General features: G+C 43.1%; 1 protein-coding gene across 2 annotated transcripts; it reads right to left on the reverse strand.

The window, feature by feature from the left end:
* Positions 1-1282: 1282 nt before the first annotated feature.
* LOC113268171 (interleukin-36 gamma) lies at positions 1283-39051 on the reverse strand. Of its 2 annotated transcripts, XM_026516522.4 has the most exons (7): positions 38543-39051; positions 36631-36757; positions 34909-34971; positions 8151-8218; positions 7571-7675; positions 6744-6883; positions 3535-4176 (listed from the first exon to the last, which is right to left on the reverse strand). In XM_026516522.4, exons 4-7 carry the CDS (start codon positions 8197-8199, stop codon positions 3967-3969), a joined length of 504 nt encoding a protein of 167 aa, XP_026372307.1. In that variant the 5' UTR covers positions 8200-8218; positions 34909-34971; positions 36631-36757; positions 38543-39051; the 3' UTR covers positions 3535-3966. The 2 variants fall into 2 exon arrangements, with proteins under 2 accessions (XP_057165071.1, XP_026372307.1); XM_057309088.1 differs by lacking the exon at positions 8151-8218 and having other exon boundaries at positions 1283-4176.
* Positions 39052-72089: the final 33038 nt, after the last annotated feature.

The following is a 72089-nucleotide window of genomic DNA, read 5'->3' on the forward strand; positions in this document are numbered from 1 at the left end:
TACTTTGAAAAATAGCAAAGAGAGGAAATAATCCGACGGGAGTAGCTGGGAGTAATACAACTGGTCCTTCTCTTCGTATGTCCCAAAGGAACAATACACACAGATTCTTGGGCAGTAGTCAATGTGTGGCTCGCTGATCAGAAGACTGAAAGATAAGGAGATACGGAGTAAAGGCATGTGGATGGACATATGGGAGTGGACACAAAATGTGAAGTTGTTTGTATTATATGTTAATGCCCACCAGAAAGCATCAACCACAGAAGAGTCAATGGATACCCAAGCAAATAAAACCACTTCTAGTTAACATTAGCCAACTACCGTAGAACAGACATGAAGGGCATATGAACAGTGGGAGTGCATTCTATTCCCTAAAGTCCTTAGTAAAATATTAATCCTGAGACCCTGCTCTAAGCTTACTAAGTTGGAATTTTGAGGAGAATGGGTTTTGACTCACTAGGTCCGGAGTGAGCCCAAACATCTGAGCTTTGAGTTCAGACCCCAGATGATTCTGATATTGCTTCAAGTTTGAGAAATACAGATACACAATATCTTTCAGCACTGACGCCATTACATAACAGTGTTTAGGTGGCCAGGAGTGTTCCACCCTGGGTGGGTCATCTGCTGACACCCTGCTAGGTAAGGATAACCCCAATGATGGGAATGAGGTGGCTCATACTTTGATCTGTTGTCTTGCCCTGGGTAATTGTTGCTGATTTCTCACACATAGATTCATAACATCCCAACACAAGGAAACAGAAATTGAAAACCCCAAAATCAAGATTATCATACTTCCAGTCCTTCTACTAAATGTCAGTGCAATCCTCAGCAAGTCAGATCCATGTCCAAGTATCCCCCCCTTCCTTACCCATAAAAAGAAACTGAAGAAAAATGAGGTCATTCAGAAAAGTTACCCAAATCTTGAAAACGGCAAAAGGATTATTGTGTGCCTTTTCAACATCCTATTAGAGCATTGTCTAATGACTCTCTATAAATACAATTTTGTTTGACTTACTACTTCTATTAACTTGTAGCAAACAGATAAAGAGCATACGACTTTTGTACAGTAGAGACGCAAATGATATCTGTCTGGTAGAAAAGATAATGTCTAAAGTTGGTAAATCAAGAAACAGAAGTAAAACATATCCCTAGACACATGGAGGAAAACTGAAAAAAGAGCTGAAAAAGAGTTAACAGTTGCCTCCCGGAAATAGGATGAGGGCAGAAGAATATCACTTTTAATCATAGACATGTATTGTTCTGGAAGAATTTTCTTTTAAACAACTTTTTAAAGTCTGAGAAAGAAAAAGTAATGTTTTATTGACGTGAAGAATTGTTTATTACTGCCACTGTTGTCAGGGTTCTGGCGGCAGCGTCTTCAGTCCCTCGTGCCCGATCATTCATGATTTCAGGGATGGTATCGCCAGGTCCAGCTTCAGGAAGCAGTCTTTGCCCTTCAGCAGTCCTGGTGCCAGAAGATATGATTCCCAAAGCAGAAATACGTCCCACTCGACTGTTTTCACTGCAGTTGTGATTTTGGTGACATAGTTCTTAATTCCTTCCTGGAATCCAAAAGTCCCCCTCTTTCAGTGTAATCTGCCAGATTACACCTCCTCAGGAGCTTCCTGGGTATTATCTGAAACTGGTCTTCATATGTGGAGGTCAGGATTGAGACCAAAGGAAAGAGACAATTCACCCCAGATCGGTAGGTGGCAAATTTAATAAACAAGGAAACTCACATACGACGCTTGTCTTTGGGTGGCTGCAAGACAAGTAGACCTCCATACTCACACACTAGAATATTAAAAATTTATATAGAGGCTTTAACTGGGTTCAGCCACATATACCATCCAGATGTCTCAACATCACATCACTATCTCAAGGCTATGTCCTTGGGGCAACTTCTGGGAGCAGGGAAGGCAAGCAGAGCACACACGCTGCAAGGACAGGGGAGGGGGTCAGGAGCATCCAACTGCCAGAGTCCAGCTCATGGGTCAAGTGGTGATCATATCCTCCCAATGACCTCCCCCAACACAGTGCATCAAGCCCTTTATACCACCCCATTGCTAAAGACCCAAAACTATCAAATCCTTCAAGGGATGTTGGCCTGGAGCTCCTAGAACTCAAATGCAAGAGCATTTGATATTCAACTGTGTGAAAACCAGGTGTTCACCAGGCCATAAACTTGAAAATGAGCCTGTCGCTACTCACAGGGCCCTTGCATGATTTCATATGCTGTGGTCTTTCTCAAACGTGATGGAGAAGCCAGGGGTCCCTGGAAGTCTGTTCTCCAGTTCCATAAACTATGAGATTACTATGTTTTCATTTTGATCACCCTCTGAATATGTTATCAGAACCTCTTCTGGATCATCAGGATAGCGAGTTACATGACACCAAGACTCATACTTGAGCTTTTGTTTGGGCTCAAATCTGTGCCAAGTGACAATCCAAAGTGTCACAGTGTCTACATGAACAGTTTTCGTGGTAGAGAAAAGAGATGGGACAATGGAATCACCACACAGCCTGGTAGTAGTCTGCAGATGCTGTAACACTCAGGCCATAATCATGTCACAAGCAAATGTGTCATTGGATCCCAACTGTCAGATGTAACAACCGACAATGTAATAGTGTAAACTGGCAGATGTAAGACACTGCCACCACTCTTTAGCAGTGACAATAGTCGTAAATATTCAATAACCAATTCTTCTATTTAATATCCCAGAACTAATTAGTTCAGTGCCCATTTTAATGTTGTTTTTATAAAACTACAATGCTAAAACTATAAGTAATTGAAGAAGAAAACTTTAAAGAATCAAGAGACCTTGCTTACTGGCCTGCCTAGTAGAGTATGTGGTTTGATTGTCCAAAAGCAGAAAAAAAATTAATTTACTGGTGCTATTTTGGAAATTGTATATGCGCAAACAATCTTCTGCATTTGTAATATCAGAGTCAAAATAAGAAATCTATTAATACAGAACCAGATCTGAGCTACATCTTTCTACAGTTATATCCACAACAGTGATTTAATTTCATCAGAATACATCATCTGAATCATGCCTGGTGGAAAAGTTAGGCTCTCTGTTCCAAAGAAAGGGACCTTTCCTGCAGTTTTTAAAGGGATTATGTGGATGGTGAGTATACCTAAAAGGAAAAGTCTAGAAGAGGCAAAGAAATCAAGGCTGTGAGACTGCACAGAAAGTAGTGAAATAATAGTTCTCTTTTACATGCATCATCTCCTCCCCGGCCTATCACCAGTCCACAGGGGTCCTCCTCCCCCCAGCTAAGCCCCAGTCCCAGATTCACCCACTGAGCTATCCTCATTCAATTACTCTTCTTAATTTCAGTTTACCACCTTTGCTATTTCATTTTATATCTTAGTTTTAGCTTTCTTATTGTGTAAACACATGAAGTTTATATTTGGCCTTATGTTTACATATTAGAATTAGGAAAAAATAATTTAACTGTTATTAAGAATTATTTATCTTTAAAATCTTTAACCCTTAAAAGGATACATTATACAACTTGAGATATACTGGCAACATACAAACTATACGGAAAATGTAATCCAAATAGGAAAGGAAACAAAGCAAAACAAAAACAATCAGTTTGGCGCTAGTCATCTGATATTTGTAAGATTCATGAGCTCTGAGGCTTCTCCATATCCACCCCCAGGGAATTCCTAAAGTGTTTGGGTCCCGACATTCTCATACTCATACTGCCCGATGGCTGTGGGATGGACTGCTTCAGCTTGAGAGGAGAACCTTACATCACCCCTCCCTCCTGCGTCTGAGCCCACATTCTATGCTTTAGTTGCCATGAAGTCATTCATAAAGGGCAGTGATTACAGGGTCCTGCCCACCTCTCAGCACTGATGTGAAATGACACTGAGATAATATAAAGGAAAGCATGCTGGGAACTAGAAAATTTAACACAAAGACCTCTAACCAAGCTATCCCCTCCAGGCTGAGTTCAAGCATTGATATTTAAAATGAAGTTAACATTGTACGTTCCCCCCAGGTGTGAAGTGAGGAAGATGGGGTGGCCTCTGTCAGAGGCAGCGATGAACCAGCCAGGGAAGGCCACGGACTCGAAGGTGGAGGTCCTGCCATTCTTTGAGTGATAGAAGAGGAAGGGCTCCACAGGCTCAACTTCGTTGTACAGATCCAGTATCTCCTCGTCCTGAAATGTGACAGAGAACGCCCAGCAGGAGAAGCAGAGACTGTTTGAGTTGTTCAAAGTTACTTGCACACAATCAGTAAATTTTCCAAAGTTTGAGAAAGCCTTATCCCTCTATTAAAACAGGCCTAGGCGCAGCAGAGTGAGCACACAATCTCACCTTCCCAGCCCCCAGCCTCAAATCCAGAGATGGAGTAGGAATGACACAAGGAACAGGCTAAGAACAAGTAGGGACACTCGAACGATGAGTTGGAACTCTCCTCACACAGGAGCTGAGTGGAGGAAAAGGAAGGAGATGCAGATTTGCAGCAATAAACCAAGGACCTCTCCTACCAAAGCTGCAGGAGTGAGGGCCGCCTCCCTGCAAACACCACTGTTCTAACCAAAGTTCGGTGTTAGTCTTTGACCAACTGCCAACATGTGAGAAAGGTCAGTGCCATGAAAAAGACACAAGAGGGTCTAACAAACCAAAAGATTTCCATTCAAAAAACAAACAAACAAACACAAAGTAAATGGAGCAATTAGAAAATGCTTTCTACATCATATATAGAAGCATATTTTGTATATTTATATACCATGTATTTAAGTAAAATAAGTATTTCTAACTAAATCACACATGCACAAATATCTCTACAGAGCCCTATACAGGAATGGCTCATAATTCAGCCACATTCAAACCTCCTCCCTATCTCGTTACCAGATTATTTTCTTCATTAGTTCCGATTACCATCGGATCCATCACTGCCAGACTTGTTCATCACTGCATTCCTCAACACAGAGAAATTTAATAGAGATGTGTTTAATAAATAAAAAGACACTTTCTCGTTTCAAACTGCAATACGTCCTCCTCCTCCCTTTCAACTTCTGGCCTGGGAAGGACTGGGCTATAGTTTCCATCCACCCTCCCTAGCTTATGGCTGCTCTCTAGCAATTCATCATTTTGGCTTTCTCTCCATCATTCCCATTACCATTTTTGCTGTCATTCTATCATCTTAAAAAATAACTGTTTTGATTGCCCACCACCATTCCCAGCTCCCCTTTGCAGAAACCTCCCTGTAATAGTTGTCCGTATATGCTGTCTTGGATTTCTCCCCTCCTCTCCCTCTCTTAATCCCCCCCCCCCCACCGCCGCCATTCAGCCTTTCACCTCCAGCACTGCAGCAACACTGCTGTCACCAAGGTCCCTAAGGACCCACACATGGCAGAATGCAGTGGTCGATTCTCAATCCACCTGAGGACAAAACCACAATAGAAGTGTGGCTTATTAGACAGGATGTAGCTGAAAATGTAATTCTCAGTCCTCCTTCACCACACCCTACATTCACTCTGTCAGCAAATCCTGTTGCCTCAATTTAAATAAAATATTTTCAGAATCAGACTGGCTTCTGCCTACCTCCACTGCTATTCCCTCATCCTTCAGATCTCACCTAGATCACCTTGAAGTCCCCCACAGGACTTTCATCACTGCCCCCCACCACAGTCTGCTTTCAACTAGCAGCCAAAAGAATTATTTTTAAACCTATGTCCATTCATATCACTGTCCTTTAAAAACATTCTAATAATTTTCCTTTTCCCTCAGATTAAAAGGCAAAGTCCTTATAAATGCTGGCAAGGCACTTTGTAACCTGCCTTTATCTCTCTGAACTTCTCCCTAGTGCATTCCTGTTACATTGTTTTCTCCACTAATCCTTGCTCTCTCCACACCCTGCTGGCTAACTCTCTTGCTGCCTTCTACTGTCTGCTAAAATCTCAGCATGCCTGCTGCACTGTTTCCTACAGCAGCCCAACCCACCCCGGTCTAGCACTGCCGGCCTCTCTACCCTGCTGTCTCAGAGGGCATAATACACTTAAAGACATCACCAACTTACCCTTCATGATACTTATTGTCTACCATTTCTCTCCTCCTGCTAGAATCCACGCCCCATAAGGGCAGGGTTCTCTGCGGTTCTGTGCCCTGATGTATGTCAGACGGCCACAACAGTGCTGGAGGCCAGGAAGAACTCACACATTTGCTGAACTGAATGTTAAGTTAAATTGAGTTGAATTAAACTGAAGTTTATGGAACTGAAGTTTCAGGAACAAGAGTAAAGATTGAAATTTCAGAAAATGGCAAGGCGAGAATGATTTAGCAGACAGGACAAGCTTAAAATGGAATCATGACTTAAAAGACGGAACCAAGAAATTCTCCCAGGATGCAACAAGCAAAAAAAAAAAAAAAAAAAGGATAGAATGTATGGAAAATTAGACGAGATATTAAAGAGGGATCTAGAAGTTCCAATGACTAAGACATAGCATTCCAAAAGGAAAGATAAGGCAGAAAGAAGGAAAGAACATAGTTGAAGAAACAATGGTTAGGAATATGTCAAAATTCAAGAACGAAAAACATCCTCAACTAGTGAGGGGCAGGATAACTCAACTGCGTGCACGCGACTTGAAAATATCTAGGGATATTAACAATGTTTAAGAATTGGAGAATATTTCTTTTTTAATTCTAAAATTAGATTATCTACCAAATTAACATCTTATAAAAGAAATTGGCCTTGTTTTTAAACATCATTTTTCATACTCACCTTCAGTTGCAATGTAGGCTGCCCTTCAATGTCCTCACAAGACAGACACATTTCTGGATTCTCTATTCCCAAATAAATGGGAACCCCTCTGCCTTGCTCAAGCAACTCTGGATACTTGCATGGGACAACAGTGACAGTGACTAATAAAGATAAGAGGGGAGATGGTGTCAGTTTCCTCCTGAAGTTAGGACAAGGCTAGCATCTTTCAGGTGGGGCAGGAAGAAACATTAAGAGTGTCATCCCTGCTACCCCAGGCCCACCAAATCGCCAACTACCTCATTCATTCATTCATTCATTCATTCATTCATACCACGTACCAGTCACGGCCCTAGGAAATAGAGCAAACACACAGAGTTAAACAGATGGCAGACCCTGCCCTAGAGATTGTCACACCCCTGCTTAAACACCTGGAGGTGGGAAGCTCCAACCCCAAGCAGCCCCTCTGATCCTTGAAGAGTTCTGTCCATTGGCAAGTTTTGCCTAATGTGATGTTGAAATCTGCCTTCCTCTACCCACTCATTTAGTCCTTTTAGGACACCTTGAAGTCAGGCAGGATAAGATACTCCTCTTCCATGGGACAGGCCATCAGTCACTGAAAGCAGCTCTCCTGACCCCCAGGAGGCTGCTCTACCCTCTCTGCTTTCTATATCCTAGTGCAGACAAACTTCTCCCTGACATGGCTTCCCAGGCAAGTGTGAAATTCTCCTCCTTCCAGGTGGGCCCTGTTGTCAAGCCACCCTTCACAAAAGGCCAGTGCCAGCATCTCAGGTGCACTAATGTGACCCCTCCCTTGCCTCCAAGGCAGCAGCCACGGGATCACCACTCACCTGGGGTTACATTGTTACTCCGTGGAACTGTCACAATGGTCTGACCCTGAAGGACCCACACCTGCTGATTCAAGTCGGAGACCTCCCCAGTATGAGGTTTATTCACTGCAGTTTAAATAGAAAAGAATAATGAAGAACCATTATAATTAGGCAGCTTTGCTAGATGCTAGGCCCTTCAGGAAGGAAGGCCCAGGGTTTAGATACCAAAACTGACAGCAGTCACATGACCCTCAGCTCAGCCTTCCTTTCTGGTAAAGCTATGGGTTATGGTGAGGAGGGCCAGGGCTGCAACTGGTGTAAGAGGGTCAACTGTTCCATAGCACATGTGTGTCAAGGCCCAGCTACTCCCTCTGATGCCTACTCTGTGCTTGGCTTGGTGCTAGGTCTGGAGCTAGAGCAGAGAATAAGCACTGCTCCCCACCCTGCGGAAGCTCACTGTCCAGGGGAAGCTGGAGAGCACTGGATGGTAAGGGCCATACACAAAGAGGGGCAGAAAATGCTGGGGCATATCCAGAAGATCCAGAAGAGACAGGTATGAGTGCAGGTGTCCCAGGCCTCCAGAGCCCCATCTCAACATCACCTGCTGTAAAGGGTTCTCCAGAGAAAGGGACTCCTCGAATGCATGTCATAGTGGGGTTGTCTCAACACCTGTGGGGACAGTGATAGGAGACATGAGCATCTGGAGACATTTCCAAGACCTTTCCAGGACACTGGTTACTGAGATCCTCATTCTGGACAAGGAGCCGGGAAGCCTGGCCTGACATAACGCCCTAGTCAGAAAATCTGAGCCACCTCCCGAGACAAAACTTCAAGGTAGGGACAGGGAGGAGACATCGGGCAGAACTTCCTCCACCCAAAGATGCAGCCAGTGATAGTATCTTCCTAGAAGTTCTAAGCCAGGCATGACTTTTGACCTTAAATACCCACAGCCACCTAATGCCTGCGTCTCCTCCTCCTTCCCCCATTGACTTCTGCTTCTGCCTGGGGGCAGGGCAGCTCTGCCAGGATCCTAGCAACTCGCTGGGAAGTGGGAAAGTGAGAAGCAGTTAGACAAGCACTGGACAAGACACAGAGCCTGGCAGAGCCGCATCTCTTCCCTGAGCCCTAAAGCACAGAAAAGAGGGAAGCCTGAAAAGTTGGACCTTTATCAAAAGTGCAGGGGACTGAATCAGAGCTCCAACAGCTCCCAAGAGCAGTCACGGGCTCTGACAGACACTGCCATTTATTTGGTAGAATGGGGAGGTGCCACCTGCCTTGGTGGGGCGTGGCAACTGTATGCCACAAGATCCTGTGAGACTCAGATGGAGAAATGACAGCATCAGCATGAGCTGCCAGAGAAGGAGGCACCGAGCCACGCCCACGGGGAAACAGAGCTGATGACAGACCCCAGGCTTCTCAGCAAGGGGAGACTGAGGGACTTCCCCAGAACTCGGTTCTCCTGCCTTGTCACTCAGGCAACAACTGGAAATACCAGGCCCTTCACAAAAGGAGTCCATCTGCTGGGGCAGGCAAGCTTGCCCTCTACAGTTCCATGAAGGGAGTCCTGCGATTGCAAAATCAGCTGGGCTCCAGGCAGGGTCCACATGGCATTCCTGGCCATCCAACCACGCCTGAACCACCTTAGGCCACCCCTGAAAAGAGGGCTAGGCTGAAAGCTCCCCCACTGCACTCTCTCAGCACCTCTACCCCCTTGGGAAGCCACAGGCACTAAGCAGCATACCCTTAACCGAGGCAAGCCTGGTCCCTGGTGCCCCCAAAATGCGCTGGATTCCAGAACTGCCTAACGGCTAAAATGGTCAGCAATGATCTCCCTAAAAACTGAGCCTCAGATCCCAACTTACCCCCACCCTCTGTTCTAGTAATGTAGGGCATTTGCAGGTTCTCAGTGAATGGTAACAGCTATTATTACTTTTTTTTTTTTTTTTGGTACAATGTTTGTTACACGCCCACCCTCCATCCACTGAGGTCAAGCACAAAAACTTTCTACTGCACAAGCTAACTTGGCTGAGGTGAATTTCAAGACAGACTGGAAACAACTTCATATTTACCTACCTAGCTGGGGGGTGGAGGAGAGAAGGCCTAAGATAGAACCTTCTAGGCAAGCACCTCCATGAGCTCCTCTTCCCAGCCCTGAAAAGTTCTTTGCTCAACCTTTCATACTTTTTTCACCCCATCTCCTTGTTGTCCTTGGAGGAACATGATCCTTTCCTGTTGAGGCCTCAATCCCATCACTTTTGGCTTTCAGTTTATCTGTTAACCCAGGAGTGATAATGAATTCAGACATAATTGTGTTCAAAGCCAGGCTCAGCCAGTGTCACCTCTCTTGGGTCCTCTCTGTCCAATTGAAGAGCCTCTCCATTATGTATCAGTCAACATACCTCCTTTCTTGGGATGTTCACAAAAAAATGACATCTAAAGGGTCCTATCATCTGGCCCCCAAATTCCTTAGTTCTCTGTTTCAATCAGGATCTAGTGTGGAAAGCAGAACCCACACAAGGAATTTCAAAGGGAACTAGTTGGTTACAAAATATGTTAGAAGGCTAAAGAGTAACAAGAAGGTGCTGAAGTATCCCTGATATTAACAACTGCAGGAAAGAAACAAGAGGGAACAAAAAAACTGTCTTATGATGACATATGTCCCCTTCAGCCTCAGCCTCTTATTCCACTCACCTTTCCCTCATTTCCCAACATTCAGAGACTCCAGTACTTTCCAGAATTGCCAGTAATCAGTATCCATTCTTAAGTCCCCAGTTTAAACTTTGGTGTGAATGAGTATCAGAGAAATTAGAATAAGAGTGATGGTGATAAGAGGGAAGAACTAAACCACTGGGGTGGATAATTGAGGAGCAGAGAGCCCATCTACTGAAGAAATGAACCAGAACTTTTGTCTTAGAGTAGAAGGGATGGATAATATGATTACATGATACCCTACCTGTATTTGAGAGGACCATCAATATTTATGCTGGTTATAAAAAGTAAGGAATATGATTCTGCTATGTAAACATAACCAGTTTGTCAGATTCTTTCTATTAATGTTCTATTGTCATATACAACAATGAAAATTACACACACCATTAAGTGTGGCTTGAATTGAATTCAAGTAAGTACTTGTAAAGCCAAAGGTCCTAGACATGGAAATAATTTTAAGAGATCATAAAGTCCAGATTTCAATTTTTGAGCTCTAAGATATTATCATCCATGCTTGTTTGGTATCAAGTCCTGTTATTTTGCTAACTTAACATGCCCATGATTTTGATAGTGGAGGGAACATCAATAGAAACCAGGTAGAGGGAGAGAGCTTGGTTATTCACCACCACTAGAATCTCTAAAACCTGTCCGTAGATGCACAATCTCCATAACAATGTATTCATGTAGCCAAGCTGACATTCACAATGAATAAAGCAGAATGAACCATGAAGTAGTAGAGGTTATATGGCCCCCACAGTTGACAAATACAGAATCAAATTCATAGTAGACCTGGGCTTAGAATCTGTAACTCCCACTTCCCCAATCCAGGGCTCTCTGCTCCAGTGCTCACCAGCTCCCTTGGGGCTCCTAAAAGGACGAAAGCCACTGTGGTTTACATCCTATCAAGGGCTACATACAAGCAGGGCTGGCAGTCTGGCCTGGGCATTGCTACTGGGAGAGAACTGGAACTCCCCTTGGTTGAATAATGCAACATGATGTGCACCATGGACCACAGAGAACAGCCTGGGCCATTTGTACTTGAGTAGATTTGGGAAAATGGGAAAATGCCAAGGAAATTCCCAGGGTGACCTTTGCAGGGCCGCCTTTACCCAGTGTGGGTGTGATGATGTAATTGAACTTGCCCAAACCTCTGCTCCTCCAAGCAGCCCAAGCCCATTGTCTAAGATGCCTCCCTGTGGGCTGACCCATCCTCACATCTTTCCTGAAGCTGGGTCTTCCATGAAAACTCAGACTTTCGGTTGTGGGCCAACATTGTTATTTAGTAGCTTCCTCTCCTTCATGTGAAAATGAAAGACAAATTTTTACTATTATTATTATTATTATTATTAACATATAATGTATTGTTTGTTTCAGGGGTATAGGTCTGTGATTCATAGTCTTACACCATACACAGCGCTCACCACAACCCATACCCTCCCCAATGTCCATCACCCAGCCACCCTATCCCTCCCACCCCCCCACCACTCCAGCAACCCTCAGTTTGCTTCCTGAGATTACGAGTCTCTTATGGTAAAATGAAAGATAAATTAACAAAAATAACCCCCAAACTCCTCATCAAAATGTCAGAAATTAATAGAAGCATTAAACGCATCAAGACAAAAGAATCCAACTACACAGGACCAACATCAAGGTACAGTTCTCTAAATTTAAAACATCTATTGACCAAATTGTACACTTATGTGCAACCAAAAAAAAAAAAAAAAAACAAATAGCTAAAGCCTTCAACACACAGCTTGTGGTAAAACACTTAAGGAAAAGTTTAGGTTAAGTGCCTGAAGTTTGAAATTCCTGGACAAAGAGCCAATGACAGAGAAATTTTAGCACAATGATCCACATCACAGAAAATGCAAAAGCCATGAAAGAAAAGATGATAAATTGAACATCATCAAAATTTTAGAATTTTGGACAAACTTGGACAAAACACACCGTGGGTGAAAGTTGCAAGATAAGGTGCCTACAAGAAAATATTTGCACTACATCTAACAAACTAATACCTAATATTCAAAGTTTTTAAGTAGTTCCTACTCATTTTAAAAATGCAAGTAATTTTATAGAAAAATAAACAATAGATGTAAAAAGCATTTCGCTGAGAAGAAAATATAAATATCCAACAAATCGAAGTAATTATAGCTAACCATACTAGTAATTAGCAAAATGCAAATCAAAGCCACAATGAGATTCCATTTCCATCCATCAGGAAGACACAAATTAAAAAGGTGATAGGCAATGGTGGTGAGGACACAGATTCACTCACTGTGTGGATGGATGTGTGAATCAGCACAGCCTTTTGGAAAGCAGGTTTGCAGGAGCTATTAAAAATCTAAACGTATGTACCCCTTGACTCATCAATTCTACTTACAAGAATCTATAGCGTAAGTTTACTTTCAGCTTCAAAAGCTGAAAAACTCCAATTCAAAGTGATCAAAATAGGGGCTCCTGGGTGGCACAGCGGTTAAGCGTCTGCCTTCGGCTCAGGGCGTGTTCCCAGCGTTATGGGATCGAGCCCCGCATCAGGCTCCTCCGCTATGAGCCTGATTCTTCCTCTCCCACTCCCCCTGCTTGTGTTCCCTCTCTCGCTGGCTGTCTCTATCTGTGTTAAATAAATAAAATCTTTAAAAAAAAAAAAAAGTGATCAAAATATCGGAAGTCCAGAAGTAGCACAGGCTCAGAACTGCTGACCTGATAATTCCATAATGTCAGCAAGGACCAACATTGAGTTCATTCTCTTCTGAACAGACAGTCAGTACGTAAGGCCAGGTTCCCTCATGTCTGTAAGATAATTTTCTGTGAGAATCGGAACTACATGCTCAGACATTTACATCTTTGCAAGAAAGAGAATGTCTCTCCCACGTCAAAGTCTTTCAAGTCTGCTTGGGTGAACTTGAGAGCCATTCTGTGCCAGTCAGGTCCTAACAAGAAACATATGACACATTCAAAATTTGGCAATTTGAGGTTAATGTAATAAAGGGGTTAGTTATAAAGACGTAGGCAGAGTGTAGGGAAATCCCAAGGCATAGATAACGCTGAACCCCAGGGCTAGTAACAGTAGGATACACCTCTTATCCCCCATAGGCCTGAATGGACAAGAGGAGGAAACAGCTAGTTACCATAACCCACAGAGAGAGAGAGAGAGAGAGAGCTTTGTGGAGAGGGCAACGTAAAAGAAGCCATGACGCTTAACTGACTGAGCCACCCAGGCACCGTGAATCACTGAATTCTACCTCTGAATCTAATAATACAGTATATGCTAATTAAATGGAATTTAAATTAAAATTTTTAAAAGAAAAAAAAAAAAAAAGCCATGACCTGCCTCAAGAAAAACAGCCTGAGGTGACCCCAGAGGGAAGGAACCAGGAATAAATATCCTGACCTCACTCTCTTCCCACCCTCCAATTTCCTTCCAGTGAATCGTGAAGGGTCCTTGGAAGTCATCCAGCATAGGCTAAGCCTTTTGCCCCTCAGGTCCATGTTCTTCCTCCAAGAGTCGGAAATCTGTCTTCCCTATCCCAAGTGAAATATAAAAAGACAGCAGCTTCTGAATCATCGCAAGTTAGGTCAACGTGGTCATACACCCAGCTGAAAGTTTTTAAAAGCCATTCCCAGTGTTATTTGTATAAGGTGGTTAGAGGAAAACACAGGAGTGGGGAGGGAACAGTTAAGCAGTCAATTGATAGACTACTTGATTTTGTAGCTATTCACAAAGTCTAATTTGGTAATCACAATGGCCTTCTCCCACCATCTATCCAAAATTCCCCTTGCCTTCTATGAGTACCTCAGCAGGATCCTCTTCTTCACCTTGAGGGTAAATCAAACCTTTGTTTCTATGGACTCGGAGTCCTTGGTGCTACAGTTTTCCATCGTCTGAAACCACCAGGCAGAGGACTAATAAGATCTGTTCCAGGGAATCCCTTGGGTTCCAGACACAGTCCTGTGTACTTTCAATTACAGCAACCTAGTTTTCCCTGAATAATCAGGATTCATCACCCCAACCAGTAAGGTGACTCCTTTCTACCTGTTTATTCAATGACACAAGGGGCCAAATGGCTATTGGGCAATCTCAGCTTCTAATTCCTCAGATCCTTGACTGTATTCCCTAGTGGAAGCATTTCATTCCTTGACACTAGAACCTCCTTTCCATGGAGCTTAGGGGTCACATAACAAGAAGAAAAAGTTCCTACAGTATGTCATTTGGTTTAGGAGTACGAGAGGCTCTTTCCCACTCCACCCTTCAGCTCTTGAACCTCTGCGTTCCCGTCATGAGGAAGACAGCAACAGTTATCAACCAGTGGTTTAAGGAATACACTGCTTTCAGTAAGACAGCACTCTCTCAAAGTGCTGTGCTCTACTTGGCGCCACCTGTGACTCTTCAAAAGACCATTCCACTATTTTATCAAGACATCTGCACATGGTAAAGCCAATGATGGTGCAGGTAGAAAAGCCAATGAATTATTACATGAGTGTGAACTTGTTGCCACAATGCCCTTACTGAAAAATGTAACCCTTAGTTAGAAGTGATGCTATGTGGGACATCTCAGATAAAGTCATTCAGTAAGTCTGCAAATGGCGTTGCTGGCAGAAGTACTATGAAAGTTGAGAAGATAAATCAATACACAAAATTTATATGTATCTCTACAAGAAAAAAGCATTGACCTCTTTATAATGGAACAGTCCAATACAACCAATCTGCCACCAGGGAGCTGGCTGGTTTCACTAGGAAATGGTGCCTCATCAGGTGTTTTCTGTTGATCTCTGCTGATGATGGACGGTTTGAGCTTTCTTCAGTGGCAGTAACCAAATTGAACTTGTTTAGGGGAAATCAAACAGCTGAGTCCATGCATAATCTCCATATCTGCTACCATGGTCACTTTGTACACGGACCCATTGAGTAGGCAAGTGACTGGGGAAGATTGACATCCACAGGTTGGGACACTTCGACCTCTTATTTATTGAGAGCCTCCTCTGCAGTAGACTCCCTTTGGTAGGCACTTAATTGGAAAACAAATATCTTCACATTTCCCATTCTGTGCCCATTTTGTAAGGTTCGCCTGCATACCACTCTCTACACCTCCTTGTAGCCAATTTCCTAATCTTTTTCTTTCCAAGTTTCTGCCCAGCTAGCCAACTCATTGGCCCACAGATCAGTGTAGATCTGTATCACAGATCTCCTCCAACATGAAATGAATAACCAAATATGTTACCTCAAGTTCTGCCCAATGGGAGGATTTCCCTTCATCATTATTTTTCAAGGCAACCTGAAGGAGCCATAGTGAAATGGCAGTAGACTTCTATTTCCAGCTGGGGCCAGCATACTATGCAGATCCATGCATACAACCAATCAGGCCTACACTTTTTCTCCTCTATTCTAGATCTCGCCATGAGACTCTGGTATGAATTAAGAAATGGGTGGAAAAGCTGTAGGAGCAGATACCATGGGAGTCTGAACTACCAACTTATGAGGTTGAATTTTGCCTTTCAGATATGCTTGGGCCTGGTCTCCTATACACCATTATTTTTTAAATAGAGTTTTCCTGTGCCTGTCCTATTTTATGGTTTGGTAGATCAGGTCATTCTAAACTCATGTTGGGCAGTTTAAGTAGGATAGTCATTTTATGTCTCATGGTTAGGAACAGGGAAATTCAAATCAAAACCACATTGAGATACCAGCTTACGCCAGTTAGAATGGCAAAAATTGACAAGGCAGGAAACAACAAATGTTGGAGAGGATGTGGAGAAAGGGGATCCCTCTTACACTGTTGGAGAGAATGCAAGTTGGTACAGCCATGATTCCCCATTGCCTGAACAATAAAGTTCAAACTCTTTGGCATGGCTCAGGACCTGGCAAGGGGGAGAAGTATACTCAGAAGGTGCACACTGGGAAGAATGTAAGCAAGGTAATATTTACAAAATTGCAGACAGGTTTACAGAAAGCAACAGGAGGCAGTGAAGAACGGTTGGGGGGGGGAGCTGCCAACAGCTGGAATCCCCTATCCCCACACCCCCAGGAGGAGGAGAGGCAAGGTGCTTGTGTCAGTGACTGGTATACCCAGAAATGAATTATGGCTTCTGTATCAGAAAGGAACACAGCTAGTGACAACTTGGGGGGGGGGGGCACTCTAATCAAACTCTCTTCCCTCCTTCTGATCTCCCATTGCCTCAGCCCAATCAGAAATCAGAGGACAAGAGACTGCTGAAGCAACCCACAAGGTCAGTCTCACAGATACAGAGCAGGTAGAGACATGGAGCACATCCTCCTGTGGCTCAGGGGCACCACTTATCACCTGGATTCCGGGCCCAGCCCGTAACTGCCGACCCACTTCCAGGTGCTCCCTGCTCCAGGCTGTCTGCCTCAGTTTGGCCAAGAAATCTCTCTAGCGGCGCCTGGGTGGCGCAGTGGGTTGAGTGCCCGACTCTTGCTCTGTGGTGATCTAAGGGTCATGGGGTCAAGCCCCACATGGGCTCCATGCTCAGGCATACTCTGCTTGGGACTCTGTCTCCCTCTCCCTCTGCTCCCTGCCACCCCACTCTCCCTCTTGCTCTCTCTCTTTCTCAAATAAATAAATAAATAAATCTTCAAAAACAACCAAAATAAGAAATCTCTCTAAAACTCAGACCTGATCACACCAGCACTCCTCACCATCTACCCAGGAAGTCCAAGCTCCATAGTGCATCCACCAGACCTGTTGTGAGCTGATTCAGCTCACTGCCTTGCTCATCGCAGCTTCATGAATGCAAGTGTTTGGTTCATCACAAACCCCTTCAAGAGCCATCCTTGGCCCCTGCCCACTCCTGGATTGCTGCTACAGAGAGGGCCTGGCTGCCAAGAAATCCAGAGACTGCCCTTTGGTCACCCTAGAACATCCTCAGGGCTTGGAGCTAAGGCCCTGGCAGAGCAGTCAGCTGTGCCTCCTGGGACCAGCAGAGGGCGCCGCGGCACCGAATGACATCAAAAGGCCGAGCCTCCACAGGCCACTCAGCAGGCCACACTCCCCGAGGGGGGTGGGGGGCTGCATCTCTGAACTCAGCGCGGGTCCTGAAGGCAAGACCTTTGTCGCAAGCTTAGGATCGTGCTTTCAAACTTCCTTTTTACTGCATCCCAATTTGAAATACATTTTACCTTGCAACCGAGTTCACGCATAAATTTATTATGGGCTTGTAATGTCAACCTACCAAAATCTGACTGATGAAATTTCATAATGAGGGGCGCCTGGGTGGCACAGTCGTTAAGCGTCTGCCTTCGGCTCAGGGCATGATCCCAGCGTTCTGGGATCGAGCCCCACATCAGGCTTCTCCACTGGGAGCCTGCTTCTTCCTCTCCCACTCCCCCTGCTTGTGTTCCCTCTCTTGCTGGCTGTCTCTGTCAAATAAATAAATAAAATCTTCTAAAAAAAAATTTCATAATGAAATAAATTTTCGAAAAATACAAATAGTTTAACAAAATTAAATTTAGCTAGTTAAAGTAAACTTTTGGTCTTTGTACCTTCAACAAATTGTTTTAAATAATTTGCATTTATATGACTGAAGCCTTTTCAGATTTTTAGTTACTGAACACATGAAATTTACTAGATCAGTATATCTTATTTTTCTTGTTGTATGATTAATTTTTTGGAATTTTGAAACATTCTTTAAAATGTAGGTAACATAAAAAATTATGAAAATTTGACTGTGTAAAATCATAAAGACCTACAGCCTCCTTAAGATGAAACATTCAATTTTCATAAGTTGTTTACTTTCTGGGGGACAGGGTGTATAAAATTTAAATAAAATTCAAAAGGTATCTAATTCACAAATCATTCACAGTTGTGGGGACAAAACTCTGTCATCAACATGTTAAAAGATAAAACTGAGGCATATTAAAAATTTTTAAGAATTTGAGCAGAAATCAATTCCAATCAAGCAGCATCCAATCTAGTAGGTAGAAAGGAGCTCTGAGGAGCTGTGCAGAATGAAAGACTTTAATAGGCAGAAGGGAGCGGAAACAAGGAAGTCCTACTTGGCAAAAAATCAGGTTGATTATTGCTTATTGCAAGGTTACTTTCCCTTAGGTGATGGCAGAGGCGTCTCAGGCAGATTACCTAGCTAGTGCTGATCAGGTAACTCCTGAATGACCTGCTTTTTTTTTTTTTAACTGCTGGTTTCAGATTCCATTTCAGGGAAAGCTAAAACTGTAATTGAGCCTCAGTTTGGTGACATGGGGCTTAGCATGAATGACTCATTTTGGTACTGGTGTCTTGTTTTGTAGCAGACATAACGATTATCTTATATTTGGATTCACGCTCCAAATAATTCTCTTCCTTGGTTTAAATGTCTTGTTTGCATGGAAGAGTTATCACCAGGAGCAGGAAACCAACTGTGAGGACACCTTGTAAGGTCAATGGAGATTCCCAAAGTGTCTACAAAAGCAGAATAAGAAACAATGATTTTGTGAGCTTGGTTACAACAGGAGCTAGTTAGAGAATGATGCAGTTAACTCTTAAAGGCAAATGCCTCACAGAGTGGCAGAATCAGTCCCTTACCTAGGCTGTGTGAAAGATGTTACACTGAGACCAGTGGAGCAAAAAGAAAAGGTTCCACTCTCAAATAATAACTACTAATAGAATATTAAGTTAAAATTTTCATTTCAGATTGATAGAAATGCATAAGTAACTGCACAGTTACTACAGCAGTTGAGATCCCTGAAGAGAAATAATACAAGACATCTACTGGGGATGAATATTCATGAGCAAATAAGTGCTTTAAAATAAATAAGATATTCTAAAAGCACTGCAAGAGTTTGTGTCCTGGTAATGGGGCTGCAGAAATAGAAAGGTGTCATGGCTTTATGTCAAGTTGTTTCTGAAAGCACGGAGATTCAGTTACTTTGGGTGATTATCGAATTCACAGGGAAGATCTAGGGTGTAAAATCTTGCTGGGACATCTGAATTCCACACCACATGATGTTAAAACATCAGTGTGTCTTAAAAAACCCAACTGCTCCCATCCAATCCATTTTCAGCTCCTTAAGTCATGAGAGCAGAATATTCCAGCTAGGGGCGCCTGGGTGGCACAGCAGTTAAGCGTCTGCCTTCGGCTCAGGGCGTGATCCCAGCGTTATGGGATCGAGCCCCACATCAGGCTCCTCTGCTAGGAGCCTGTTTCTTCCTCTCCCACTCCCCCTGCCTGTGTTCCCTCTCTCGCTGGCTGTCTCTATCTCTGTCAAATAAATAAACAAAATCTTTAAAAAAAAAAAAAATTTCCAGCTGAATTGTTAAAAAAAAAAAGAGCTTTACCATAATATATTATTCTCCCTTACTATGTTTAATGGATTCTGACGTATGTTCTATTCTTTTTTTTTTTTCCCAACTGATTTTTATGACTTAGTATGGTTCTCAACCCACAGTTGATAAGGCATTGTCCTAGAATCAGAGCTGGGAGAAAACAGATCATTGGCAGTTGGCTCTGGAGGGCACAAGGCCCTTCTGGTCTTCTCCAGGGCCTAGTCCCACAGAGAGAGCTGAGCTTGGGACTAACAGAAAAGAGTCCTTTTGGCCCATCCTGCCCCTAACCATGTTTGGACCCCACAAGCACTTCCTATGTTAAATGGAGGAGTAACTCCTGCCCTTCTATTTCTGTTGTTGCTATAAGAATTAACTTATAAATTAAAGAAAGACTTTGGGGGTGGGGCGCACAGCTCTGTGGAAGTGTATCGTGAGAAACACTCAGCAAAGACCACCTGTGTCCCCAGTCCTGTTCCTGGCACCACCTCTCTGCCTCATGGCCCTGTGGGTCAGGCCCAGAGCTACAATCACTCATTGGGCCCAGTTAAAAGGTACACAGAGAGCCAGAGTTAGGAACAGACTGAGTCCCACAGGTCTGTTTCTAAGTCAATTGTTCAGAGCCACAAATGCTCACATAACCCATACTGTGGCTGCTTAGGCTTCTTTACAGAACGGCAGCTGTGTTCGAGAACAAGCATCCCAACCTCCCAAGGAGTGGAAGAACAGTCGAAGTTGCTAATCTTTAAAGGCTTGGACCCAGAACTGGCAATACTTCATTTCTGTCATAATGCTACTGATCTATCACAGAACCTGCACTGATTCAAGAGGAATGCACATAAATGCCATCTCTCAATGAGAAAAATGTCAAGGAATTTGCCTTTATTTTTAATCTATTATAGTCTGCCTTATTTCTAGTCCTCACTTATGCAAAACACACTTATGCCCACCCAAGGGCTCCCAAAGTCTCATCCAGTTAAGGCATCGGCTTGATGTCCAGGACCTCATCATCCGAATCAGGTAAACTCTGGCCTGCACGCCAGATCTGGCCTGCCCACACATTTACACATTGTGTTTGACTGCCTTTGTGCTCCAATGGCACAGTTGGGTAGTCATGACAGAGACTAGTTGGCCTGTTAAACAGAAAAGATTTACTATCTGGTCCTTTACAGAAAAAGTTGCCCATCGCTGATCTAAATCATGTCCAGGTATAGATATGGTTTATTGGATGAAGTTTCTCCCAATCTGAAGACCTGTGAACCAAAGTGGTAAGTTATCTATCCACACATACCCAACATGCAGTGGTGAACAGGCAGAGAGAGACAACAAGAGATCTTCCTATTCAGAAGGAGACAGCAGTCCCTGGTTCATAGCATTTCACAAGTCCTGCTGGGACCACATCACCAATTTGATTAGGGACCTGCCCTGCTTCCTGGGAGCAGGCTCTACCCCGGAGCCATCAGCCCCACCCTCTGAGCCACCCTTCTTTTTCCCTTTAGAGTAGCCCGTGTCTGCAGTGGGGACTTCTCTTAGTCTACTTCCAGCCCATGGAAAGCTGGAGGTCCGTGTTTGTTTCCTATCACTGCTGTAGAAAAAAATCACCGCAAACTTTATAATGCAAACAACTCAAATATGGTCCTCCAGTTCTGGAAGTCAGAGGTTGGAAATGGGTCTCACTGGGCCAAAATCAAGACGTTGGCAGGCTCTTTCTGGAGGCTCTAAGGGAGAATTGTTTCCTTGCCTTTTCCAGCTTCTAGGAGGCACCTGTATTCCACATCTCCCCTTCATCTTCAAAGACAGCAATGGCTAGTTGAATCTTTTTCAAACACTGCATCACTCTGACTCTGACCCTCCTGATGTCCTCTTTCATTTCTAAGGTCCCTTGTAAATACCCTGGCCCACCTGGATAATCCAGAATCATCACCCTACCTCAAGATCCTTAACCAAAACACATCTGCAAGGCCCTTTTGCCATGTAAGTTAACAGTCACAAGTTCTGGGGTTAGGATGTACACATCTTTTGGGGCCATTATTTTTATTATATATAATATATATTATTATATATAGTAATATTATAATATATATTTATATCACATATAAATACATTTAATACACAAATAAATATATACTATATATTTTATATATTAAAATATATTTATATATCTTATTACATTATAGATATATACTATATAATTATATTATGTATTTTATTATATTATTTTATATAATATATATTTATGTATTAAAATATATTTATATATTTTATATTTATATAAAATATATTTTATACAAATACATTAAAATATAAATATATTTATAAAATAGATATATTTAGATAAGATGTTATATGTTAAGGCCTCTCTTTATTTTTTATTTCTCTGTCCCTTTCAGTCCAAGCTACTACAATTCCTTTAAAAATGTTTTGCATTCGGGGCACCTGGGTGGCTCAGTTGGTTGGGTGTCTGCCTTCAGCTCAGGTCACGATCCCAGAGTCCTGGGATTGAGCCCTACATCAGGCTCCCTGCTCATCAGGGAGTCTGCTACTCCATCTCCCTCTCCTTCTGCCCCTTCCCCCCGCCCTCTCTTGTGCTCTTTCTCTCTCACTCTCATATAAATAAATAAAATCTTTTTTTAAAAATGTTTTGCACTTTCAGTGTATAACCAATTCCATTAGGGGAAAAACACACCTACATTTCTTTTTAAGACAGCCCACTCTACCTTGTGTCACCAGTGAGGCTTCTGTTTTTTCAAGGATCTACTAGGCCTGCCCTAAATCCGTCTGAGGTCTTCCAGTTTCCCACATTACTTCAGGCAACACTTTTTCTAAACTTCTCACCCCTACATAACACACATCATTTTTGTCAGTAGTGCTTTCCTCACTCTCCTAGCCCTCACTAACAGTCTTCCCAAAGCCTTCCAACTTCCATCTGTCATCCAAACCCAAAGCAATGGCACACGTTGTAAGCTTTAGTCACTGGAGCCCTTCACTGCTGATACCAAATTCCGTTCCAATGATCTATGACTGCACCACAAACCACCCCAAAATTTAGTGGCTTATTTTACTCATAATTCTGCAATATGGGTAGGGCTCAGCTGAAATGGTTGACTCTGTTTCATATGGCTGAAGGATGCATTTCCAGGAGGCCACTCACTTGGCTGGCATGTTGGTGCTGGCTGTCAGCTAGGAGCTCAGCTGGGCTGTCAGTGGGGCCCCAATTCCTTTCCATGTGGACCTCTTCACAAGGCTGCTTGGAATTTCTCACAATGTGATGACTGGTGCGCAAGAATACATATTTCAGGGGACATGACATAAAAACTACCAGTCCTCTTTTATTAAAAAGACAAGAGATAACAACTGTTGGTGTGAATCTGGAGAAAAGGGAACCCTTTTACACTGCTGCTAGGAAAGTAAAATGGCACAGCCTTTATGGAAAACAATATGGAGGTCCCTCAAAAAACTAAAAAGGGAACTACCATATGATCCAGCAATCCCATTCCTGGGTATACACCTGAAGGAACTGAAACCAGTATCTTGAAGAGATACCTGCACACCCATGTTCATTGTAGCATTATTCACAATAGCCAATGTATGGAAACAACCTTAGTGCCTGTCAATGAGTGAATGAATTAAGATGTGGTATACTTACATAATTGAATATTACTCAGCCATGAGAAAGAAGGAAAACTTGCCATCCACAACAACATGGATGAACATTGAGGGCATTATGCTAACTGAGATAAGTCAGACAGGGAAAGACAAATACTGTATAATACCTCTTATATGTAGAATCTTAAAAAAATGAACTTGCAAAAACAGAGAGTAGAACACTTACCAGAGGCTGGGGGTGGGGAAACTAGGGAGATGTTATTTAAGGGTACAAATCTGCAAATAGTAGATAAACAAGTTCTAGAGATCTAATGCACAACATAGTGATTATAACCAACAATACTGTATCATAAACTTTGAAGTTGCTAACAGACTAGATCCTAACTATTCCCAACACAAAACAAGAAATTATAACTGTGTGATTTGATAAAGGTATGTTAGCTAAATACTGTAGTAGTCATATTGCAATATATAAATGTATCAAACCAATATATTGTACATTTATGCAATGTTATATGTCAGTTATATCTCAATTTTTTTTTCAAGTTGCCAGTCCTTAAGACCTGGATGTGTCTGGGAATGGCACAATTCTACTGCATTCTCTTAAATACTGGTTAAGCAATCACAGAGCCCACCCAGAGTCAAGAGAGGGAACACTGACCACCCTTGTCAAGGAGAAGAATGTCAAAGAAGTTGCACTGTATTTATTCTGCCCTACCAGTGAGTTATTGACAAACTGTTTGTTGCTTTCATTATTTCACATCTATCCACTCCCATTTTATTATTTTTTTCAATGAGGCAATAGTCTCAGTGTTATATAAGACACAACATATGGGGCACCTGGGTGGCTCAGTCGCTTAAGCATCTGCCTTCAACTCAGGTCATGATCCCAGGGTCCTGGGATTAAGCCCCACATCAGGCTCCCTGCTCAGGGGGGAACCTACTTCTCCCTCTCCCTCTGCCTCTCCCCCCTGCTTGTGCCCTCTTTCGTGCTCTGCTCTCTCACTCTCAAATAAATAAATAAAATCTTAAAAAAAAAAAAAAGACACAACATAGCTCCCGACATCCATTCAGAGCCGCAAGCATGGTATATCCCTAGCCCAGGTATGTGATTCTCACCCCCAGTTTCTGGAACACTCTCCTGGGCTGTGGACACCATAGACTTTGGCCCTTCTCAACCCTCTGGCCCAACCCAAAACTGACTTCCTTAACAGTGGACCTTCATGGATGGGGAGATGTAACAGCTCTCACTGGCTTGGCCCGGCTGTCTTCTCACTAGGAGGACCTCCTCCCTTAAGGCTTTTTGAACTTTTCCAAATTTTATCCCTAAGACCTACTCTGATCCACCTGCTCCAAGGTACAAGAACAGCCATTTTCTGCCAGGTGGGATTTCCCTAGAAATCAGTGGGTTGTCAGTGATCTAGGGGGAAAGAGAGAATGGAGCTTGAGAAAATACATACCTTGATGCATGTGGTAGGTATGATAGGTCACTCATATGTCACTTGGTATGTCTGATATGCCACTGATATGTCACTCGCTCCCTCTAGTCCAGGGGGCTGGACTGACTAATTTTGCAGGCAAATAGAGAATTTTATGAAAGTACTTTTGGAACCCACTGCTTTGAGCCTTCTTTGCTTGTTGGATACAGATCCCAGAAGACTGAATATAGCATTTTTTTAGGTGGCTCTGTGGATATCACCTGAGTGGATACCCTCTGAAGATCTCTTGTGAATTTCATTAGCCTTGTGAGCCAATCTTTTTTTTTTTTACCTTTTTTTAAGATTTTATTTATTTATTTGAGAGAGAGAGACAGAGCGAGAGAGAGGCAGACTCCCTACTGAGAATGAAGCCTGACACGGGTCTCGATCCCTAGGACCCTGAGATCATGACCTGAGCCAAAGACAGACAGTTAACTGACTGAGCCACCCAGGCGCCCCCTTGTGAGCCAATTCTGTCTGTAACTGGATATCAAGTCACCTGCATGTCTCCAACTGCTCCAGGCTATTGGAGTCATTCTTTTTGCAATGTTTAAGTAGGAATTCGGTTAATTCCCTATTTAACATATGGTGGAAACTCAATTTCCCTTATACCTATCCCCTAACACTTCAGGGGTACCTCTTATAGTCCCTGATTTCTTATATCTGTTGATCTCTCTCATGGCTCACATATTTCAGTTTTTTCCTGTTTGTCCCAAACTGACAGACAACTTTGGTTTCACCCCAACACACCCCCACCAAAAGCAAAACAAAACAAAAAACCCACTCTCACAAAGCAGTTGTTACCAGACCAGTAGTTCTCAAACTTGGCTTTAGAAACACCTGGAAGACTTTTAAATATCCCGATGCCAAGTGTACTCCCTAGATCAATTAAATAAGAGTTTCAGTATTTTTTTAACTCCTTTGGATGTTTCAATGTCAGCACTGCTTGAGAATCTCCCAGCTAACACGCACTCCTCAAATACCTGTGCGTAAGGATCATCTGGGGATCCTGTTAAAATGCAGAGTCTGATTCCGGGTCTGCCGTGGGGTCCCAGATTCATTTCTAACAAGCTCTCAAATGATGCTGCTGATCCCCAGATTGCAACTCGACCACCAAGGAGCCAGCACACATGGGGGATGATGACAGCCCAACAATTTCTGCCCTTCTTGGTTGACACCTATCAGTGATACTGCTCTCAGGAACTTCTCAGAGACCACTTTACTCCTCTAGTCCCACCTCCCAGGCCTTCCTTTCCTCTCATTTCCCTCATCTCCTCTCTATTCTCAGACCCCATGTCTTATCCTTCCCTGGCTGCTTGTGAAAGCATCAGAGTGTTCCTTCCTTTTTTTTTTTTTTATGGGGGGGGGGCAGTGCACAGTGGGGAGGGGCTGAGGGAGAGGGAGAGAGAATCTCAAGCAGACTCCACTCGGAGCCCAACATGGGGCTTGACCTCAGGACCCTGAGATCATGACCTGAGCTGAAACCAAGAGTGGGATGCTTAACCAACTGCCCCCAGAGTGTTCCTTCTTTATCAGGCAGATAGATCTACTACGGTCTCCTAGCACATCTCAGTCCCACTCGATGAGATTTCATCCCACACCTAAATGCACTGTCAAAAGGATATACTAATCCCAAGACAGTGCTCTGCCCAAGAACCATCACCTCCAACTTCTAAGTCACAGGTTCCCAAACTCTCTCAACTCACTGTGCCCTTAGTGTCTCAGAAATTTCTTCACAGAGCCCCTAAGATAGGAGCGCGCCTGTCAGTTCTGTTTATTGAATAGTCAGATTGAAACAACTTAATGATAGTGGTTTTTATGGGTCTGACAGATGTCTGTGTTTCCCTTGAAAATTTAAAACATCCCATGGCACTTCTGTGAGTGTGGTGAGGTACCCAAGGGCTCCCTGGTTCACACTTTGGGAACCGTGATTCTAAACTAATAATTGGGATAAATATGACCTCCAAATATCCTAGCAAAGTAAGAAAACCTTGTAGCAAGGACTCTATCTGATCAAAATGGGGGCTGAAGTTGATGGGAGAGAAAAGGATTTCTGGGTACTCCTTTCCTACCAGTCCCAACTAGATCTGGCACAAATGCCAACACTTAACTCTCTGCAGTAGCTAAGAGATTAAATTTCTAGATTCATCTCCCTGTGGGATTTCCAAAGCACTTGGAGTTAGAACAGTAGAAGAAAAAAACAAGGACAGGAAAGTAGTTCTCCTCATACAAACTTGTAAACATGACTCATCTTGTATCAGAAAATCTAGGAGGGGAGCTTAACTATGATCAGATACTGTACTGCCTGATGGTACAAACTATTTCCAATTAGGAGCCCAATCCTATTGCACAATGACTCTTCACCCTGGCCACACATTAAAATCACTTGGGAGCTTTCAAAAAATATCAATGCCTGGGCACTACCCCATATCAGTTAAGTCAGTCACTGGGGATGGGACCCAGATCTATAATTTTAAAGCTCCTCAGGTGATCCTAAGATCAGTGGGTAACACGGAAGAGCGTACCAACCATATCCCTGCTAAAGGTATCATGTTTATAGAGTCAGAAACAAGACTGTTGTGTTTGTTTATGTTTGTACATAATTATATAGTATAAATGCTAATCTATCACATCAATCACATTTTATATCTGTTGTTCTACATAGACTCAGTCATCAGTCCTGTATGTGGGCTCATACCCACCCTCATGCAAAGCCCGAATTCAGCCACTGATGTTTGGTCATCCCTATCAGAGATGGCATAGGGACAAATTCCCTGTCTAGAATTGTCCCGCAACCCTATCCCCCATAAGCAGGGCTGATCAACTGAATCCCCAAACCCCCCATAGTCAAGCAGATCCCCGGCCACTGCTGCAGCTGTTCCTGCCCACTCAGGCTCCACGAGGGCAAGTACAACCTCTCTGCATTTTCCTCAAGACCTGCTATCTCCATCCCCTTCCTGACAGAAAGCTGCTGCTCTTGGGTGCTTCCTGCCTCATCCTGTCATCCTCACCCTTTCACTGTCCTCACCATCGGCCCAAGTGGTGGCTAACACAGCAGAGATCTGTTCCACCCGGGTGTTGCTGATGCCATGGGCCCACCAGCGAGAGGGTGCAAAAGAGAGGGTTATCAATACTACTACTACTAATAATAATAATAATGAACTTCCATTAGATTTATCAACACAATAATAATGATGAACTTCCATTGGATGTTATCTGTACCACTACTAATATTAATAATTAACTTTCATTGAATCCCCTTATACTTCACATCAATCCTATGTAAGATAGCTTTTATTATCCCCATTTTACTGGTGGGCAAAATGAAATTTGAAGAAGCTTAGTAGCTGTTCAGATTGTAAATTACCGACAGGGATTTGGCCCCAACTCAGTCTGACTCCAGAGTGGTGTGGTTAATTACTAAAGTTCCTCTATGAACGGATTAATGGGTTGGGGTGAAAAACTAATGAGAAGAGCACATATTGCCGGAGCCCAGTGGGTAAAGTAGAGATCCAAGGCTGGTGAACTGAGGCATGTTCATTGTTCGTAATCTCTGGTACTGTTTCTCAGGGGTAAAGATCAAATCTATAACCTTAGATACACATACTACTCAAGACCCAAACCAGAAAGTTCTGGCTCTAGAAGGCAGGGTCCTCAAAGTGGTTCCAGACAAAAGCACCACAACCCCAGGTGACTCTCCACCTTGCTTTATTTACCAGAAATGATTCTCATTCTCTCACTTCCCACCTGGCCTTTATAAAGCCCCTCTCCCGATGGGACCTTCAGCCACTCTCTTCTCTGGGCAAAAGGCTGCCTCCTGGGGAACAGTCTGAAAGACCAGCTGGTGGTGGGCAACAGTGAAAGGAGATGGGCCCAAGCGAGTCCTGGATCTAAAAGAAGTTTACCTGGAAGGGTTGGAAGGAAGAAGGAGCCAGAGGCATAGGGAGAGGGAAATTCCAAGATTCGAGATATTCTTGGCTCCTGGGCCAACTCGTGTATGAGAATTTGATGACCTTGCTAAAGGAAATAGGGTGTTGTACCAGAAATGTCAAAAGAAAAAAAGATCATTTTTCTACTACTAGAGCTGACTCAGTTTTCTGACTTTTTCCAGAGACCTTTCATATATCAACTTCACACTAAAGAAAAGCTAATTATCAAGAAAAATCATATTCTTTTTGGCTGTCTCTAAAGGAGAACTCTGTCCCTCCTGTGATAAAGTCAAAGAGCCAAAACATATTGCAATTGAAAGTAAGAGATTGGGAAAGAAATGTCCCCTGTCCTCCCAGTTCAGGGAAATGGGAAGCCCGAATACTAAGGCTGAAAACCCAAACTTTGGCAAAGACTGCCTGATCTTCCCTTCTTTCCTTCACAAAGTAGCCTGACTACCTAATAAATTCTCCTTTGTATTTCCAAAAAGAACATCAAAGAACCGAACTCCCTGAACAATGAAGATCCCTTCACCTCCCTCAAGGAATAGGTTGGTTCCTATTTCACTTTGGAGTCAGCTGCAAATTCCAGATACTTCATCTATACCTCTAAATACACAGCCAAACTGTGGGAGTAAAGAAAGATCTAGGAAAAGGAAAAAAAAATTTAAAAAAGAATCCTCAATTCAAATTTCAAAATACCAATGTGAATCTCAATACAGTAGGAGACTGAATCTGCAAATGGGAATGGCCAGACCATCTATGACAACAGAATTCTAACCCTCAGCTTCTGTAGCATTTGGCCCAGAATCAGGACATGTTCAATGATTGTCAGCTTTTCTGTCTCCACTTCCAACTCAGGACCAACCAGAGAAAGCCAACTATGCCCTTCAAAACAAGCACACAGGATGGCCCACCTCCAGCTTCCCACACCAACAACTCCAGTCAATACACACCTGAAGCCCTCCCCTTTTTCACCATACAGCTTACCCACTCCTCTGCCTGCCTTTGAATCACTGCCAAATGCAAGTGATGGTGGCTGACTCCTTTGCTAGAGCAAACTCCAAATAAATAGCGTCTGTTTGTTCTTATTTGAGTGTTCTTCATGATGAGGCCTTCTCTAAAGGCCTGATACAGAAGGGAAGCCATTTTAGATTTCTTTCTAAGTCAGCATGACTGTACATAAACTTTGTTTAAACCAAAAGCCTGATTTATGGTCCACCAGCACACATTGTAAACCTGCTTTGTAAATAAGTAGCCTGAAGAAAACCATCTTGTCTTTAAGATCTTGATCGATGCTCCTACTCCCTGCATTCCTTGACATTAAAATTTGTGATTCCTGCTTATATCTATTGTCTTTTGAGCTTTCACAAGTTGTAAAAAGGTATATAACCATAAAAACTGTTCATTCCCTGGAGCAATTTCTTCCTCGTGAAGAGCATGTTTCCCAGGCACCTAACTTGGGCTCAAATAAAATTCTCTTTCTTTCTTTTAGAGATTCTAAAAGGTTTATTCATTTTATATCAACATTTGTGTGTTTTTTTTAATTATTTATTTATTTGAGAGAGAGAGAGGGAGAGAGCACAAGCAGGGGGAGCAGCAGAGGGAGAGGGAAAAGCAGGCTCCCCACTGAGTAGGGAGCCCAATGCGATGTGGGGCTCTATCCCAGGACCCTGGAATCATGACCTGAGCTGAAGGCAGACACATAACCGGCTGAGCCACCCAGGTGTGCAACATTTGTGTATTTCTATAGAGAATAGCAAATAAGAACATATCTTCTCCCTGTACCATGTTGTCTTCACTCTGCAAGCATATGGGCTTTGCCTTCAGTGTCATTTGTCCCTTTAAAGTGTATGTTGTTTGGGCTATAAAAAGTAGAGTGTGGGGGAGGCTGGGTGGCTCAGGCAGTTAAGCGTCTGCCTTGAGCTCAGGTCATGATCCCAGGGTCCTGGGATAGAGCCCCACATCGCACTGGGCTCCCTGCTCAGTGGGAGCCTGCTTCTCCCTCTCCCTCTGCTGCTCCCCCTGCTTTTGCACACGTGCTCTCTCTCTCTCTCAAATAAATAAAATCTTTAAAAAAAAAAAAAGTAGAATGTGGTTAATTACAAAGTTCTAGGTGAAATAAATTTCTGGGAAGTGATGATCTCAGTGCCTGTGGGTTTGTTGCTTTCCTAAACATGCCCAACCTCACCTGGGTGCTTCTGTTTCTCAAGATACAGCCAGGCAATACTGGTTATCTTCTCCAGGAGGATAGCCTGGACAATGCAAGCTCTGTAATAAGTGATGCATGTGGATGATGAATTCTAGGGAAGCTGACAAAGCTGCAGGTACATTGAGAGAGGTTCAGTGGGGTCCGGGATCCAAGGGGTATGGCAAGGCACTGTCCATGAGTCCCCAGTGGAGGAGGATGGGGCAGCAGCTGTGAACAGGTGGGAGGAACCAGTAACAAAGAATTGGGAGAAGCTGCTTCTGGGAAGCCTGAAGGCAGGCAGCAGTGCCCTCATGACTTATTTGGGTTTAGGTCCAAAGAAAAGCAAGGTCCAGATACTAAAATCCTGTGGGAGTGGTGTCCAGGAAGGCAATCAGAATGGGACCCAAGAGTCAGGTACAAATTTGGGGGCAGGGGATGGTGGAGGCTAGTATCAGTTTGATTTCTAGGTTGCATATAAGAGAGTCAATGCTTAAAGTCTAAGTGAGCCTCACCCACTCAGAAATTGTCATCTGCACTGGGAAAGCCTAGTAAAAATTTGGGGTCTGGTAGTCGGTGCCTCCTTTTGCTCTGTTGTTGGTCTTTCCCCTTGTGTCCTTTAGAAAGGTAAACCCTGTTTGTGTCATTTTAAGACTAAAGCCGACAGTTTACTGAAACACTATGCCTTTCTTTTATAATTCAGTGAGCTATACAATTACTTTCTAATTGAAAATCTTGATACTTACAAAATTAGCTTACTCACTTGATTTATCTGCTGATCTAGAGTCCAAAACAACATGACTAATATCTAAAATTAAAGTGATTTGATGAAGAGCAAGATTGAACAATTCAGTTGCCTTTTTCTTTGACTACAACCCAAAGAGAATATATAATCAAAATTATTTTGTGGTTGCAATGTTTTCAAGAATGCTCCATTTTATATGATTATGTAAGTACTTAACTAGTATTTAATGTGTTTTGTTTGCATTTATTTTCATTTTGGCAGCTCTAACAACTGACAGTTCTTGTTTGGCAGTGGCATTTAGCCATTGATATGTGTTGTAAGAGGTCCCTCAACGTCATTATGCTGCCTGAGATAATTCAGAATGGGCTCAGATGAGATCATAAATATCCTTAGTCTGACACTGGCTGGCAGATTGACTGGCTCTAACTCTGAAGGGACCATGCCTGATACATTGGAATAAATACACTTGTATATTTATTCTTGAAGGACCATGCTTGATAAAGACGTAGGGCCCCAATCTTATCTACTATGGAAGCTGCCACTTTGCAGCTTTCAAGGCCCATACATAAGCAGTTGGTTCTCCCAGTCCTGCAAAGTTCCAAAAAAAAGGGATTTGCAGTGAACTTAGATTGCAGGCTACAGACAAGCCCCCTTCCTTAGCAAAGCAGTGTTTCCCTCCATCTTTGCTTGCCATCTGGAGAGAGCTGGTCTGACCGAGTCCATCTTTCTCTTGAAGGATTTTGCTGACTGAGCCAGGAAGTAGTTAGCACACACCAACATTATGAAATTTGCCTTTTCTTTTCTCTCCCCTGCAGCCTTTGGTAATATGTGGGCTATGACCACAGTTTCAGAAAGTGGATCAGGGGCCAGGATCTGCTTTGGGGGTGTCTAAAGAATAAAGCAGTTTCTCTTCCCAAATTTCCAAGGAAGAACTATAGGCTGTCTTATGCTGTGGATGTGCCCAATGCCCATTTTTATTCATTGCCCTTCCAACACTTGTTTTACTTTTCAGGTCAAAAAATGGGTTTCATGATGTCAGGAGACAGAGTGGAAGAGGGATGAGTGGCAGGAGCTCCCTGTGCTTTTACAACACTGTCCCTTCCCTTTGTGTCCCCATAAGAAAGGAGGGGCCCAAAGGCATATCAATGGGGTATCAGGGTACCACAGCTTGGAGTGTGGTAAACCATCCCTGCCACATAAGGAAATGCAGGTGGCTCCATGCTGTTCACAGCTCTCCCTTTTTTTCACCTTTGCTTTTTTCTATATCAATAAAGGAAACTCATCAGGACCACTCAAAAACAGACAGCAGAGCCTAGACTGACCTTATCTAGAACCTAGACAGACCACGAGCCAACCAACACCCACTTTTTCTTGTGATCTTGCTCAAGTTTCTCTTCCCTCAAAGAAGCCCTTCTGATTTCCTGTTGGGTTACAACCCACCCCTGTCATGAACTGGGCACTGCTTCTCCATTTACACTTGTTGGCTTGATTAATGTCTGTCTCCCCACCAGACCATGAGCTCCTTGAGGACAGTCTGCATCTGAGTCCACTCAGCCTTTCATCCTTGTCATCTAACACAGAGCCTGGCACAAGCACTTCTGTAATGAATGAGTCAACTGGCAGTGGGTTTACCAGGCCAACCCACACTGTGAAAGCTCAGTCACTGTCTTCTGCTGAGCACCTTGCTGCTGGGAACAGTGCACAATCACCAGACGCACCATGCAGTGGGATTTCTCCATGGTTCGGGCTCATGTCACCTGGAGCAGGACATCCCTAGTGGCACATGTTTCAGCCCAGATTGAACACTACTAACAAGTTGGCTGCTGGTACCCAATCACTCAGAAATGGCTCTCAATCACAAAGGCACATTATTGTTTTCTAGTGAAATATATGGGGAGGAAGCAGTGTTTTCAAAGTGTAGACCAGAAAGAAATACTTGAACCAGAATTACTTAGGGCTTTTTAACAAGGCAGCTAGATCCCTAAGTTATATCTCAGAATGCCTAAATCAGAATCTATATTTTTTCCAGTTTTATTGAGATATGATTGACATATAAATAAGTTTCAGGTGTATAACCTGTTGGATTGATGCATTTATATATTGCAATATGATTATCACCATAGCATTAGCTAATGCTACGCTAATTCTTCTTAACACTCTTTCCTGTAGCTTTTCACTGGGGGCATAATGCCATCAGCAATGCCTGGGGTGGGACAGATCCTTGCACTGGAGTGCCAATGGAAGAGTAGGAGGTGAGAAATTAGGCAAGAAGTACCTAGGAGCTAAGCACCATACACTGGAAATCACCTGATGGGTGATTTTAGGACCATAGATGCCTGGGCCCCACAACCCTGAGATTCTAATTGGTCTGGGGAGACATTCACACGTCCTCTGTAAGTTACATTTCCAGCACTATCACTGGGCTGTTTGCCTCTTAAATATTTCCGAAACCTGTCCTTCTTTTACTTCTGTTTCCTCCTATCACTCTGACTTGGGCCTCCCATCATCACGCACTGAGGCTTGCACAGTATCCTCTTAGCTGGATCAGTTCACATCACATCATTCCTGACCCCATCTACGTTCTTCAGAGCTCCTTCTCAAGGCCACAGCAGAGGTGTAGGTGATTCTAACAGGCTGGTAATTATTTTCTCTAGGGAGTCCATTCCCAAATAGTGGGAGCGACAGCAGCCATGGCAGCAGCAATAGTGCCTGACTTAACCTCCCTCACAGAGTCGCAGGAGCTTGCCATGCACCCGTGTGTGCTCACTGCCAGTTTACCGGGGACGAAGGTTACCTGCAATTGACCTGGGACTCAGGCTGAGGTCTCCTGACTCTGCCTGTGCAGAGGGTGGTGACAGGGTGCCTTAAACCTAACTTGGGCAGACAGGTGTTACAGTACCTTTACATTCCAGCATCTGGCACTTATTACCTGTGTCACCTGGGGCGGGTACCCTCCCTCACTTTCTCAGTTTCTGCACTTGAGTTTTATTAAGGTCATCACGAGGTTATCTAATAGCCTGTAAGAAGGTTCTAGATCTGTGAGGGCTGCAGGACACTAGTGGTGTGAGTTTCGTGTGTGCCCTCTGCTGGCCAAATTCATAAATTATGTGAGGAGGTCAGGGTTGCTAGCTAGCCTCATGGTGAAGGTCAGAGGACATGGAAGGTTCCCAGGCTCATAACCTTTCTTCTCCTGTGCCATTCAGCACATATGTGTTACCTGCACCTCTCTGGAAAGGCAGAGGCCCACCCACAGTTCATCTTTTTTATTGACCCTCCTGAGATGCGCTTCCACAAAGGAAAAGTTTCAGCCTCATCATAGCACCCTTAGGTCTCTCCAGTCTCTGATCCTGTGACTCCCCTAAGAAACATAGTGCCACCACCCTCATCCCCACCCTCACCCATCCCCACCCTCACCAGTTCACCCAGGTGGCTTACATGAATAGGGAAAGCTCATTGTGGGGAAGCTCATGTTTGGCTCCGGGGGGCTTCTGGTGAAGTCTGGAATCAGAGACAGTGAGGTTAGTACATACAATTGGAATTTTCCAGGGATTTAGGAACATCAGGGACCATTTAATGCTTTACTTCTTCTTTGTATGTTTTGAGAAACACTAAAGCAGAGAGACAGTAATGTCATAAAAAAAAATAGCTTTCCTGCAGGTGCCTCGGTGGCTTAGTCAGTTAAGCCTGATTTCAGCTCAGGTCATGATCTCAAGGTTGTGAGATTGAGCCCCATGTCAGGCTCTCCGTTGGCCAAAGAACCTGCTTAAGATTCTTTCCCTTTCCCGCTGTCACTCTCCCCAACCTCTCTCTCTAAAAAAACCAAACTTCCCTGGTCAAAAATGGTGGAAATGGAAATGAAATAGAACTAACTTGGTTTCTGAATGCAGAACTTCCTAGAACCCTTACTTATTACAAACATATGCATTGCATTAATTCAGGGGGTAGAGTATACATTGCCCACATTACTCAGAATAATCTGGAGGCTTCTACCTGATAAAACATTAAGTTTGAGAAGTGCCTGAATGAAATCTCTGGTCATAATCCAAACAACCTTTGCACATTGAGAGCACACAGCACCTAGGGAAGAAGAAAACTCAAACCTTGTGCTCTGGTGTGAAGGTTTTACACAGTCTTGGCATTGCTAACTACTTGGCTATCTGAGGCAATTCTGCCTCTCACCACTCTGAGCCTTGTTTTTCCTGCCTGTCCCTCCAGCTCTGACAGTCTATGCTTCTAAGAAGCAGGAGGACTGCATCTTGGTGAGGTCGGAATGGGGGAAGGTGGAGCTGCCCCAGGCCGGGTTCAGACAAAGACTCTCAAGGATTGTGTTGGAGTCAGAGGAAGCCTCTTCCCTTTCTACACATGTCACCTACAAAGAGGCAGAATTAGGACATGGCCTCAATGTCACCTTTTGGAGTTCCCCAAGATTGAGCAATTACAGTATCTGGTGCTTATGCCTTCCTGGTGTGCACTCCCTGCTGCCTAAGGGACAGAATGTGCATGGTGGCCATCACAAGGCCCATGTTCCAGGAGCAGAGCTGGTTCCAAACCTCTCTTTTGGCAGATACACATTTGTCAGACAAATGTCCTATTTTTAGTTTGGGAACATTGATTGCCATGTATGACTTGAAGGCTCAGGGGTTGGGCCTCTGTCATGTTATAGGCCTCTCCCTTCACAGTCCTTGCATTAGATAGTCATTTGGGTTAAAAGCCTCCTCTCTTCATCCCCTTGAGCCAACACGCAAGTGCCTTCCTCCATGGGGCACTCAGAAGCCCTAAGCTGGTGTCATTTTCCTACCCCAGACTCAGACAACCCCTTCCGCTCCAGGGCCTTCTCCTGTGCCTGAGCAGGCTGGGAGGAAAGAAATGCATTTGGATGATCCAGAACCATCCAGTTGGTGAGCCAGGACTTCAAAGCCCCAGATCTGGGGGTGAAGGTGATCTGTTTATCTACTACCTAACGTACCTAGGCACCCATGGCAAAGCTTCATTTTCTCTTCAAGGATTTCTCTCGTCTAATTCATTTACCAGGAAAGTTCTCAAAGGTTACTTACCATGCAAGGTCAACAGGAAGGAAAGGGTCTATGCACAAACCTACAAGGTCCTGCTTTAGGAGGGGTTTTTTGGCCCTGGTATGGATATTTGCAAAAATCTTACCTTCTGAGCAGCACTGGGACTCGTCTCTTTCCTGGTCTTCAGACCATATTCACACCCGAGTCCTTCAAAAATGACATTTTTAACACAATGCAATGACGCAACAGGAGCCTGGGATGAAAGGCAGGACCTGCGTAGACAGGAAGGAGATCAGTTATGGCACTTCTGACCCCCAGGAAACCTTGCTGGACTCCCCTAGTGCTGAATGGCCATCAGCCTTGCTCTCTGCTTAGAAATGTTTGCTGTGTCCAGGAAAGCCTCGTAAGATTTGACTGTGCTTCTTCTATCACTCCTTCTTTGATTCTTGCCCTTCCAAAGCAATGTTTCCAAACCATAGGTCACGATATCGTTTTTTATGGATCTTGACAATATTTGATAAAAATGTAATCAAAGGTTCAAAGTGTATTGCTCTAGTCCTGGGGCTATCAAACTACAGCCCACAGATCAAATCTGTCCCACTGCTTATTTTTTTAAATAAAGTTTTATTGGAAAACAGCCATGTCCTTTTTTACATGTTGTCTATGGTTGCTTTCTGGCTTCAACAGCAGAGATATGTATTTGAAAGACAGATCATCTGGTCAGCAAAGCATAAAATGCTGACTGTCCCAACATTTACAGAAAAAGTTTGCTGACCCTCTGCTTTAATCTAATCTTTGCAAAGAAAAGCAGTTTCTTTTCAGCCTCTTGTCATGGAAAACTGAGCCTCCAAATGTCCCAGAAGGCTCAACTCCCAATGTCTTGGGGAAGGGATGACACGGGAGCTCTTCACTGGGAGGGCTTAGAGGAGAGAGATTTCTAAACACTCCTTAATCCTGCAGACCACATCTCACTCACTGCACAAAGAACTTGCCCCAACATTAGTTCAGGACAACACAGTGAGGGAAGTGAGACAAGAATTGTTATTCCCATTTTACAGATGAAAAACCTGAAGGTAACTAAATTCTCGAGGGTCACACCACTTTTAGTTTAAATAGATGGGCAGTCTGTATGGAAGCCCAATCCTTTGAGAAGGGCTTAGGAGTGAGACAAAGGGAACTAAATGGTTTTGCAAAAATTAAAAATGACATGATAGGGCTCCAGGACTTGGCAGCAAAGAGAATGAAAGATGGGGGGGATGGTCACTAGGTGGCTCTAGGAGGTGGGGACACCTGATAGATCTTTAAGGGCATGGATAGCCACTATCTGAGTTTAAGTTATTTGTTATTTGTTATTTGGCTGCATCCCCCAAATCCACAAAGCACAACTGCCTTTGTAGTTTGGGGATAAATCAAGGGACACAAGGAATTGGTGGCATTTAAGAAGGTAGAGAATTTGGCAGCCACATGACATCAGAATAAAAAACATCTGGCAGAAATGTAGGTACCCAAATACATGAAGATAATGGTGGTCCTGATGGAGGACAGAATGATACCTACAGAGTGAGGTACTTGGGATATCCCTGTGAGCTGCTATAGAATTTGCCACCTGTTTCAAAATAAATGCAGGTGGCTTCCACAGAGCTCCCTAGAGAAACAGTGCCTTCAGCCGTCTGAGGTGGATCTCTTTTTACGTAAGAACACTCAAAATATTGAAGCTTCCAAAATCTCTTTTCTGAAGACCAGTACTTTCTAGATTCTGAAATCAGTCTTCTCTAGAGTCCAAAAATCAGAGATAACATTATCAGGGTTTCCAGGTCTCCAAAGCTCAGTGTCTGCCTGGCCCTCCAGCAAAGCTCCGCATATCGGCAGAAGCCCTCCTGGCAGACATCAGGCTGCTCTTGGGGCTGAGAGCAAGGTGGTCTGGGCAGGTATCAGAGACAATATTTAGAAATTCAGGAAATTCATGCTTCTGGGAAAAAAACAAGGCAGGGCCAGAGGTTGCTCTGCTTTCCTATCTATGTCAGTTGGCCTCTACAGCTGGAGTCAGTACCACTTACCTGAGCCAGGGATCCCCTCGTGCTGTGGTTCCTGGAGCTTGGCTTGCCTTCTCCCTTTAGGATCTCTGATGTGGAGGGGCCAGGTCTGGTCCTTACTTTGAAGAATCAGTTTGGGAGTGTGTACGCAAATGCAATAGCAGCGTTCCTTTACCCAATAATAAATAGCATCTTAGGTTATTAGTCATTACTCATTGTCTGCCTTTTCCACACCAAGGGAACAAACAAATTCCTGTGGAGTAGTGTCACTATGCCAAGGACTATGCCACATCCATTCAACACATTTCAAGGCACTTGAAACAGGCTGTGTGCTGCCAGTCCAGTCCGACAGCGAAGATGTAGGAAAGAGACACTAATTAAAGGAAAGGGGAGACACAGGGTCCAGGCTGGACACTGAGCCTGGGAGGTGCAGGCAAGTCCCTGTTTTCCTGCTGGTTCTTTACTCCAGTCCCAGAGCCACCCAGAGGAAAATATCCTTCTTTCATCTCTCCTTAAGGAGCACTCCAGGACATCACTGACACTCCTGTCCACCTCTTCTCTGTTCGCTCTTCTTCAGTGGTGACATGCAACACATCCCCAGGGGGCCTTCCTTGTTTAAGCCCACCAAGAACCAGCTTCTCCCACAGCCTGTTGGCTATTTACTTGCTTTTTTAAATTATTATTTTGCATTGCATTTGCTCTTGTCACTTAACAAGTATGGTTGTGCTTCCCAAAGCCAATAACAGCTGGTCCATTCAGAGGAAAATCCACATGACCAAGTAAGATCATAGCTGCTGGGCCTCCAGCAATGGCACAGGAGCAATGGCAACAGCCACAGCAGTCCGCTGTACGCTCTCAGTGTGCCAGGCCTGGGCTAAGCCCACTGCATTCTTTAGCTCCCCAATCCTGTGCCGATCCTGGGGCTGGTGCTGGCCTCCCAGGTTCCACTGTAAAAGGCAGTGCAGGTTAGGTGATTTCCCTGAGATCACAGACCAAGTTCCAGGCAGTCCAGGCCTTTCTGAAAACACTAAAGCTCCATCTTTCAAATATGGGTAAAGACTAGGATTTTATCTTCAGATCTTCTTCCATGCTCACATCTACATAACACGCAAATACAGGAATGTGTCTGACAAATTATTTGGTAACATCCTTTCCTATTTACAAGGTATCCTGCCTTTTCTACTCAAGATGATATTTAAAATAACATTTCATCTCATCAGTACTTTTCTATAACATTATTTTTAATTGCTACAAGGTATTTCATTATTGGTCTAAAGATCTGAAAAATGTTATACCCTTGATAGCTGGACTAGAAATATCTAATTTGTCTGTTAAATGCTTAATAAAGAGAGATCTTTGGAGAATTTCTTGAGAAGCCTTTGGCATGGGGATGAGATTGTGAAGGAAAATATTAAATAAAAAAATGGGAAACCCAACTGAGTATAAATTCTGTCATCCAACAGTCAAAGAATTAAAAAGCAATTTTGAAATTGGTTTCATTCCTGCATTCTGCATCACCATAGGATGCTGACACTTCTCATGATTTGTCCAGGCACTCATAGCAGGAGGGGCAGCAAGGCAAATTCTCTGCTCTAGAACTAGCCACGCCTGAGAAACTGGACAGTGCTACGGGAACAGACCCAGCTGCAGATGCCCACAGGAGACATTCAGTCTGGTGTCCAGAGCACAGTGTCCAAGGGAGCGTGGAAATGCATTATCTTTGCAAGCATTTGGTAAGGAAAGATGGGAGTGGGTCCCACAGAGGTAGCACGAAGTCCCAACAGATGGGAGGAGCTTAGCAATAAGGAATCCAGGTCAGGTGGTAGTCACATATCCAGCTAAGCACCCAGCCAGTATCTGAGAGGCCCATCAGCAAGTAGCAGGGGCCTCATCATTAGCATGAGGTTCAGAAGACTGGAAAATTTTAAGAGGCCACAGTGTTAAGTAGTGAGCAGGACAGAATCCAGAACAGAACACAGAGTAAGAAAGTAGAGGAAATTATGTAATTTCATGTTTGTTGTAAGAAACATTTGGAAGTCAGTAAAGGGATGGTTGCAATCCCCATTATTAGTGTGGCTGTTAACTAACATCTCCTGACTTCCAGTCTGCTCGTTTCCACCTTACATTTTTTCCACCAACGTCTGTATGTCCATGTCTGACATGTATTCTGTAGTTATGTACAGTATTTTATATGTGACCATGAGGTCAGATGTATTAATTCTATTGAGCACATGTTCTCTATCTTTACTGATTTTTTTTGTCATCTTGTTCTATCAATTATGTAAGAGGCACATTAAGATCTCCTACTATGCCATAGGTTTATTATTTTGATCTTGAATTTGGCATTACATATTTTGAAGCCATGGTTAATTAGGTGCATATAAATTCATAATTTTTTATCTCTCTGGTGATCTGACACTTTTATCCCTAAGGAGAAACCCTCTATCTCTAGGAATGCTTATTGTCTTAAAGTCTACTTTGTCAGATACAGAAGTCTTCTTTAAATTAGTATTTGTGTGGTATATCTTTTCCCATCCTTTCCCTTTCAACCCCCTCCACCTTTATGTTTTAGATGTATCTCTTGCAAACAGCATATAATTGGGCTCTGTTTTCTTTGCATAATCAACCTTATCATATAAACTGCCTACATCATTATGGATTATAAGACATACCAATATTTTATAGATCAGTAACAGGAGGAGCACCAATTAAACCATGACACAGCATCTCAACAATAGCACTATGAAGTGCACAAATCAATCACACCAGCTTCTCCATGCTTCAAATCTTCTTTCATCAATTCCAAGGGATTTGGCAATTTCTTGTGTTTTACACTGCACATATCTCAGAAACGAACTGTAACAGACCTTCATCTACTTGTGGCTAGCTTCTTTTTTTAGGTCTCTAGAAGCTTTTGGTATTTGCCGAAAAAAAAAAAAGAATTGCTTCACTATAATTACCTTTTTACCTTACTCCTCAATTTTCATGCCAAGTCAGAGGACATTTTTTTGAAACATTTCCAACAGAAATTAAACTCAATATATGTAATAACAGTGATCCACAAAACTCAACTGATGACCAAAAAAAAAAAAAAAGCTCTGACATGTTAGCACAACCTGGCAGGACTCACGCGATGCCACAATCTATCATATGCCTCCCAATTCCAGAAATGTAAAAATATGAGTAAATGTGTGTCTTAAAATAGATGAATTAGAGTGTTTGGGTTTAAAAATCTACCACTGTTATGGTGCTTTATATTCATTACTCCTATTCTGTTTCTTCTCCCCCTTCTTGCTTTCTTTTGGTTTGAATATTTTTTATCATTCCATTTAACTCCCTACTAGTTCAAAATTTATATACTTATATACTTATTTTCTATTCTTTTATTGCTTATCCTAGAAGTACCCCCCATGTATCCTTAAATTATAAAGATTAATGCTAATGAATAACGTTACCCACCTCCCAGACAATCAAGATGACAGAATTCCTCCATTTACCTCAACTTCACCCAATTTATATGCTTCTACTGTCATATATTTTAATTCCATATACTTTCAAAACTATAAAATACTATTAATTCATGGCCTGAGTGTTAATTTACTTTTGCCTCTATATTTAGTAACTTCTTTGCTCTTTATTTCTTCTTATATCTCTACCTTCCATCTGGGATCATTTTCCTTTTACCTGAAGTACATATTTTAGATCTGCTCTAATACGGTAGCCACCAGCCACATGTGGCTGTTTAAATGTAAAGTAAAATTGTATAAAATTTAAAATTCAGTTCCTTGGTCTCACTAGAAACCACTCTAATGAGCCACTTTAGCAAGTGGCTAAAGGCTATTGCATGGCAAATATAGAGAACCTTGTCATCATCTTCGAAAGTTCTATTGGATAGTGCTTATCTAAAGTTTCCTTTCCTGCAGATCTTATGATAGTGAACACCCTCTGTCTTTGTTTAGCTGAAAATATCTTTATTTCACCTTCATTCCTGAATTGCCAAGTTCATTATTACCAGAAAGGAAGCTCCAGTGTGTACTCTGCCTGTATCAAGATACTTCTGCAGGTCCCACTGTCCTACCATTCGCCTCAAGGAACATTCAGTCTCTGTCAAAAGGCAATCTTAAAAACTGACGTGGAAATTGGATTTTTTTTTTCCCAAAGAACAGTCTTATCCATGGGGTCAGAGATAAGTAAAATGCCACTATTGCAGCTGGGAATAAATAAGGAATTGAGTGGGATTTTGTGGGTGAGACTGGGAAGCCAATCACCACTTACTACATTTCTTCCTGTCAGAAAACACATCTTACATTCCAAACTCACTCACATATGAGCTTTTGGAAACCTTAGGGAGCTGATGGCCCTTGTCCCCTAAGAGGGGCCCCTGCACATAGCAGGTAGACAGGAAGAAACTGTTAGAATTTCTAATTATATAAGAGTAGGAAAGCACAAATATAAACCACTTTTTAAAAAAGTAAACATTTAAAATGTGTGCTCAAAAAATTTAACTGTTTGGGTGACCATGATTTAAAACTATACATATATTTTTTTATTTATTTATTTAACAGAGAGAGAGCATAAGCAGGGGGAGCAACAGGCAAAGGGAGAGGGAGAAGCAGGCTCCCCACTGAGCAAGGATGCAGGGCTCTGGGACCCTGGGATCATGACCCGCCTAAGGCAGACACTTAACCCACTGAGCCACCCAGGCGCCCCAAAAACTATATGTTTTTTTATATTTGGGGGGTTTAAAATATAAAATTATACAAATATAAAATGAAATTTATTAAATATGAAATTATTTAATTAAACTTATTTTATTTATTCAGCTTTATTTTCTTAAACCCCAGGTTGGAATGTAGACTGTAACAAAAGATTCTAAATATACAAAAAGGTATGAAATAACCTGACCGCAGGGGAGTGAGGGAGAAAGGTGCTAACCTAAAGTAACTTTGGAAATGAGTGGACTCTATAAGACCAAAGGCAAAGGAACTGTATATAAGCAATACATGGAGTTGGTAAAGTTTCCCACGGAGTGAGGAGTGAACAACTTTGAAGCCATTATACATGGGTACTGGCATTTAACAATTAAGCAAATGAATGGTGGATGGTAGCAGCCAGGTTTCTCACTGTTACAGTGAGAGTTTACAGACAAGCCTGGGGAAAAGGCTGAAGTGATCCATGTGGAAATAGATTACAGTTAGAGACATCGGTATGAACACAGGTTTGGCTTAATACAGTACAGACAGTTACATACAGAAGTATTTATCAACATGTGTATATGCCTGGGTTGGTATCATGTGTATATTTCCCTGATTGGTCAGCTGGGAGAGCCTGGAAGCAATGATACCCAGTGCAACAAGCATACCTAGTGCCCAGTTCATAGTTTTTAATACCATTCTCTAATAAAAAGAATCAAGGCTCCTTGGGGAAATGCCTGAAATTCTAGGGCTGGGTCAGGAAATGTACAAGATGGGTCTAGAGTACCTTGTAGTACCAAAAAGTAAAAAAGCGGGGGAGGCAGTAATTGGGTATGTCAAAGGGACCCCAAAACCAACTAAAAGGGTTCCCAGTGGCCAAAGTTGGAACAATTTGAGCAACAAAACAAATAATGTAGCATTGGATTATAAAGTATAAAATAAATATCCATGAGTCCATACTGATATAAATAAATATTGAATAAATAAGCAAATGGGGGAGAACAGATTTCCTCTGCAGAAGAAATCCCAATAATTTATGTATATACTTCCTCCCTCAAAAAGGTGGAGCATAACTCCCCTCACCTTAGGTGTGGGCTGACCCATATTGTCTCCCTTCCAAAGAGTACAGTGTAAGGTGGGGGTGGGGGACGTAATATAACAGTGGAGAAATCTGGAAGACACTTCCTCAGTCAGTTGATCAAGGCCAGCATCAACATTGATAAGTCATATTGATAACATGTAATTTTGATATGATGTCATGAGACTGGTACTTTACCTCAATGGTCTTCCTCCAAAAAGCCTGTAACTCTAGTTTAATCATAAGAAAAATATGAGGCAAGCCCCAATTGAAGGAAAATCTACAAAATATCTCAAACTGTCAAAGTTATTAAAACAAGAAAGTCTGAGAAACTATCACAGTCAAGAGGGCTCCACGCTCAGTGCGGCATCTGCTTGAGATTCTCTCCCTCTCCCTCTTCCCCTTCCCCTCCTTGTGCTCTCTCTCTTTCTCCCTCTCTAAAATACATAAATCAATCTTTAAAAAAAAATAAAATAAAATCTGAACAAAGTATATACTTTAGTTAATAATGATGTATCAAGGGGCGCCTGGGTGGCTCAGTCAGTTAAGCGTCTGCCTTGGGCTCAGGTCATGATCTCAGGGTCCCGGGATCCAGCCGCGCATTGAGCTCCCCACTCAGCAGGGAGTCTGCCTCTCCTTCTGCCCCTCAACCTGCTCTCATGCTCTCTCTCATTCTCTCTCTCAAATAAATAAAATCTTTAAAAGAATAATAATGATATATCAATATTGTTGGTTCATTCATCATGACGAATGTGCCCCAACAATGAGAGATGTTAACAACCAAGGAAATTGGGTGTGGGGTATATGGGTATTCTCTGTACTATCTTACAACTTTTCTATAAACCTAGAAATATTCTGAAATAAAATAGATATTAATTTTTTAAACATTTAATTTTTTATTAAAGTCTATATGTCTTTTTATACTTTGGGGTTTGGGATCATGTGGCACATATTCCTTTTTTTAAGATAATAACAATAAATGCAAATTCTCATGCTCCTATACCCTGAGCTTCTGATTTAGCAGGCCCAGGGTTAAGCCCAGAAATAGGCTTTTTCACAAAGCTCCCCATGTGATTCTGGTGCAGGTGGTTCAGATCATATTTGGAGAAACACCACCTCTTCCTGATATGTTTTATTTAAATGTGCAAGAAAATGTATGACACAGCTGAGAGCCATTTGGGGTGATTGGGACCTAGCAATCTGCACTACCAGTGTTTGGTCTAGCCTCAAATACAGACAATGATCAGCATTCTACCACAATAAAGAAAAAAATGTGACCCTGAACATGGAGAACAACAGCATCAGGGAGGAATCCGATACTTTAAAACAAACAAACAAACAAAACTGTAGTTGCTTTTTCAGCACTGCTAAGTCATCCATTCACACATTCATTCATTTTTAAAAAGTTATTTGCATGAGGCACGGTGCTAAATGCTGGAAATAAAAATGGTGAGCAAATGCTGACACCATCCCTACTGCTGAGGGAATTGTAACCTAGTGGAAGATACAGATGTCAACCGAAGTTCCACCCAAGCAAATGTAAAACAACTCCTAGCACACGTGCTGTGAAGGAGAGAGGCCCAGCTTATCACAGGAAATTTAGCCAAGGGGAGAGGGAGGGCTTCTTTGAGCAAGTGACTCTCAACATGAGACCTAAAGAGGACATAGGGTTTAACGAGCCCAAGAGGGGATGTAGTAAGTCTTTGGGGTCAGAATGTTTCTGTTATTAATGTTAGAACAAGCAAAAGCAGAGTAAAGGCAGAGCAATGAGGACTCCGTGAGAATTTCTGCACCTCTCTATCTGGCGGGTTAACACGTCTCACAGACACCTCATCTGTGTGCCTTTAATTTTCATGCTCTCCTTCCCCATCAGAGTTTCCTCTGATCACTGCCTCAGAAACAGAGAGCTCATGGCACCTACCTTTCTTCCTCCCCCACTCCACCCACTCCATCCTCTGGCATCGATAAAGCCAGTTTCCTAACAAAAATTAAAATAAATTATTCATGAAGTTCTATTTGCAAGAAAAGGCTTTGGGCACACCCAGGGCGTTCTACGGCTCAGAATTCAGCAAAAAAAATGGAAGGTTTCTTTTTCTTTCCCTCATCTACCCATGAGTTGTGCTCACCTTGGGACCCACCAAGGTAAGAACTGTGAGGTGGGGGTGTCATGAACTCTCCTCAATATTTCCAAGTGTCAGGGGAAAAAAGACATATTTAACCACATTTAGGCCTTCCAAGTGAACTCAGAGATCAGGTCTCTCTGCTTTTAGGTAGAATTGCCCCAACTCTACACTGTGGTCTGGTGATCTTGTACTAAGCAGAAGTCACGATAGACCATTGCATGGTTTTAACACACGGTTTAAAACATAAGCTAATTCTTGCTTGGTAGTGTAGTTTGTTTATAAAAATCTATCAAAATATACTGTGGGGTTGGAGGAATAAAAGCATAATTCAACAAGTTTCAGTAGCACCAAGCCTGGGAACGTTGATACAGCAGAAAGAACTGGTTTTGAATGCTGGCTCTATCTGCTCCAGCTCTATGAACTCACTCACCTCAGCTTTTCTGACCCAGCTTCCCCTGTTGTAAAGTTAGATCATGCTGGCCTCTCTGGGCGGTTATTAGAATCAGAGGTACAGCACATAGCACAGGGCCTGAGCAATGGTGGATAGTTCATAAGTGGAGTTCTGATGATGATGATGATGATGATGATGATGATGATGATGATGATAGTGACGAAGACGATGATGATGGGGATGGTAATAGTGATGATGATGATGGCGATGTAATAGTAATGATGATAATGATGGGGATGGAGATGGCAATGATAACTTCCCATCAACAGAGATTCTGGATTAATTGGTTTGGGATGAGGTTCAGGCAACAGTACTAATTTAAAACTCCCCAGATGACTCTAATATATAGCCGGGATTGACACCCATTGCCCTAGACTAGCAGTCCTTAAACTCTTTGATCTCAAGACATCTTTATACTCTTAAGTATTATTAAGATCCCAGAGAATTTTGTTTTAAAACAAAATTTTAAAATACAAAAACATGTATACAAATCTTTCATTAGCTATTAGAGCAATGATATCATTGTATGTCATATAGCTTCTGGAACACTCCCCTGGACACACATTAAAAAATGAGAAGGAAAAAGGTAAATAATGCCTTGTATTGTTATAAAAATAGTTTTGACTTCATGGACCTCCTGATGCTGCCTTAGGCTAAACTTTTTAGACTTAGGTATTGCCCTCTGCACCCCCAACATTGCACACACATACACATACACACACACACACACACACACTCAGCCTCCATCCCTGGCATCTCCATCACACCTAGAAGAAGAATCACACCCACTGGCTCTCGGTCAATAGAAGACAATCATATTCCACATAGTCTGTAGATGGAGCATTAGAAAGAGGCTGGGCTGAGGCTCTCCTCAGCTCTGGCTGCTTAAAACAAACCATGAAAGATTTGAGAAGTAAATGAACAGTGTAAACAAGACTGCAAGATCTGCATGGGCAAATAAACTGTTTTACGCACCCTCAGACTCTTTGGAAACAGACTAGACACAGCACATAATTGCTTGACCAATCACACATTACCTTCATGACTGGCAATAACAAACACGGCACTGTCGGCTGACCCAGATGAGTAGCAAAAGTTGCAAACTGGCCACCCATGGGAAAGATTAGAGTCACAGACTCTAGCTCATCGGGCCCACACAGTGTTATTTTAAAATACTGATTGATTCCCAACATTAAAAGCCAAGAGAGTTCACATTTTTAAAAATCTGGATGTGGGGCTTTTTTTTTTTTTTTTTAATCTGGCAATACTAAGGCTTTGTTTCCACAGGGGGTTGGAGCAGAGTGATAAATGCACCTTCAGATGGTGGCTCGGTTTCTTTCTGACTGCAACCCACTCCTTTCAATTCTATCGCCTGTCATACCCACCAGGCACAGTATTTGGTGTTATATATTCTTGGAACTAATACAACAGCCTTTATTTAGAAAGTTCATGGATCCTGAAGGCCTCTCCTTTTGCATAAGCTATTTTAGTAAGGTTAGACTCACTCCATTTACACACAGGTCAAGATTACTATAACCTCTACTATTCGGAAGCTCCTCTGAGATCTGATGGGGATGAAGAAGGCCTCCAAGAGGCCAAGAGAGTGGGCATAAACTTCATTGCAACTTTCTCCAGGTATAGGTGTCACACTTGACCAATTTACTTCTATTGCACACATAATTCTATAAGCTTTTTCCAATCAGATTTTCTAGTTCAAAGATAAAAATAATTAGGAGAAAAAAATTTTCAGTTTGTGAACATATGAAGGAATCCTTTCCCCTCAAACCTACCCTTCCCAAAAAAACACAGTCCAAGGAATTTTTTTCATCAAGATTAATGGTGGATATAGGAGGAAATATTCTTCCCAACTATAATGTCACAATAACTAAGACAGTGTGATATTGGTAGACGAATAGACACATAGATAAATGAAACAGAACAGAGAACTCAGAAATAGGCCCATACAAATACGTCCAATTAATTTTTGACAAAGGAGAAGAAGTAATTCAATGGAGGAAAGATACCCTTTTCAATAAATGGTGCTAGACAGACTTCTACAGGCAAAAAAATTAACCTCAACCTAAACCTCGACCACATATAAAAATTAACTCAACAATGGGTATTATATAAGACTGATGAATCACATATCTGTACCCCTGAAACAAATAATACATTATATGTTAATTTAAAAAAATAGTTTAATATAAAAAAATTAACTCAAAAAGGATCATGGACTTAAACAGAAAATATAAAACTTTCAGAAAAAAATGGAGAAAATCTTTGGTACCTAGGACTACACAAAGAGTTCTTAGACTTGACACCAAAAACATGATCCATAAAAGGAAAAACTGATAATTTGGAATCATCAAAATTAAAATGCTCTGTAAATGATCCTGTTTAAAGGATGAAATAACAAATTACAGACTGGGAGAAAATATTTGCAAATCACATATCTGACAAAGAACTTGTATCTAGAATATACAAAGAACTTTCAAAGCTCAACATTTAAAAAACAAACCATGCAATTAGAAAATGGGCAAAAAGGGGTGCCTGGGTGGTTCAGTCAGTTAACTGTTCAATTCTTGATCTCAGCTCAGGTCTTGATCTCAGGGTCATGAGTTCAAGCCCCACATTGGGCTCCACACTGGGCATGGAGACTACTAAAAGAAGGCAGGAAGGCAGGGAGGGAGGGGGGAAGGGAGGAAGGAAGCAAGGAAGGAAGGATGGAAGGAAGGGGAAAGGAAAGGAAAGGAAAGGAAAGGAAAGGAAAGGAAAGGAAAGGAAAGGAAAGGAAAGGAAAGGAAAGGGAAGGGAAGGGAAGGAAAGGAAGAAAAAAGGGCAAAAGACATGGACAGATATTTCACCAAAGATAATAAGCAAATGACAAGTAAACACATGAAAATATATTCAACATCATTAGCCATTAGAAAAATGTACATTAAAACCCCACTGAGGTATCACTCCATACCTATCATGATGGCAAGAATGAAAAAATAGTCATAACACCAAATGCTAGCAAAGATGTGGAGAAACTGGATCACTCATACATCGTAATAGAAATATAAAATGGCACAGCCACTCTGGAAAATTGTTTGGCAGTTCCTTTTAAAACTAAAAATGAACTTACCATATGACCCAGCAATTGCACTCTTGGGCATATATCTCAGAGAGATGAAGGTTTAAGTTCATACAAAAACCTATACACTGATGTTTTATGTTCGCCTTATTCATAATGGCCCCAAACTGGAAACTATCCAAAAGTCCAAGAGGCGACTGGTTAAACAAACTGTGGTACATCCATACCAGGGAATACTACTCAGCAATTAAAAGGAAAGAACTATTGATATACCCAACAACTTCGATGAACCGCAAGGAAATTATCCTGAGTGAAGAAAAGCCAATTTCAAAAGAATACTTACTTCATGGTTCCATTTATATAACACCCATTAAATAACATAATTATAGAGATGGAGAACAGATGGATAGTAGCCAGGGGTGAGGGATGAGGGGAATAAGGTGGGTGTGTCTACAAAGAACGAGATGTGTGGGGTCGCACGGTTCAGTATCTTGATTGGGGTGCTTATGTGGAGCTACACATGTAATAAAATTACATAGAGCAGCAGACACACACAAATGAGTGTGTGTGTACCTGGGGGAATCTGAATGAACTCTGTGTATTGTACCAAGTCAGTTTCCTGGTTTTGCTGTTGTACTGTAAGAATGCAAGATGGTAACACTGGGAGAAACTGGCTGAAGGGCACTCAGAACCTCCTTGTAATACTTCTTTGCACCTTCCTGCCAATCTGTAATTATTTCTAAATAAAACATTTTCTTAAAAGGCTACGTCATTTAATTTTAGAAGGTCCATTTTACTATTGGAATTCCTATTTCTCTGTAATGATCAAGATACAGCACTAGTGGTCCCTGGCCTCCCAGGGCTCACAGTTCCTGCTGATTTGTTCTGTAAACCTGGCCAAACCACTTCTCTTCTCTGGCCCTCAACTTCCCATCTTCGAAATAAAAACTGAATGACTATTAAAAACTCTTGCAGTTCTTGAGATGAAGGGCCTCAGATGGCCTGAAGAGGCTGCCATGTAATATAAATGTGGGCCCTTTACTCAGTCAACCGTACAAGACAGAGGGCAAAAACCAGGGCATGACAACCAAGAAGTCGTGTAAATAAGAACCATTAGACATCTGCTCCGGGCCCGGGAGCCCAACTGGTGTCGCCAGCTGGCAGAGTATGAAGACAACAGGGGCTTCTAGAAAACATGTGAGTGGAGCTACAGGGGGAGAAATGAGAAATATGTGGGAGCAGTGCCAGTCCCCCCATGATTCAACCACACGTACGTGTGGGTATGAAAGACTCAGCCTGCAGTCCAGACTCCACCCTGCCTCTCCAGTGCCCACCAGGTGGCAGGATTTGGTTATAGTCTTGCTGTCTAAGCTAGAGCCCAGACACCAACCAACACACTGAAGACATCTCACCCAGTCTCATGGTTTCAAATACCATCTCTTAGCCAATGACATCCATGTTTACATCTTAGCTCTCACCTCTCCCATGGAATCAAGACTTGTTTGTCTAACTGCCAATCTCACATTGATATTTGGCATCTCAGACTGCAAATGGCCAAAACCAAACTCTTGCCTCCCTGTCATCCAAACCTGCTTCTTCTCAATCTTCTCCCTCAGGAATCAGCACCACTAACCTGCCATTCCTCTACAGTCTGTTAAGGAGTCCTGGTGACTCCACCTTCTGAGATATAGCCCAACTCTGTCCACTTCCCTCCGACCCCACTGCTACCGCCCAATCCCAAGCATGGGGCTCTTCTTTTCTCCTCTGGACCTGAGTCCCTGCTTTACAGCTGCCTCAATAAGATGATCCTTTTTCCGTGTAAATTAGGTCCTATCACTCGCGAGCTTAAAACCCTCCAATGGTTTCCTGTCTCACTTAAAATAAAATCCAAATTCTTTATCCTGGCAAATAAGGCCCCATCTACCTCTCTGACTTCATCACCCTCCTCCCTCACTGTGCTGCACTGGCCTCCTCCACTTCTTCCGATATGGCAGGGCTTTTGCACTCACTATTACCTGTGCCCAAAGCAGAGGCTCCTCCCCAGATGTTCTCATGCCTGTCTCCTTCTCATGGGCACCCCTCAGAGACCTTCCCTGACCAACCTCTCTCAGGTTACATACCCACTGCCCTCCCCAACATCACTTGTTTCATTTTTGTCATAGGTTATGTCACTATCTGAACATTTTCTTAGTTTATTATTCATAATTGGTCCCTTGCCTGTCCACCATGGGAACATAAGCTATATGTGAACAGGCACCTTGTCCACCTTGTCACTCCAGTGGCTATAACATAACCTGTTACACAGCAGATGTTCAATAATATTTGTTAAATGAATGACTTACTAAAGGCCCTCTGTGCTTCCCTGGCTATGTAAGTATGTTTGTCCTGGTTTCCTGCCATAGAGCAGTTCTCCCACTCTGATCACAGGCCTGCCTTGATTTATTGGACTGAACCCTAACCCCCAAGCTCACTAGTTTCTTACTCTTGGAAACTGAATCTTGGTCCCTAAACCTCCAGCTGATGGCTGAGACCTGGTTTCCAACCAGATGACCTAAAATGAGACCTCGATATCACCCTGCCATGGTCTGGAGGGCCCTAAAGACCTCCCAGCCCTCTGTAGCTTATCATTCTGGCCCCAGCTTACATGTTGGTTTTCAAGGAAGACTGTCCTCATTATGTCCCTACACGGCCCCTCCCTGAAGAGAGAGAGAATATACTCAGCACCCACCCCTGAGAGGAGAAGTTGCTAATCAGATGCTCTGGCATGCACTGGGTGCCTTTGACCAGGGAGTGGGCCAACAGCCCATGGCTGTGCCCATGTCCACTCACTCCCTGCACAGGCAGAATGCGCCCCCTTTCCACTGTGGAGTACTATGAGGAAGGCCATGTTTCCTAAGACAGATTCTGGCCATAATCTCTCTCAAGAGAGACAGTCCAGCCATCCTCCTTTCCTCTCTCTGTTTCCTCTCCCAGGTAGTAAATACACCTGATCAGAGCCTTCTGGAAGGAAGCCCAGCTGTCCATCACACTTTCTCCGTAACAACTCTCATCCATGTAGCTGACTTTTATTATTTCACACACTTAACCATCCAGATTCTGAGAGGAGGAAAGTTGAGTGAGGCCCTTCTCCAGCCTTAAGCCAATCCATGCCCCCCCACCAACAGAGATACCACAAGAGCCCTACATCGAGTGCCATCAGATGCTTGTCCAATTGTTTACAGAATTAGTCCTTCGGTCTCTGTTGAGCGGTTATAATTTGCACATATAGATTTCTTTACAGGAAACACAAGAGGGAAGGAGAGATATGTAGAGATATGTAGTAAGATTTAGCCACCAAATCTTACCCCAAAAACTTCACTAAATAAGGGGTGCATAGCACATGGTAGGTACTCAACATATACCCATTGATTGACTGAGTTTAAGTAGAAAGGACAACATAACCTAAGATTCTAGGGGTAGGAAGATTCCAGGCTTGGTTGGAGAGAACAGAATTGGGCTGCATGGCTGAGAAAGTCCCACCCAGCGCCTTAGTGACAAAGAAAGTCACCCCATGAAATTTAGAGATTTCTAGAGGTTGCTCTTTCACCATGCCCTTCTGCAGGCTGACCCTTCCTCCTCCACTTGCTGGTATGAAAAGCTTTTTCTCCTCCCGGGCCTGTGTGTGAGAATCCCTGCAGCAAACTGTACACAGGAGTTTTACTGTCACTTCCACCCAGTAGTCCAGGTGGGTGGCTAGTTTGAGGACACCTAAAGGTGGCTTGTCTGCTAACTCACCCTTTGGTTTGGGAAACCTAACCTCATCTCTGGCCTTTTTCCAAACATCAGCTTCTTTGTTTCCTTCATCCCTATTGAGTTACAGCACCTATTCTCAGTAATTTGCCCCAAGGCCCAAATCCAGTGCCAATAAAAATTATTCTTTTGGGGGCACCTGGGTGGCTCAGTTGGTTGGGCATCCAACTCTTGATTTTGGCTCAGGTCATGATCTCAGGGTCATGGGATCGAACCTCACGTGGGGCTCCGCGCTCAGCACTGGGTCTGTTTGTCCCTCTCCCTCTGCTCCTCCCTTTGCTCTTTCTCTCAAATAAATAAATAAACAAAATCTTTTAAAAATTATTCTTTTGTAACTTTTCTATCTTATTTTTAAGTTATTATTTTATAATTCTCTTTAGTAAGAGCACCTAAGTGAAGATTATTTTCACCTAAGAAAGGATAAAACTCAAAGACATGGGGACGCCTGGGTAGCGCAGTTGTTAAGCGTCTGCCTTCGGCTCAGGGCGTGATCCTGGCATTCCGGGATCGAGTCCCACATCGGGCTCCTCCAATGGGAGCCTGCTTCTTCCTCTCCCACTCTCCCTGCTGTGTTCCCTCTCTCGCTGGCTGTCTCTGTCACATAAATAAATAAAATCTTTAAAAAAAAAAAACAACTCAAAGACATGACCATGGCCTGAAGATTCCTGTTACAATGGCAAGAAGGAAGAAGTCTAGAAATATGTTAACAGTGGTTGCTTTTGAAAGATAGGATTAGAATGATTTTCTTCCATTTTTCCATACTTTCCAATTCTCTGAAAAGACTTTATATTACTTTGATAACCAGGACCAAATCCAAATACTTAAAAAGACCAACATTCAAAAACATGGAAACCAGAGCAGAAAAGAAACTTATCAGTTTCTTGCTAAAAGGACAGAAATTATACTTAATGTGAGAAGAAAATGGGGATCTGAGGAATGGAAATGTTTTCCCTCTACGCTATGTTTCCAAAGTTTCTCAGTGAGCCTTATTGCTTTTAAAAATAAAGTATCAAATAAACATTATATTTATGAGAAATCAAATTCATGAAGAAGTGGAGAAGGTCTTCGAGGTATCTTGCCAGATGCTCCACTTCCATGAATTCATGTTAACAGAATATGGTGTAATAAGACCAGCAAAACACACGATTGTTGCAAAATCAGGGAAAACCACTTCACATCACCCCTTGGCTTCCCAGGCCAGTGTCATAACCGAAAACACACGTTGTGGTTGATTGTGTGTCACAAATTAGAATGACATGGCAAGAAAAGACAAACAAAAACCCTCTGACTAACTAATGGCAGCCCACACAGATGGCCGGGGTAACTCCACATTGCTGGTCTACAAACACCAGGAAGAAGCAACTTCTGTGACCACAACAGGAAGGATCTTATGTCCTTAATGAACAACATTTGGGTTATGCTCCCCCATTTGCACACCATTTTCCTGCTCATTATCTTATCTGACCAGTCCTAGGAGGTGGCAAGACAGATATTATTATATCTGACAAAAGACTTGTATACAAGATAGATAAAGAATAAAAATAAATATGGAACTCTTTTGTAATGATTTTAAGAGCCAATTACATTGGAAGTTGGGAGGTACACACACATATCCACCAAGCAATTCTCTGCAACACAAGCTGGGTATTCTATAATTCAATTCAAATCTAACACATCTCCCCGGAGATAGTGTCAGATTCCGCAGGTTAAGGGCTCAGTCCCACAAGACTGCTCCCCATTTCAGATGCCTGTCACAAATAGTAGGTCCCCAGGTTACCCACAACTTCTATCTGACTTGGCTACAAATCAGGGGTTCTCACGACCCATCCTTGGGTTCGATTAATTTGCAGGAATGGCTTACAGAACCCAGGGAAACACTTACTTAACGTTTACTAATTTATTAAAGGATATGATAAAGGATACAGATGAACAGCCAGATGAAGAGATCGATAAAGTGAGGTCTGGGAAGTTGCCGAGTGCAAGAGCTTCTGTCCCCATAGAGTTGGGATGCATCACCTTCCCAGTGCGGACATGTTCACCCACCTGGAAGCTCTCCGAACCCTGCACTATCGTGCTTTTATAGAAGCTTCCTCACATAGGCATGATCAGTTATTAACTCCGTTTCCAGCCCCTCTCCCCTCTCTCATGACAAGCCTTTCTAGTGACCATTCCTCATTAGGAGCCCACCCAGAGTAGCCTCAATAGAACAAAAGATGCTCCTAGTGCTTTTATCACTTAGGAATTTATAAGGGTTTTAGGAGCTCTGTGCCAGGAATCAGGGGCAGAGACCAATGTAAATATTTTCTATGATCTCATATCTTCTGACACAATAAGACAAACCACCAAATTTTTTAAATGGGCAAAAGATTTGAACAGAAGCTTCACCAAAAAGAGATATGTGAATAGTCAATAAGCAAATGAAAAGATACTCAACATTATTAGTCATCAGAAAAAAAAGAAAATTAGAACCACAATGTGATGTCTCTCTATATTCACTTAGATATCTAACATTAAATAGAACAAAAAGTGTCGGCAAAGATATGGAACAACAAGAACTCTCACACATTGCTGGAGGGACTACAAAATGGTAGAGCTGTTACAAAGAACTCTGGCAGTTTTACAAAGTTAAACATATACTTACCATAGGACCCAGCAATTCTGGTCCGAGCTGCTTAACCAAGGGAAATGAAAACATCAGTCCACACGAAGATTTCTACGTGAATGTTCATAATAGCTCTACTCATAATTGTTAAAAGCTGGAAACAGATCAAATGTCCATCATAGTTGAGTGAATAGCAAATTATGGTTCATCTATAAAACAAAAACCACTCAGCAATAGAAAGAAATCAACTATTGACAAACAACAACAACAACAAAAAACCCCACAGCCACATTTCAGAAACAAGCTGAGCAAAAGAAGCCAGACACGAAAGACTACACGGTATACGATTTCATTTATATGAAATTGTAGAAGAGACTAGCTGAAACTTCAGTGGCAGAAAGTAGCTGAGTGGCTGCCTGGGGATGGGGTGGGAGTCTGGCTGCAAAGGAGAATAAGGGAACTTTAGGGGGTGATGGAAACCTTCTATGACTTGACTGAGGTAGCAGTTTCACAAGGTTTTCATTTGTCAAAACTCACCAAGCTGTACATTTAAAAATAGGTGTTTTATTGCATATAAATTATACTTCAATAAAGTTGATTTTTAAGAAAAAATAATAGGCTAAGTGTGACCTCATTTAGGCCAGCAAATTAATAAACGGTGTAATGTACTATGTATACATGCAAAGGAAAGGGTTTAACCTAGAAGGATGCCAATCAGCTGATAAATGGTTATCCTGGCATCAGGGAGTTCATTTGGGAATGAGGAGGTATAAAAGGGACTTGGAGATTCTCTTCTGCAAATTCTGAGTTTTGTTTGAATTTGGGGAGGGGGGGAACAACTTAGAAGGAGGAGCAGGAGAAGTTGGAACTTAAGTGATTTGTGCAGGGAACACCAGAGGCAGATGGGATTCAAGTCTAAGCTTTCTAATTGCATGTGTGGGAATAACCCAAGGCCCAAGAGGGGGCTCAAAAGGAAGATGTTCTCCATCATCTGTTGTTCATTCTAACAATATGCAAAACCATGTCCAAATGCCACTTAGAAAACTCCCAAACATGAAAAACATTGCCAAATTTTAGTGAGAACACTTTAATGCTGTGGCTTCTGGTTTCAATTGTTAAATAAATATTTCTGTCATTTTTACCATTAATTTCTGCTCGGAAATGGGAAGAGCTATCTTTCAGCCTCCTCACCATCAGCTGTCGCTTTGGCAGGGACAGTGCTGACAGATTCATCTGTCTTAATGCTCTCCACTAAGTCTACCAGAGCTGAGGCAGCTGGTCAACCTTCTTAGCGCCACCACGAATGGTTCTTGAACGCTACAGCCTAGACCTCAAAAAATCCTGCATCTTATCCCAAAAATATGAATCATAGCAAATTTCATATCAACTATATTTTAATGCCCACAGACTGGGCACACCTAAAAATGTATTTTCAGTTTTAGAATAGTGCCTGGCACTTATAAGCACTATTTATGGCAGCAATAAACTGACATAAAGCTGAAACACAAACAAATGCCAAATTTCTCTTAAAATACTTTTGGGGTAAGTGAGTCAGTGAGTGAGTGAGTGTGTGTGTGTGTGTGTGTGTGTGTGTGTGTGTGTTTCCCATTTCTTTACTGAGTTTGGCTTTTCTTTGCTAAGGTCCTTAACATCCTGGTCTGGTGAACTCAACGGAGGTGCTTCCTTCATGGCACATGGAATGTGGGCACATGGCCACTAGGTGGCAGGAGAGAGTCCCATGCCAGGGGGAGTGGGGGGTTGGGAGTGAACCCCAGCTCTGTCCAGGAGTGAGGTGAACCAGAACTTTCAAATAAATGTAGATTCTGCTTGTTAAGCCTCCAGAACATGACTATTTGGTGATGAAAAGACCATACTTCAGAAGAAAACTTCTATGACCGATTCATTTTTAAAGATGCGTCCAACTTAAGGTTCTGAACGCAGACATTTTCCAGCAAAGTAGTCATTGACCAGCCCCAGGGACCTTGCTCTGCTTTGCTTGCACATTCACTGTTCTTAAAGCAAACTAGAACCAAGACAACATCTAGCTTATCCTTTAACCACTATATCAATATGAAGGATTTGTCTCTGTCGCTGCTTCCTTTGGGTTATCTTTCTCTAGGGAGAAATTGCTGATACAACGGCAATTAGGCCAAATCTGGGAGTGGGGAGCGGGAAAGCCTTGGTGACAGGGTAAAACTGGAGAACTGAACTAAGGATTGTCTCTACATACATCTGCTTGTTTTCTTTTGCCCTTCCTCGACCACTCTCTTCAACCGACTCCACCCCCCAGCCTCCCAAACTGCCCCAAGAAAAACTGGTTGTGGACTTAAGGAAAGGCAGGTGACAGTGTCAGAGTGAAGGCTATCTCAGGGATTTCCAAGGGCAATTTTTTTTTTTTTTTTAAAGATTCGAGAGAGGGAACACAAGCAGGGGGAGTGGGAGAGGAAGAAGCAGACTCCCAGCAGGGGAGCCTGATGTGGGACTCGATCCCAGGACTCTGGGATCACGCCCTGAGCCGAAGGCAGATGCTTAATGACTGAGCCACCCAGGCACCCCTCCAAGGGCAATTTTGATCTCATGTGAGATCTGCCTTACCCCCAAACTACACCCTTCAAGGTCACAACCCTATGTGCAAGAGCCAGACAACCCTGCCCACTAGATTAAAATATGCTGCCCTGGTGTGGAGAGAAGAGGGTCTGGGAGGAAGAGGGCCGAGGGAGAACCTGTCCTCCAACCCTCTTCTTCTCCAAGCGGAGCCCTGTGACGGGTAGATGACAAAAAACAGATCTATTTCAACATCTAAGGGAGCCCAAGGAAGCTGCAAGTCTTACAGAAACTACAAATAACAAAAACAGTAGCAAGAAATGTCTGGACAGAAGCATAGACACATACAGTTTCCTGTGGCCCCAGGAAAGTTCGGAAAAACTTCCAGAAGCTGCCCCTATTCCATACCTCAGCAGTGAGAGAGGCCTGTGTGCCTGAAAGCTGGTAGTTGGGAACAAGGACACAAAGTATCCTGTGATGGGAATCATACAGAACAAGGTCAATGACCAGAGGCCAGACAGGGCCAGGTGGAGCTCGGCAGTTCCCAAGAACCACCACAGACCCGTTGCCAATCCCCAACAGCTCTATGCTGTGAAAACCCCTCCACACCTTGGGCGCCCCCACAAGAGAAAGGGAGGAGGGGTGGAACCCTGACCTGGCTGGATTTAAACCTAAAATGATGGCGAAATTGTTGAATTGCCTGAGTTTACCTGAAAGAAACAAAAACTGAGGGCTTCGATCAGAGATGAAAGGGAATTATAGAAAAATGAGGGAAGTTCCACTTATTCTCCCTGAAATGCGTGGCCTGTGAAATGTGTTCACTACCCTTGAGATGACTAACATCTGAGTCCTGACCAAAGGGACGCAGCCTGACTTCTGTTTCTGGACCTTGAACAAAGGGCAGGGAAATCACAGTTTCAGGGCACAGGCTGCGAAGCTTACAAAGAAGGAAGTGAGCCCCAGAAACAAGCTTGATGAAACAACATTTTCTAAGTTGACATCTCTGTGAGGCGAACAGTGTGATCCCCATTTTGCAAATGAGAAAACAGGATGAGAGTGGTTGAATGACCTCTCCACAGTTGCCTGGCTGGTGGGGGTAATTGAGTTCAAACATGAACCCGTCGGTTCTATACCTCAAACCTGCTCTCTTTTCATCACATCTTCACAATATGTGAAATGTTTGACTTTCTGAAATCAAAAAATAATAATAGTAATAATTTAGGCATGACAACCACGATCTCACCATACTTCTTGCTGATATTTTCAATACCCCATGCCAGGGCAAATCTCAACTCCTTAAGAGCTAGCCATGGCATTGACACTCAACAACCATCCTTCCAGGAATATTTTTCCTTTTCCCTATTTGTATACCTGCACTGTCCAATACAGCAGCCACTTGCCACACGTGGCTATTGAGCACCCAAAATATAAAGTAGAAAACACACACCAAATCTCAAAGATGCAGTGCAAAATAAAGAATGATATCTCATCGATAATTTTTACATTGATTATGTGTCCAAATGATAATAGTTGGGATATATTGTGTTAAAACATATCAAAATTAATTTTACCTATTTCTTTTTACTTTTTTAACATGGATATTACAAAATTTTAAATTACATGTACCACTAATTTCAGTTTACAACTAAATTTCTATCAGACCATGCCACTCTACAATATTAACTGATGTCTATTTTTATGTGAGCCTTCATTGATTATTTCCCAATGTCAGTGATTCAAAAGAAAGACAAAAGGTTCCTAATACCAAGGTTTTGTTTAAGTTTATTTTTGCTTGCGGTATTTTCTTTCCTTATGCTTTTATTTTGATGTGTTCCAGCAGCTATGAGGAGTACCAGAAGTCAAATCTTGAGAAGGCAGCATGGTGGTACAGAGCTTTTAAAGATGCAGACCCTGGTTCAAATCCTGACCCTACTACTCCCTATTTACAGGTACCTGGGCAAGTTACTTAACTCTGCTATGTCTGCTTTTTACCCCTGCAGAGAGGAAAGGATAATAATAGCTGATGCTTACTGATGTTGTAAGGATAAAACAAAATAATAAATACAAAGTGGCTAGTAGGCCCTTTTTATTTTATATAAAGTCCTGCCAGACTCCCTGACCAGCCTCATCTCATTTTGAGTTCACTCCTTATACTGTGGGGTTTTTTTTAAGATTTTATTTATTTATTGAGAGACAGAGTGAGCAAGCACAAGTGGAGGGTGAGGGGCAAAGGAAGAGAGAATCTCAAGCCGACTCCCCACTGAGCATGGAGCCCGAAGCAGGACTCAATCTCACGACCTGAACTGAAATCCAAGAGCCGCCGCTCAACCGACTGAGCCACCCAGGTAACCCCTTAAACTGTATTTAAAATTCACTTTGCAAAGGCAGTGTATGTGGAGAAATGTGACATAGTAATAAAACTGTCAAAAAGTACAAAATTGTAGTTAGAGAAGGGAACTTCCACCTGGTTTGAGAAAGCACAGTAATTTGTTTTGGATACCTCAGTTTCCCTACGTGTAAAAGAGGGAGAAGGTTATGTGGCAATCACATTTGGAGACCCTCAGGAGGAGGTCTACAGGGTTATACTGCCTGATCCACTGTAGACCCAGCAGAGGGACATCACTGGGCTCTGATAGGGACTGAGTCCACGATGTGGTGGTCACTTTAACTTGGGTTTCTCCCATTGCTTTTCCTTCCTTTTCAGTTTCTACAAGAACAGACTCCAGCCCTTGGGCCCCCAGCACGCAACTTACTGGCACCCCCACTTGTCACACAGAAGACGTTCAATCCATGGTCACTGCTATTGTCTGGTTCTCTTCAGAAGCAACAGTTGAGGGAGACCCTTACTGAGCATGGTGTAGCAAATCGAGAGAGCTGTATGTTAGTTACAGGCTAAGTGAAAAGATTCACTGGGATAGAGCAGAATGTTTGTAACATTTTAAGGAGGATTTAATGACAGTTACTGCCAGCTATAAAATGCATGCATCAAAAGAGATAATGCATGTGTAAGACTGAACATTGTGTAGAGTGGGCATTGTTGCTGGTGGCCCTGGTAAGTCTGGACTCCAGCTTCCTTCAGGCCCTGGCTGAGTAGTTCCAGGCAAATCACTCCATCTCTCAGATGCCCTTTCTCATCCTTAGGTATTGGACACCTGAGGTCCCTTCCAGTACTGAAATCCTTTTTTCCTGTCACTTCAGAAATACCTACTTTTTTTTGTAATTAAAATAATAAAATAATTCTTCTGTTTCCTAATGTTTAAAACTAGCTACAGGGGCGCCTGGGTGGCTCAGTCGTTAAGCATCTGCCTTCAGCTCAGGGCGTGATCCTGGTGTTCTGGGATCCAGCCCTGCATTAGGCTGCTCCGCAGGGAGCCTGCTTCTTCCTCTCCCACTCCCCCTGCTTGTGTTCCCTCTCTCACTGGCTGTCTCTCTCTCTCTAATAAATAAATTAAATCTTTTTTTAAAAAAATTTAAAACTAGCTACAAAACTAGCCCCCAAAATTCCTTCAAATCAATAAGATATTTATTTGTATGTTTTGACTGTTGAAACTCTTATCTTAGAAACATACAAAAATAGCAAACCACAAGCCTCTGTTTGGATAAAGCAAGCCTTCCTGTCTAGCCGGGTAAATCATAAAGGAGATGCTTTTCATCTTGCCAGTCGCAGCTGTTCAGGTGGGCCACCCTTACATTGTAGTCACCCTTCTGATTTATGGTTTCCTGGATGTCTGGCATATTCCCACTACAGCTCAGACGCAGAAGCAAAACCAAAAGAGCCTCTGACCCCAAGAAACCAATGGAGGCAAAGGCTTCAGCCCCAAGAATCTCAGACTCCGGCAGTGGAAGAGCCCAGCCCTGAGACTTTTTCTCTGATAAACAAACAAGAGGTTCTGGGGCTGGCTTTGTTCTGGATATAAAGACTAGTGGTTTTTCTTATCTTCCTTTCGTCAGTGCTGCCCCTTCATGGCACCCCAACATCCATGGCCCCTACCTGGTGACTACTTGGGTCCCTACTTCCATTATTCTGGAATTTCTGACTTGGAAATGTCACTGGTCTTTGTTAAGTGGCCTGTGTTAGGCAATTCTCGGTATGCAAGTGGGTGTGTGTGTGTGTATGTCCTCTCTCCTTCAATGGGACACGAGTTCCCTGGGGTCCCACAGTGTGCACCTCCACTCCCTTCTATCCATGCCTTCCAGGCCACGCTGCACCTGCTGTACCTAGCATACCTGGCGCACCTGGCGTATCTGCACGTGAGCTGCCTCGAGGAAGAGGCAATGATAAGAGGAGGAGGAGCTGCCCCTGGAAAGTGCTCTTTGCCAGGAGCCTAAGGGCTTCACCCTCGGCTGCAGGAATAAGCCCCAGCCTTGGGGTCCGGCTCCCATTTCTAGAGCAGATGATGCAGAACCGGGTGGAGTTTCTCCCTTCAGCTGGGAGGCAGGATCCAGTCCCAACTCTGGTGGCGCCCCGGTCACTTCCTCCTGCGCCATCAGCACAGATTCCTCACCCCTCTTGTTTGATTTGCATAAACCGAAAGTAACCAGCCCAGGCTCCTTCTGTCATAGGATGGGGGTTTCTGTAAGATTAAACAGACATACATCAACACAAGTATCTAAAATATAAGCCGTGAGTGAAGCCAGGTGTTTCTCTGGTCAGGCCAGGTATTGGGGCCCCTTGGCAGGGCTCCCTCTTGAATGTCCACTCAGCAGCTCCTCCTCTGTGGCATGTCCAGCTTTGGGAACAAGGGTTGAAAATGGGGATGGAAGTCAGATGACACGAAGGCCCCTCCCCTGTCCCAAGGAAAATGCCATTTGGATAACTTTTTTTTTGGTTCACTTTCTCTATTAGTTTCTCAAATAGCCACTACTCCTTGCCAGGGCCTGGGGCCTCCACTTGCTACAGGCAGAGAGAGGGTGCGGAGTCTTTCCTTAGCTGGAGGATGTCACAGGTGGGTAAAAGACCACAAGCCTGCCCTGAGACCCAGTCTCAAAAGAGCAGGCACCTGTCAACTTCTGTGGGCTGGACACAGGGTCTCGGGCTAGATGGGCTCCCCAAAAGCCCTTTATCTTTATGTACTAAGTACAACCAGTTTTCCCACGTGACAGAGCCAACTCAGCCTAGACATGGCCCTAGTGGTGAAAGGGGAAGTGACAGCATGCCTGCCTGTGCATGCTTGCGTGCCTGCATTCCCGCAAGAGTGTGTGGTAGCTCTGCAACACGCCTCCCTGACCAGCTCACCCTTTACCAGCTGGGCTCGGATCCAGCTGCAAAGAAGATCCAGGCACTGGATGGGACACTGCCTAAGACCCTGAGCATCTGTGATGGCCTGACTCACAGATGGCTTCCGTTCCTCTCTCATTTATTAGTCATTGAGGGCTCTCTGGCTGGGAGACCTTGAAAAAACAAATCTAATAGGGTAGCCACCTGCATGTCTGTCTGTCAGCCAATCTGTCTGCTGCTGCTGCTGCTGCTGCTGCTGTCAGGTTTCCTCCTGACAGGACTCAAACTAGCCTTGTCCTGTCCAGTACGGCAGCTACAAAGATTTTACACCATGGAGATGGCTGAGACCCAAGCTGCCCAGTCATCTGCTGCTAGAGCCCAAAACGCATCAAGAAAGCAGAGAAGCCTTGTAAGATGCCATCACCCATGAGTGTGTGGGTTTGTAGTACTGCATTTCCCCCACCTCAGCCCCCACCATTGTCACCTGGACGACAACTCCCATCTTTGCTGCACCCCATCAGTTTCCTGGCCTTGCGTTCCTGCCTTGCTCTCTTCCCCAGGACGAGCCCAATAGCTCATAGGTGCATCCCATCCCACTTGGCAAAGGGGCGCATGGCCTAAAGCTAAACCATTCCTCCCTAAACTCTGGATCTAGGAAACCCTAAATGGACAAGCATCCTTCCTTCCTAAGAGCCTCAGAGGTCCTGGTTTCCTTGGAAGACCCTCCTAGGTAGTCCACAATGACATTAAGTGGGCTCCGATAACTCCATGCCAGCGTGCCCCTCACAGCTGACTACCACTACAGGCTATTCTTTTTTTTTTTTTTAAAGATTTTATTTATTTATTTGACAGAGATAGAGACAGCCAGCGAGAGAGGGAACACAAGCAGGGGAAGTGGGAGAGGAAGAAGCAGGCTCATAGCGGGGGAGCCTGATGTGGGGCTCGATCCCACAACGCCGGGATCACGCCCTGAGCCGAAGGCAGACGCCTAACCGCTGTGCCACCCAGGCGCCCCTACTACAGGCTATTCTGAGCCGAACATGGGCACAGAAGCAAAGGGACAAGTAGCTAATGAGCCCCATGGGAAATCTCCCCACTGTGTCTATCTTTGTGAGACTGCCAATGATTTTCTGAGACCCACCCTAATGCCAAGCCTCCTAAGCTATATACCCCACAAAACCATCAAAATAGAAAAAAATATCACTATTGATGGCAGTAATATCTTGGTCACAATCTCTGTCCCTAAGCAGAGACAGAGCACTGTACTTTCTACAATGAACTCTTCTGCACTGTTTGATTGCTCACCCTAAGTTCACATACTTTTTTTTAAAACTAATAAAAACTTCTAGGGGGACACCTGGGTGACTCAGTCAGTGGAACATCTGCCTTCATCTCAGGTCATGATCCCAGGATCCTAGGATCCAGTCCCTCATCAGGCTCCTTGCTCAGCGGGGAGTCCGCTTCACCCTCTGCCTGCCGCTCCCCTCCCACTGCTTGTGCGCTCTCTCTCTCGCTCGCTCTCTCTAACAAATAAATAAATAGAATCTTTAAAAAAAAAAAAAACTTCTAGGAATTTCAATACTACAATATCCAACGTCTATATCCTGAAATCTCAGTGGCAGTAGAAAAATCCTTGATCAACTACCTTTTATATATACATACATATGATATGTATCATGATATATATGTCACTATATGTGTATGTTTATATATACATAATAGAGCCATGATACACTAGCCAACATGAATCTGTGGGCATTTTCTCTCTAGCCCACCATGCACTCAGTTCTGTGCTGTGGGGATTCTCAAGTGGCATTAGGGCCCAGGATCTGTCTCTGAAGAGTCCGCGGAGCACATAGGGAGACAACATGCAGATCCAGCACCACTGCCGGCCGCTAGCAGCCCATTCCACCTCAGCCTCTCGCATGGGCACTTCCCGTCCTGTCAGCTCCCCTCAGGGCTCTCCACTTCCCACTCACTGCAGTTCTGCGCCCATGCATGCCACAGTTCCAACACCATGTGCTGCAGCTCTCACTCCTCATCTCTCTCCGCAGCCTTTATCCACCCCACTTGGATCCGTCTGCTCTCCATCCAGGACCTCACCCGTTCTGATCCGTGATGAAGATGAAGTAGGATATTTTGCTTGCAGAAGGCCAGTCCAGACAAAATGGCCATGTCCTGATTCCAGGGCCAAGAAGAAAAGGTGGAGAAAATAGAGTCCCCAGATGGGCTGATGTATTATCATCGTGAAAGGACCCTGGTTGAAGATACCCCAGACATACTTAGAGCAGCCCTGTCCATCAAGAGCACCTATCTTCTGTACCTGAGTTTACTTGTGTCAGAACATTCTGAAACAATAAATTAAATTCTTAGGTTTAGAACCAACTGCCTTTTCACCTCACAGCCCCACTGCACCCCTAGGCCAAACACACCACCACCCCATTACCCGCAAATAACTGGAGGTTTACTAGCAAGAGCTCCTTAATATCATATGGGATAGCTGTGGGAATTAAAGGAGAGGGGTGATCTAGGAATTCTTAGGCTTCCACAGGTATGACTAACCTACTAGTCCAAGGTTCCCTGGATGACTCAAGTTTCAAGGATTGGGTCCCTTCTCTGAGAATATCCTCCCAGCTTGTCTCAGAGAAAAACTTAACATATGCTCCATCACCTTTCCGCTCCCACCTCCACCTGAGATCTTCGGACCTGCTTAACAGTTACCTTGTCTAGCTGTTTAAATTCTTAAGTACAGCTGTTTCAAGGAAAGTAAAACTCTAAGAAGCTTTTTTAAAGATTTTTAAAAGCTATAATCCAGCCTCCATATGCTCAGGGCAGGCATCAAGCAGGTGCCAGGGGTATCTCCCAGTATTCTATTTTGTAGTCCCCAAGCTGGCCCTCAGAATGTAACCCAATAAGCTAGAGCCATTTTATCTAAGTGAGAAGCCACAGTTGGAAACCCAGTTCCAGTGTGAATCACCTCAACTCACTGCTAATGTCATCTTTTTATATAAATCTGGAACTGTGGAAATGCCAATCTTTTCGCAGCATTTCTCTCCAGGCTGGAAGAGTTTTAAATGTTTCTAAGCACACTGTCACTGGGGCCTCACTTACACTCCCATACATCAGGCCCCTTTGTCATTTAGAAATGGTGGAAACTTCCAGGACTGGAATAACTCAGTGGCCCACTCTGAGCTTCAAAGGCTATCAAATGAGATGAAGCCCCAGAAGGACAAATATAGAGGAGTGAGAGTCAGGAGATTGAAGAAGTTGCCATAATTCTGGGTAGCAACTACCTATGAGCATTTTCTTCCTCAAATCAGGCTTGGGGTAAGATGATAATATCTTGCCAAGCAACGTGATTTTTTTAAATTTTTTTGGAAGATTTTATTTATTTGAGAGAGAGAGAGATTGTATGTGCATGCACGAGCAGAGGCAGGAGGAGCGGGTTTATAAAATGGGCTAACAGAGATGGCCTCCCTCGACTCTCTCCACCCTGCTTTCCTTAATTAACAAAGTTCTTGTGGTAATTCCCAGAACGACCCCTAACCTCACTTAAAAAAATTATAATCTAATAAAAAAATAAAACTAAATAAATAAAATTATAGTCTCAGTCTTGATGGATCCTTATGACTGCATGTCTTAACACCATGTTCAATGTCATTACTATGCCCTCTTTGATCATTCCCGCCCCTGCCCCAGGCCATACTGGTGCTCCCAGCCCCCAAGGCCCTCAGCTATCTCTCAGTGGTCTTCATTCAGACCTGCCCTCTGGTGTTCTACCTGTCAATGACTCTTAAAGAGGATGGGCTTGTAGGTTTGTTTTTAATTTGGGTCTCCACCATCTCCCAGTGCCATCTTAGGGAACAAACTACAAATATTTATCAAGCACTTATCAAGTGCTTAATACATGCTAGGCCCTGTACAAAGTATCTTAAGTAGTTTATCACATTTACTCCGAACAACATATTCCATTTGGTTAAAGTTCTTCTTATCTTCATTTCACAGAAAGACTTGTACCAGTTGCGGGGTGCCATATTCCAGGTATATTTATCCAATCAAGCTTGTTATTTCCTAACTGATGTGGGTCACGTTGTCTATCAATTACTAAGAGATGTGTATTAAAATTTCCCACTGTATTGGTGGCTTTGTCAGTAGCTCCTTGTGGATCTGTCATTTTTTATTTTAGTATTTCTGTATATTATTAGTGCATACATTTTTAAATTTTATATCTTTGTGGGGTTTTTTTAATCAGTATGAGTGAACCTACTTATCTCTTAATAATGCTATTTGTCTTAATGCTTATTTCTTTTGTTATGAATCAACAGTTTTATCTTGTTTAAAACTAGTCTAACATATTCTTTTCACCATTTTGTTTTCAGACTTTTTGTACCTTTATTTTATATATGTATGTTACTATGTATTTTCATGTGTGTTTGTGGTAAAACGTAGCTTATTTTCTTTAATCCAGTCTGATAATCTTTGCTTTTTAACTAATAAGTTTAGCTCACGTACTTTGATGGTGATTTTTCATATATTTTAATTCCTTCTACCATCTTATTTTGTGCAGTTTGTCCACTTTTTCTGTTTCTTGTTTTTTTCTTTTCTTAGATGGTTTGAGTTGTTCATTTTGTTTTTATTATGCCATTAATGTTTTGTTTACTGGTTTGGGAATCATATATTTTACCTCTATTTTTTTGGTGCTCACCTCCAAGAACTTTTTTTTTTTTTACATTTTATTTATTTATTTATTTATTTATTTGAGAAAGAGAGAACTGGCAGGAGGGGGCAGAGGGAGAGAGAGAATCCCAAGAGGACCCCACATTGAGTGCAGAGCCTGTGGTGGGGCTTGATTCCACGACCCCAGGATCATGGCCTAAACCGAAATTAAAAGTCAGGCGTTTAACAGACTGAGCCACCCAGGTACCCCTCACCTCTAAGAACTTTCAACATCACGTCTAATTTAACAAAATCAAAAATTTGTTAATATTTTCCCTCTCCTCTAGGAAAAAAAAGAACCACAGAATGCTTTAACCCTAATCTCTCCCCCTCTCCAAAACTATTGTTGCCCAGAATTAGTGTTCCCTCACAAATTAGACATATTATTATTTTAAACAATTAATATTTGTTCAGCTTTATCTAAACCTTGACCATTTCCATGGCCCACCATCCCTTCTTACATCCCAGGCCTTCCTAGTTGGGTCATTTTCCCTGCCCTGTAATACCTCCCTTGGAAGCTGCTTTAATAAAGTTCTCTTGGTATGAACCCTCTCATCACCAACATCTTTGCATGGGTTCTTATTCTTGGAAGATAGTTTTACTGGGTACACAACCCCAAGTTGATAGCATTTACTCACAATACTATGAAAATATTATTGCACTGTTTTCTGGCTTTACTACCACTGTTGAAGTGTCTGCCATCAGTCTAATTGTTGTTCCTCTGTAACAAACCAACACTTTGCCAACTCTAGTGTTTACCCTCAGCTGCAGAATAAGTTTCCCATTGCATCTGGCATCAAAGTGTTTCTCTTATCAGCTCAGTCATGCTTTTAAAATTACTTTATTTAAAACTAGTTTATCCAGCTTTTAAAGATGTCTTTTACTGGGAGAAATTACTCTATATAACTAGTCATCCATATTGCTAGAAATGAAAATCCTTTTTATTTTTTAATCCACCTTAACTGGCTGACTCTTGGTTCCACCACTCCATTAAAACTATTTTTGTGAAGTTCTCCTAATTGTCAAATCCAATGGACTCAGTCCTTGTTTTGCCTGACTTCTGCAGCATTGGGCACCATTGGCCATTTCCACTTCCTTTTCCCTTTGGCTTCTGAGTGGCCTGGTTTTTCTTCTGGCCTCTGGCTCCTCGGTCTCCTTACTGACAGTTCTTGTGATACCTGCCCTCAGATGGTGGTTATCCCAGATGTATTCCTTTTGAACCCCCAGATCTCCCATCACCCTTTTCCATCTGGCTCTGGTCCCTAGGAGGCTGACCTATGGGACTACATCCACTGGGCTCCCCTGCTGTCTGGCTTTCAGTCATATTTAGCCAATAGGAGAAACTGAGAGGAAGTCAGAAGGAGAGAGGTGAGAGATGAGAGCAATTATTCCCCCAGCTCCTCACCCAGCTCTTTCAGGGGGCCCCTCTCCACTTCTCCATTGTATTTCCTGGGAAATACAATGACCACTTCCAACTGTGCATCACCAGCCAAATTGTTCTCATTTCCTCATTCCACCTATTCAACCACCATCTGGAGAAATTTACCTATAAATCCCGAAGGCATACCAAATTCACGTATCCAAACTTTAATGCAGTAACTCTTCCCACATCACTCTTCCCAAAGCAAACAAAGTTGATCATGCCCCTGGTATCCAGGTAGTGTTAGATAATGCCGCTTTAGTAGGTCAACCTAGAAGTCTCAGAGTTATCCTCAACTTTTGTTTCCTGAATCCCCACTCCCATCCAATTGGTCACTAAGTCCATTTTGATTTTACTGTGGAAAAAATTTCAACTCTGTCTCTTCACTCTCTCCTTACCACTGCTGCCTTATTTCAGGGCATCATCACTTCCCTCGGACTCTCTGTCTCCCTGCTTTGAGCCTGGCCCAGCTCCAGCCCTTTCTATGCTAGAGTGGGAAAATGAAGTTGCTAAAAGGCAAAACTGACTGTGTCACTCAGATCTCCTTCGCCTAGTACACAAGGCCCTTCTTAATCTGGTCCCTGCTTACTTCCTAGTCTCATCTCTCATCACTTCCTGCAGAGACCCTACCTCAAGTCCTTTTGCCTGACACTCCTCTCATGTACTATTCCTCCTTTAAGACTCAGTACCAGGGCGCCTGGGTGGCTCAGTTGTGGGGCGCCTGGGTGGCTCAGTCGTTAAGCGTCTGCCTTCGGCTCAGGGTGTGATCCCAGCGTTATGGGATCGAGCCCCACATCAGGCTCCTCCACTGTGAGCCTGCTTCTTCCTCTCCCACTCCTCCTGCTTGTGTTCCCTCTCTCGCCGGCTGTCTCTCTCTCTGTCAAATAAATAAATAAAATATTAAAAAAAAAAAAAAAAAAGACTCAGTACCAGTAGCAGCGGCTCAGGTATGTGCTCTCCCATGCTCCCAGACTCAATCAACCAATCTTACATCTTACAACCATTTGTAACATTAAATACTTTTATTAATATTTTTGTCTGTCTTCCCCAAAACCTGTTAGCCTCTTAAGATCAGAGACCAATTCTGACTCAGCTTCATTTTTCCAGCGCTTATCATAGTGCCCTTCATGTAGAGGGATCAGTAAATGCGCACCCCTTTTCCTTGAGGTCCATTGGCCCAGTCTTCTGTGTCGTCGATCAACCAGATCATGCATAGCTCAGCATCTACTTTTGAATCTTTACTCCTCTCATCCCCTCCTGTCTATATCTGAGCAGCCAGTTAGGACAGAGGTAGGTGTCAGTAGTGTCCACCTATAAACCAGTTCAAATTAGTTCTCAGGCCTACTCTTCCAGATGAGTGGCTCAGTACTTCTCAGGATTATACAAGCCAACATTTTTTTGAGAATCCAAACTATTTCACAACAAAACTACATATAACTTTGAAATAAGTCAAACCACTAACGGCAACAGACAACTGTCCCCCAAATTATAAATCTTCAGGCTAGGGGCGCCTATGTGGCTCAGTTGTTAAGTGTCTGCCTTCGGCTCAGGGTGTGATTCCCAGAGTCCTGGGATGGAGCCCCATATCAGACTCCTCCACTGGGAGTCTGCTTCTTCCTCTTCCTCTCCCACTCCCCCTGCCTGTGTTTCTTCTCTTGCTGTCTCTCTCTCTGTCAAATAAATAAATAAAATCTTCAAAAAATAATAAAATAAAAATAAATCTTCGGGATAGCCAACCAATAACCCAACTAAAACAAGCTAAAGATTCTTTTAAAATGTAAATTGATGTTGTTAACTCTTGTTTTAGTCAGTTCACAAACAGTCATGGTCAGTCAGAACAGTCTCCTGATGGATATGTGA

The sequence above is a fragment of the Ursus arctos genome, unplaced genomic scaffold, assembly GCF_023065955.2.
Source record: "Ursus arctos isolate Adak ecotype North America unplaced genomic scaffold, UrsArc2.0 scaffold_8, whole genome shotgun sequence".
Lineage (NCBI taxonomy): Eukaryota > Metazoa > Chordata > Mammalia > Carnivora > Ursidae > Ursus > Ursus arctos.

Bases quoted from the DNA above. Each gene is read 5' to 3' on its own strand.
- LOC113268171 (XM_026516522.4), bottom strand. From the start codon at position 8,199: ATGACATGCATTCGAGGAGTCCCTTTCTCTGGAGAACCCTTTACAGCA. The intron at 7,676-8,150 runs GTGATGTTGAGA...TTTAAACTGCAG, and splicing joins TGGAGAACCCTTTACAGCAG to TGAATAAACCTCATACTGGG. The intron at 6,884-7,570 runs GTGAGTGGTGAT...TATCTTTATTAG, and splicing joins GAGTAACAATGTAACCCCAG to TCACTGTCACTGTTGTCCCA.